We start from the raw sequence: 72089 nt of genomic DNA on the forward strand, positions 1-72089 counted from the left end.
GAATCAGACTTCTATCAGCACGCTAGCGTGTGTCTTAGGTTTTTCTGAATGACACTATCAGTACCTTCAATGTAAGATATTCTTCTTGGGATAGATTTCAAGTAGGCCTCAAATACCAGAAACTAGTTATTTTGAGAATGGCAAATTTGGGAATGGTTTTTTAACCCAGAAAAAAAAGTGTGCTTTTACGGTCACTACAAATAACTTGACCAGCTAAAACAGTACAGATTTGGTTAAATAGAGATGTGAGGCCTGTTTTTTTTTGCGCTGTGTGACAGGTATAGGTTTAATCACAGAATCAGACTTCTATCTGCACGCTAGCGTGTGTCTTAGGTTTTTCTGAATGACACTATCAGCACCTTCAATGTAAGATATCCTTTTTGGGATAGATTTCAAGTAGGCCTCAAATACCAGAAACTAGTTATTTTGAGAATGGCAAATTTGGGAATAGTTTTTCAACCCAGAAAAAAAAGTGTGCTTTTACGGTCACTACAAATAACTTGACCAGCTAAAACAGTACAGATTTGGTTGAATAGAAATGTCAGGTCTATTTTTTAGGCGCTGGGTGACAGGCTCAACTTGCCCCTGATGTAATATATGGCCAAAAAATAACCACACTGTTGATGGTTAGATGCACTTGGGTGACACAGGCTCAGCCTGCACCAGATGTAGTATATGGCCAAAAAATAATCAGACTGTTGATGGTTAAATGCACTTGGGTGACACAGGCTCAGCCTTCAGCTGATGTAGTATATGGCCAAAAAATAACCAGACTGTTGATGGTTAAATGCACTTCGGTGACACAGGCTCAGCCTGCAGCTGATGTAGGATATAGCACAAAATAACCACACTATCGATGGTTAAATACACTTGGTGATAGCTTGATCTGGCGCACCACAAGTCACAAAATGGCCACCGATCACCCCAGAAACAAAGTGATCTAAAAACGCTCTGGGCAGCCTCAAAAAAGTGAGCAAGTCAATAATAGCACTTCAATGATCCACAGCTGCAGATTGATCACAGAATGAAGTCTTTTGGAGGAGTTAATCTGCCTAATCTCGCCCTAACGTCGCAGCTGCAACCTCTCCCTACACTGATCATAGCAGAGTGACGTGCGGCGCTACGTGACTCCAGCTTAAATAGAGGCTGGGTCACATGCTGCACTGGCCAATCACAGCCATGCCAATAGTAGGCATGGCTGTGATGGCCTCTTGGGCCAAGTAGTATGACGCTTGTTGATTGGCTGCTTTGCAGCCTTTCAAAAAGCGCCAAGAAAGCACCGAACACCGAACCCGAACACGGACTTTTACGAAAATGTTCGGGTTCGGGTCCGTGTCACGGACACCCCAAAATTCGGTACGAACCCGAACTATACAGTTCGGGTTCGCTCATCCCTACCCACGACACAATCGAGAACAAGACGATTGCCTGCGGTGATGTATCTGTCGTGCTTAGGTCTAAGGACGCCCGCCTCAATAGGAAACTCTCCATCCCTGAATTCATGCTTACCTTCAGCCTATACCGGGATATCGTGTGCTCCGCGCACCCCCACCGAAGGGAAGAGTTAGACATATACATGTATAGAATCACTGAGTTAGGTTACAAATACGGCGGTTTCGCTTTTTATGATTATAACCGGTCATTTTCAGCGAAGGCAGCAGCGGCCTTTCTCCAGTATCAGCACGTCACAAATTGGGCCATCCTTGATATGGAGCTCTTTTGCAGGCATTTTGCAGGCCAGAAAGCCCCAGCATGTTCTAACTGCCAGTCAGTCCTTCACTTATCCGACTGGTGCCCCCACTTCACCAACCCCCCCCCCCTACTTCCAGGCCAACCACCAACACCGGAGCGCAAAAACCCAACCCATTTACGGATAAACTTGGGCGTCCCATCACCTTCCTAGGCAAAAACCAAATTTGCAATAATTTCAATTTAGGCTTCTGCAGTTACGATAAATGCAAAGCGCTACATATTTGCTCCATCTGTTTTAGGGCCCACCCCCAGTCCTCCTGTTCCCAGCGAACGGCCAAACGCTCCTGACTAGCCAACATCAACATCGACCTATTACTCTCCCTTCTTCAAGACCACCATGACCCTGATTTTGTCCTGTTCCTTAAGAATGGTTTTTCCGAGGGTTTTCACACAGGGTTAGTCACCCTTCCGTGGGTCACTTGGGAATGCCCCAACCTCCTATCATCCTTGGCAGACCCTGTGGCGGTTGACGAACTGTTGGATGCAGAATTACAGAAGGGCTTCATGATTGGCCCATTTTCTGAATCTCCCTTCCTCGTGCACCGTGTTAGTCCCATAGGCTTAGTATAAAAAAAAATGACTAATTTACGATTTGTCTGCTCCTCATGCATCCAGCACCCCTAGTCTCAATTCTCTGGTCCCGTCAGAAGAGTACTCCATGCAGTACTCTTCTTTGGATGAAGCGATACAGCTAATCCTACAGGTCGGAGCAGAAGCTTGGTTGTCAAAGGCAGACATTTCGGATGCCTTTAAGCTGCTGCCAATCCTGCCACACCTGTGGAAGTTTTATGGCATTAAATGGAAAGAACAGTATTATTTTGCCACATGATTGACGTCCGGATCAAAGAGCAGCCCCTGGCTCTTTGATCAGTTCGCCCAAGCACTTCACTGGATCCTGGTAAATCATGCCCATTGTCCAAGGGTAATCCATTATTTGGATGATTTCTTGCTCATCGAGCAGGCTAATCACGTTCCAGATAGGTTGGATAGACTACTCAGCCTGTTCAGCAACCTGAACGTCCCAGTAGCCCCCTCAAAGGTTGAGGGTCCTTCCAAGGTAATCACCTTCTTAGTTATCACCCTAGATACTATCAAAATGGAGGCCAAACTTCCCCTGGACAAATTAATCAGGCTCAAGGACTCAGTGGCCAGGTTCGTGGGTACTCGAACAGTGTCAAAGCTGGAACTCCAATCTTTGTTGGGGTCTTTCAACTTTGCCGCCAGGATCATGCCACAGGGCAGATCGTTCATCTCCGGGCTACTTAGACTCCTTCCAACGGCCTCAGACCAGCATTCCCTCATTCATCTAGAACGCGATGCGTTGGCAGATCTGGCCATGTGGTCAGTCTTCTTGTCCAGCTGGAACGGCATCTCACTTTTTGTCCCTCACTGGAATGATGCCTCCCCCCTGGTGTTTTCTGATGCTGCCGCATCCCTCGGGTTTGGAGCCATTTGCGGGGACCAGTGGTTTGCTGGTCCTTGGCCCTCTCAAATCTCTTCGGACCAGGAGACTGCCAAATCCTCTCCCCTGCTCGAAGTTTACCCCATTGTAGCGGCCGCTCATGTCTGAGGTCAGTCATGGAAAAACATGCCAGTATGCTTCATGACAGATAATCAAGCGGTAGTCGACATCCTCGCCAGAGGTAGGTCCAGTTCCCCCAAGGTCACGCGTCTAGTTCGCAAACTTACCTGGTTTTCCTTGCAGCTAAATTTCCACATCATCTGTAGGCACGTACAGGGTAAGAAGAACACTGCAGCCGATGCCCTTTCCCAGTTAAATTTAAATTTATTTTTTCAGATCATGCCAGGAGCTCGAAGAATCGGAATCAACCTTCCAGGGTTTGAAGCCCTGATCATGGATTAAATACTTACATTTCGGTAGCCCACGGTCTCATCCGCAAGTCACTCTCGGCCAACTCAGCTAGGAACTATCAAACCGGGTGGAACACTTTCAAACAATTCTCACGCCTTCATCCTAGGGGGGACAAGGACAAAGTCTTGTTCATCCTGACTTTCTTGGCGTACTGCCATAAAGAGCTTCAGATTGTCTCACAACACCATCAGACTTTATCTAGCAGGCATCCAGCATCACTACATAATCAACCATCCCAGTCACATCTCCTTCTTTTCTTCCCAGGCTGTCAAGGCAGTCTTGAGAGGCATTCAGAAGCTCTCCTCTCCGTCCACTCCTACCAGACAACCAGTCACAGGGGAATTATTTCAAAAGATTTCTGCCGCCCTAGATGGTAATCCTTTCGGGCCATTCAAAAGCTTGATCCTTAAAGCTGCCCTCTACCTCAGCTTTTATGGGTTCCTCAGACCAGGGGAGTTTTGCTGCACCTCAGCTCAACATCTAGGCCCAGCAATCAGTCAGCTCCACCAGAGACTTGATCACTTCATTTTCCTCCTACCCACTTCTAAAACCTCCCAGGTCGGTCCACCGGTTCAGGTCGAGTATTTTAAAACTTTCAATCCCTGGTGCCCAGTAACAATGCTAAACCGACTGCTCTCCACTCTCAGTGATAGAAATCCCGACAGTCCCCTGCTGCCATTTCCCGTGCTCTCGCTCTCTTCCGCACAGTTCATCAAACATATCCGCTCTCTAGCTTCAGGTCTAGGGTTCCACGCTGCCTCCATATCCGGGCACTCCTTCCGGATCGGGGCCGCATCCGCGGCATCCAAACACGGCGTCCCAGCTCATATTATACGTAAAATGGGACGATGGCAATCTTCATGTTTTTCCCACTACTTTCCACATCCGCAGTTTGAGATCTCCAAAGCTTTTTCAAACTTGGTTCTGTAAATTTCTTATTTAATAAACTGCCTAAATTCATGTTTTGCCCCCTTTTCTTGGCTTACCCGCATACATGGCTAAAGGCACACCACTAGCCAATATAGGTTCAACAGTAATTACTTCTCTCACCTTCGCCCAGTGCTCCTCTCCGGGCTTTGACCACAAGTACAGCAGGCTGGATCCCAGCCTGCATTTGTGGGAGGGGCATAGGGTATTTACCTGCCGAACGGTCTCTCCAGGCTCGTCGGCATTTCGTGGTGCCCCACCCTACCCTCCCTCATTTACAATCCCACTCCAAGCTCAGACTCCTTAGGGTTTGCCCCCTTTTCTTGGCTTACCCGCGTACATGGCTAAAGGCACACCACTAGCCAATTTAGGTTCAACAGTAATTAGTTCTCTCACCTTCGTCCAGTGCTCCTCCCGGAGCCTTGACCACAAATATATATATATATATATATATATGACAAAAAATTGATCTTTTGTGGTATATATATTGTCCTTCCCCTGTGGGTTGTTATATGTAGGTGTGACTTACAGATTTAAAGACTAGACTCAACAACCATCGTTATACGATTAGAAAATGTCATATGGATCTACCAGTCCCTAGACATTTTGTGTCACTCAATCACAAAGAAAAGGATCTGAGATGTTGGATTATAGATCAGATTGCAATGCCACAGAGGGGTGGAGATCGTGTGTCTCTACTCAAAAAAAGAGAACTATATTGGATCCAGACTTTAAATAGTCTTCATCCTAATGGATTGAACATTGAATACAGATATGGGAGTACAGTGTGAGCAAAGGTTGGCTTGCCCTTATTTTCCTTGTGTTGTACGTGAAGCCTTCTACCTGTGTGAGACAGGTTCATTGGTTAAAAAATTAAAAATAAAAAATCTAAATTTTTTCTGTATTGTAGTAACAATAAGTTATATTATTTATATTCATTATATATTTTCCTTTTTTTATACACTTTTATACACTTGGGAGAAGATGTTGTGGACAAGGATCGTGCCTGGAGGTTGGATGAAAAGCCCTCTGTGAAGAACAACACTACTTTACCGCCTCTTCTTTGAAGGAGGATTTCTTTTTTAATAAGGTTCCATTCGCGTGTTCCGTCTGCATTGCAAGAGGGTGTTTCCTCTTTGTTTTAATAGGATTTAGTTTTTGTCCAGTATAAGTGAGGAAGTAGTAAGTATTGTACTTTTCTTGGATCTTTATACAGTAGGACTCTCTATATATTCCTACACATCCCAGTGCCAATTATGTCACAGCTGATAGAGGAGAACCCTCTTTGTCACGATATGGGGCAGGATGGGGACCCTTGATAAAGCTGGCACTGACGTGTTGCCACCATTTTGGGTCCTTTATGGGTTTGGGCAATTCATCTTGGAAGGGATGGATGCTCACCTGACCTGCTGGAGACTGGAATTAATCCACAGTGACTTGTCAGTTAAGGCGCAAGAGGATTGTGAATATTTGGTGACCGTGCTGTGTTTTGTTTACTCAGTAAGGATGTTGGAAAATGTCTGGCAATGTTCCCTTTCCCAATATGGCGGTGTCTGCAGTGGAGCGGTGCTGCGCTTGCGCCACCTTCTCTTGCTGTCAGTCAATGGGTGAGGAATGTGATGCACACATGCGCCGCTTTGGTCATAGGTTGGCGACCTTGCGGCGCACTCGTGCTTCCATTAAGCCCTGTTTTGATGATGTAATGCAGCCGGGACATGCGCATAAGCAATCTCCAGACGCGCCGATCGGTGCGACGGTATATGTGGGCCTCATCGTTCTTCCAGGTACGAATATGTTCTCTCCTCCCACTAATTAATGCACTGATGACGTGGGTGCACTGCTTACACATATATGTGATACAGATGGATCCAATTATGCACTTATATGGTTTTGTATGCAATGTATTGTACAATATATCTTATCTATAGTATGCACTGTGTCACTTTATCTTGCAGCGTCGATATTTGACTTTTCATGTATTTGATATATCTTTTATTCATATTTTTTTCTCAATTATCAATTATGTTACGTCACTGATCACTTTGATTGATGCACTTTTATATGCTTGCTGTTCATTTTGTACCAATGCTTGAGAAAGGCTCATGTATGAGCCGAAACGTCGCTCTGTGCCACTTTATAGGTGAATAAAGTTCATTGACTTTTTGGAAAGTCCTCCGGAGTGCAGTCCAATTTTTTGTCCTCTCTATATATATATATATATATATATATATATAACTGAGTAAGCACCTATTGCCATACTTGGGCTCTGCACCCTTTTCCCTCCTTTTTTTCTTGGATGGCGCTGCTGGTGGTTTTTCTTTATATATATATATATATATATATATATATATATATAAAAATCAAAACACCAAAGAGATATCCAGCAGCACAAGACAAAAAAGAAAGGGTGCAAAAAAACCTTTAAAGCCGCAGGCTCAAACGGCTAACTGTAGATATAAATAACAAAAGAATGAGGCAGCACTCCAGACGTCAGGTGAAAAAGATAGTGGATCCTTTATTCCCCTCTGCAACGTTTCAACCGCTCAATGCGGTCTTTATCAAGCATAGTTACAGGTGTCATACAGGGGTATATATACCCAGAGTGCATAGTGGCAATACAAGTGATAATTATTCAATTACAAAGATATAAATACATAAAAACAACTTAAAAATAGCAAGAAATGTCACCAAAATAGAAGCGACCTAGCAGTGATACCATACATATTGTGCACGTGATGTAAATCAATAATATACATAATCATATCAATGCTATAGCATAAATACTGTAAATAGGGCTCATTATGCCAGTGATACACCACATGTGCAAACGTGTTAATCATAATCATGATAAAAACCATAAGAAAACTCACACAGCGGTAGACGGCTGGCGGCGCCAAAATCCGCGTCCTCCAGACCCAACTGCGCATGTCCAAGCACCTAGCAACGCCACCCAAACAAACCAAGTCAGGAGACGTCACGCCGGTCACGGGATAGATCACCTGATCAACCACATGACCACCGCAACCATCACGAGACCCGTCAGAGGGCGGCGCTGGACAACGTCACAACGGCGGGGGAGCGGCAAACGTCGACGGGCCAACAACGTCAGCTGACTGGCGTCGTTGCCCCAGCAACCATCAGCACACCCCCGCAAGCAAGTCGCGTCCAAGCCAGGGAAGGACAGACGCAGCCGGAACAAACAGGGAGTGGGAGAAGCAGTGGGCACAACCCAATTAAGTAATAAAGAGACTAGAGAAATGGTTGTCTTCGTCAAAAGTATACAAATAGACATATAGAGACGCCCATGATCGCTGTGTTCAGGCTAAAAACAAGAGTGAACGTGGTATACAGTATATCAGCACCATAAGAGACCTGTTCAAGATCGGTGCCATACAAATGAATAAAGAGAAGAGAGGAAAATGGGGAAAAAGCCACTGGTTATTTCATTTCCATGACCATAACCATAGGCTCGCACCAGGTCCGAGGTCAAGGACATGTCTATGCCCCAAACCCCAACACCCAATCTCAACCCAAAGCTCTCTAGATTAAATCAATAAAATAAAATAAATAGGTAGAAACCACCACTCATTATAAAAAGCCCTCCACAGAGGACCAACATGTTGAACATTAATATATTATATAATATACACTCACCTAAATAATTATTAGGAACACCTGTTCTATTTCTCATTAATGCAATTATCTAGTCAACCAATCACATGGCAGTTGCTTCAATGCATTTAGGGGGGTGGTCCTGGTCAAGACAATCTCCTGAACTCCAAACTGAATGTCAGAATGGGAAAGAAAGGTGATTTAAGCAATTTTGAACGTGGCATGGTTGTTGGTGCCAGACGGGCCGGTCTGAGTATTTCACAATCTGCTCAGTTACTGGGATTTTCACGCACAACCATTTCTAGGGTTTACAAAGAATGGTGTGAAAAGGAAAAAACATCCAGTATGCGGCAGTCCTGTGGGCAAAAATGCCTTGTGGATGCTAGAGGTCAGAGGAGAATAGGCCGACTGATTCAAGCTGATAGAAGAGCAACGTTGACTGAAATAACCACTCGTTACAACTGAGGTATGCAGCAAAGCATTTGTGAAGCCACAACACGCACAACCTTGAGGCGGATGGGCTACAACAGCAGAAGACCCCACCGGGTACCACTCATCTCCACTACAAATAGGAAAAAGAGGCTACAATTTGCACGAGCTCAGCAAAATTGGACTGTTGAAGACTGGAAAAATGTTGCCTGGTCTGATGAGTCTCGATTTCTGTTGAGACATTCAAATGGTAGAGTCCGAATTTGGCGTAAACAGAATGAGAACATGTATCCATCCTCTGATGGCTACTTCGTGCCCTGGATGTGCATCCCTCAAATCTCCATCAACTGCAAGATGCTATCCTATCAATATGCGCTAACATTTCTAAAGAATGCTATCAGCACCTTGTTGAATCAATGCCATGTAGAATTAAGGCAGTTCTGAAGGCAAAAGGGGGTCCAAACACCGTATTAGTATGGTGTTCCTAATAATTCTTTAGGTGAGTGTATATGGATATTGTGCCCCATGGATCCCCACAAATCACAAGATGATATATAAGGAGAGCCATGAGCCCTATTTACAGTATTTATGCTATAGCATTGATATGATTATGTATATTATTGATTTACATCACGTGCACAATATGTATGGTATCACTGCTAGGTCGCTTCTATTTTGGTGACATTTCTTGCTATTTTTAAGTATTTAAGTTTTTATGTATTTATATCTTTGTAATTGAATAATTATCACTTGTATTGCCACTATGCACTCTGGGTATATATACCCCTGTATGACACCTGTAACTATGCTTGATAAAGACCGCATTGAGCGGTTGAAACGTTGCAGAGGGGAATAAAGGATCCACTATCTTTTTCACCTGACGTCTGGAGTGCTGCCTCATTCTTTTGTTATATATATACAGTACAGACCAAAAGTTTGGACACACCTTCTCATTCAAAGAGTTTTCTTTATTTTCATGACTATGAAGGCATCAAAACTATGAATTAACACATGTGGAATTATATACATAACAAACAAGTGTGAAACAACTGAAAATATGTCATATTCTAGGTTCTTCAAAGTAGCCACCTTTTGCTTTGATTACTGCTTTGCACACTCTTGGCATTCTTTTGATGAGCTTCAAGAGGTAGTACCCTGAAATGGTCTTCCAACAGTCTTGAAGGAGTTCCCAGAGATGCTTAGCACTTGTTGGCCCTTTTGCCTTCACTCTGCGGTCCAGCTCACCCCAAACCATCTCGATTGGGTTCAGGTCCGGTGACTGTGGAGGCCAGGTCATCTGGCGCAGCACCCCATCACTCTCCTTCATGGTCAAATAGCCCTTACTTTCAAAGTTTTCCCAATTTTTCGGCTGATTGACTGACCTTCATTTCTTAAAGTAATGATGGCCACTCGTTTTTCTTTACTTAGCTGCTTTTTTCTTGCCATAATACAAATTCGAACAGTCTATTCAGTAGGACTATCAGCTGTGTATCCACCTGACTTCTCCTCAACGCAACTGATGGTCCCAACGCCATTTATAAGGCAAGAAATCCCACTTATTAAACCTGACAGGGCACACCTGTGAAGTGAAAACCATTTCAGGGGACTACCTCTTGAAGCTCATCAAGAGAATGCCAAGAGTGTGCAAAGCAGTAATCAAAGCAAAAGGTGGCTACTTTGAAGAACCTAGAATATGACATATTTTCAGTTGTTTCACACTTGTTTGTTATGTATATAATTCCACATGTGTCAATTCCTAGTTTTGATGCCTTCAGTGTGAATCTACAATTTTCATAGTCATGAAAATAAAGAAAACTCTTTGAATGAGAAGGTGTGTCCAAACTTTTGGTCTGTACTGTATATATATATATATATGTTTAAATTAAGTTTAGTATCTATTTCTGAAAAAGTTTGTGACAGGATTCACAGCTTCTGCATCACAGCCCAGAACTTTAACGACTAAACTATATAAATGCATAGCCAGTCGCTAAAAAAAAAAGAATATGAGACTTCTACTGTATAGGTCTCAGTAGAAGTACAGTACAGTACTTTTTTTTTTTTTTTTGTTAAGTGCCTTGCCTCTAATACAGAATGTTGTGAGTTCGAATCCCGGCAGAAACTTTTCTGAAATACAGGCTAAATTAGATTTAAATACACTGGGGTGTCCCCAAGCACTGACTCCATTTATGGACATAGCTATATATGGAGTCAGAGCAGGGACTTCTAAGCTGAACTAGAGTCCCAACACCCTCCCCTCTTCAGAGCAGGGGGTGCCTAGGGTTCTCCCATTGACTTCCATTGTGCTCCAGTGCTCAGTAGAACACCCGAGCATCGCAAAGTGTTCTACTCGAGCACCCGAGCACTTTGGTGCTCGATCAACAATAAAAAAGAACTATGTTAAATGAACTTCCTAAGAAATTAGTCTAATGTAAAATGGTTAAGTGTGCCTTCTGTTTTCAAGAAGAAAAAAAACATCTTGGACAATCCATGTAAGATGTGATTGCCTCATATTGACCATTCTGCTGCATTGCGAGGTCAGAGTTATTTGGGATCTGGACCATGTCATGTTTTGGCCAGCTGCAGGAACTGCTATGTGCATTATGGACCTTATGGGCACTAAGGCAGAGCAATGGAGGAAAGGCTCTATCTGCAGCTAGATGTGTAAAACCCCAGAGTGGTGTTACCACTTCTGCACCCTGCTACATTCTTTATTGGTCTAACCTCATGTCATCTTATACATTTATTTCCAGGTCCGCCACACTGTTCATTCCTAATAATGTTATGTAACTGTTCATGTAATGTGGCTGGTTCACGACAGAGCTGTACTTAGAGAGAATGGAGATTTTTATTCCTTTCTAACCCCCCTCTGGAGAGAAGTGGGCTTGCCCTACTTCCTGCAGGAAGAGTGGGGACCAGTTAGAGTCAGTCTAGTTTTAGCCCTGCTAGGGGAAGGGTGTGCAGGGGCACGTCTCTCTGCTGGACGTGCCCACACCAGCCAGAGCACCTTCAGCTCTGCTGGCCATGGAGGTCAAAGCTTGAAGCCTCAGGAGCCAGGAGGAAAGTTCTCTGGCATAACCTAGAGTCAGACTACAGAGAAGAAGTGCAGCATACAGAAGAAGCTGAGTTATACAGCCAGCCTGTCAGTAAAGCAGAGTCAGAGAGAAAGATATAAAGCAGATTTGAGTTTGCCTGCCAGTTTAATGCTAAAGCCTGCTGGAACCCAGACAAAGCTTGAAACTGTTTGGAGAAAAGTTTATTCAAGTAAAGCTGCCATTGAACTTCAACTCAAGGTCTGGACTCAAGTTATTTCTTTCCAATCCCTCAATTATTCTGTCAGAATATTTATACTGCTCTGATTAACAGTCTATATTGTTTATGTAAATAAATTAGAATCTGTAAGGGAGGAGATTCTAACTAATTATCATAAAGACCAAGCCAATAAGAGCTTGTAATCTGCTCTAAGTTTGATGACAAAAAGAAGGCAGTGGTAAATCAAAATATATATTTATTAGAATAATAATGTGCAAATTAATCAAATATAAAAATTGGTGACAATAAAATTATGAAAATTAATTAATGATATGCAACATTTTAAGAAAACCAAAATAACCTATAGGATATACATATATTCCTCACAATTCCTTATTTTGATAATACCCTACAATATATTTGAAATTACTTTGATACCTGATTTCTCTCAGCCGACAGATGTCTCAGATTGAACTCAATTCAGATTTATATCATTATCCATGTATATACAGTTGCAAGAAAAAGTATGTGAACCCTTTGAAATGATATGGATTTCTGCACAAATTGGTCATAAAATGTGATCTGATCTTCACAACAATAGACAATCATAGTCTGCTTAAACTAATAACACACAAAGAATTAAATGTTACCATGATTTTATTGAACACACCATGTAAACATTCACAGTGCAGGTGGAAAAAGTATGTGAACCCTTGGATTTAATAACTGGTTGAACCTCCTTTGGCAGCAATAACTTCAACCAAACGTTTCCTGTAGTTGCAGATCAGACGTGCACAACGGTCAGGAGAAATTCTTGACCATTCCTCTTTACAGAACTGTTTCAGTTCAGCAATTTTCTTGGGATGTCTGGTGTGAATCGCCTTCTTGAGGTCATGCCACAGTATCTCAATCGGGTTGAGGTCAGGACTCTGACTGGGCCACTCCAGAAGGCGTATTTCCTTCTGTTTAAGCCATTCTGTTGTTCATTTACTTCTATGCTTTGGGTCGTTGTCCTGTTGCAACGCCCATCTTCTGTTGAGCTTCAGCTGGTGGACAGATGGCCTTAAGTTCTCCTGCAAAATGTATTGATAAACTGGGGAATTCATTTTTCCTTCGATAATAGCAATCCGTCCAGGCCCTGACGCAGCAAAGCAGCCCCAAACCATGATGCCCCCACCACCATACTTCACAGTTGGGATGAGGTTTTGATGTTGGTGTGCTGTGCCTCTTTTTCTCCACACATTGTATCACGGGGCACCAAAGGCACTCTCGGTCTCCCATCAGCCGCAGACCTGCTGCTTAGCTTCGGGAGCGAGGATCTGTGTTTGGCCTCGTTCCCAGGGCAGCTTTGCTAGCTGGGAGGCTCCCTGCTCCTAGGTCTTCCTTGAGCACCGAGCTGATCACTCGGTGCTCGACTTGTCTGTCTGTCGGTCATGTGACGCTTGCCACGTCACATGACCCTCAGATCCCACTATAAATACAGGTATCTATAGTGGATGCGCACCCCTCCTGGTATATAGTGCGCATTCCTCCTGGTATTGTTACCTCGGCTCCCACCTGACTACTCTTTGCAGACTCCTCTGGTACTTCTCTACTCTCCTGGTATTTGACCCCGGCTTCTCCTGACCATTCTTTGCTTAACCCTTTGTGCTGCGTAGCTCTCTTAGTTCTGACCCGGTCCGTTCACGTTCCGTATTTTGTCTTGTCTGTCTTCCCTGCACATATCCTAAGTAAGGGACTGTCGTCCAGTTGTCCCCTGTCATCAGGACTCGTGAGGCAAGTAGGCAGGGCCAGGGATGAGGGTGGCGCGCAGTGGTCACTATCCTTCCCCCTGTGTGTGTGTGGACGTGACTGTTACACATAGTGTTGTGTTTTTCTTCCAAACAACTCAACTTTGGTTTCATCTGTCCACAGAATATTTTGCCAGTACTGCTGTGGAATATCTAGGTGCTCTTGTGCAAACTGTAAATGTGCAGCAATGTTTTTTTTGGACAGCAGTGGCTTCCTATGTGGTATCCTCCCATGAAATCCATTCTTGTTTAGTGTTTTACGTATCGTAGATTCGCTGAAAGGGATGTTAGCATATGCCAGAGACTTTTGTAAGTCTTTAGCTGACACTCTAGGATTCTTCTTCACCTCATTGAGCAGTCTGCGCTGTGCTCTGTCAGTCATCTTTACAGGACGGCCACTCCTAGGGAGAGTAGCAGCAGTGCTGAACTTTCTCCATTTATAGACAATTTGTCTTACCGTGGACTGATGAACAGCAAGGCTTTTGGAGATACTTTTATAACCCTTTCCAGCTTTATGCAAATCAACAATTCTTAATCGTAGGTCTTCTGAAAGCTCTTTTGTGTGATGCATCATTTACATCAGGCAATGCTTCTTGTGAAAAGCAAACCCAGAACTGGTGTGTATTTTTTATAGGGCAGGGAAACTGTAACCAACACCTCCAATCTCATCTCATTGATTGGACTCCAGTTGGCTACCACCTCACTCCAATTAGCTCTTGGAGATGTCATTAGTCTAGGGGTTCACATACTTTTTTCACCTGCACTGTGAATGTTTACATGTGTGTTCAATAAAAACATGATAACATTTAATTATTTGTGTTATTAGTTTAAACAGACTGTGATTGTCTATTGTTGTGACTTAGATGAAGATCAGATCACATAGTATGACCAATTTGTGCAGAAATCCATATCATTCCAATGGGTTCACATACTTTTTCTTGCAACTGTATAATCAACCATACATGCATAGAACTGAACTACGTTCCTTGGAGATGATACTGTGATATAGGAATAATTTTCAACAGTATGTATAAATCTCCCTGGATTGGAAAAAGTTAGAATGATACTGCCATTACAAACCAGCCTTATTCCAAAACGGATTCTACACCCAAAATATGGTTAATTGAATATGTATATGTGCAAATATACTATTTTCATTCTCCTATAAAATATAGTAAAGTTTTTATACTATACCGGTGTATCGGCTAGCAGAAATCAGTTTCAAGATTTAGGACTATAGACTGGTCTGGTCCTATTTGTCCCCGGACGGTTGTGTCCTCCTTGAAAAGATTGAGGAATGGAATGGTGTTCTTAAGGAATGGGTGGAACCCCCTGGATGACAAGATAGGCGGTCCTATTTCATCGGATGGTTCTGATGACTTCCTCAGGCAGGTGTATCAGATGGATCAGATGGGATCAGACGACCTCCCTTCTGTCAGCTCATGCTGCCTTTTTATCCCCATTTGGAAATGGGCTTGGTCGGGTTAATCAATAACTAGTGAACTCACTGGTGTCACTCCCCACCTACTTCACAATACATGTCTTAATTTTTACTCTACCACTCAATGGCACTGGAAGTCTATGAGTAAATGTTGGAATTAATTTGTATTTTTACTCCTCAACTGATTTACCATTTAGGACTTTGACTGGTACAAAGGGAAACAATAGAATGTTGTCTCTTACCAAAAAATTATATGTACACTTGTAAGTAATGGAGGCCATTACTTACAATGGAGGCCATTTTTCTTGCCATTATGGCACCAAAAATGGTAAAAGGCAGAGTGGACCCAGCATGCATGTGGATCCAACCCTTCCTGAACTTTATGGCGGCCATTATGGCGCATAATAGGTAGTATTTAGTGTTAGGACCCGTCTTACAGAGATCACCTTGACGTTCGGCAGACGGGCTCAGATGGTTTTGTACAAAATGCATTTGCCAAGCATCTCACTTTATAAATAAGGGTAGCATTAGCACTATAATATTTTTTGTGACTATGGCATTATTGTACTTTATCTGGTATGCAGGGTGCTGTTGCATTGTCTTTTTTCTCTATGTTTTTAGCCATGGCAGCGTGCACCTGCGCATTGGGATGTGCTGACTGACCCCCTTTTCTTTGCAGATGCTTTACAGTCATAGACAAGTTTTTGAGATGGATAAAGTAAGACATATATCATCTCCTTGAGTACTTTATAAGCCATGTCCCCTTGTTAGGCTACTGAGAAAAGGAGAGAAGAAAGAGACAGGAGGCCGCGCCTCGTGTGTGTGGCTGTATATTTGGTTTGAACGCACTGTATACAAGAAGCGCTTACCGTATGTTGTTGTGTGAAGCCACAACAACTGTAGAAAGCTTGTGCTGGTATTCTCCCGTCCAGCATGCGGGGTCCTGTACTGCTGCCAAGGGTTCCTTTTTCTCTGCCCCAGACGGTGGCAGGAGAAATAAGAATGAAGATAAAAGATATAGTGGTTTTTGAACCCTATTTGCGGCGCTGAAAACAGGAGGCAGATTCTCGTGAAGTATTTTTTTAAAAAATTGGATAGCTTGTTTATTCTTTTGTCAACGCGTTTCAAGGGCGCACAGCCCTCTTCGTCAGGACAATAAAAGCATATGTAGTATCAAGTTAAAACATCCTCTTTTAAAAAGGGGTATTTTGGCGCGCAGGCCAGTGGTTCGTTGGGCAGGGAGCTGGTGTGTATGACGTCATTAGCGGCGTCACTGGGGGGGGGACGTCCTTCACTATCTGGATGATGTTGAAGGTACGGTGATCGCTCTTTTTTGTATATGTATATAGCGCGTCCGGTTGCCGTTTTTATGGTCTTTATGTCTTTTTATTGTTGTTCTTCTGTAAGTATTATTGTGTGCTGGCCGATCATTTTTGTTGCAGTGGTGTATGGCCTATTTAGGTACCCTGATCTAGTGGTTCTTGTATGTTTTGGGCTGCTGCCGGCACTGTAAAGTAAGTAAAGTGCTGCCGGCACTGTAAAGTAAGGGGGATGAGTGTCCTGGTAGCGCTCCCAGTGCCTGTAGATGTCAGGCTTTGGTAGAACTTATACTTTGCTGTAGTAACCGCATAAAGGAAAGGGAAAGAAGTGGGCAGTGTTCCGTTTCAGATGGCTTTTCAAGGTGCTGCAGGGTGACGGGCTATGTTGGCGCTATGATTTTGAAAGTGTGTTGGGAGCGGGTGTTCCATGCTGCTGGGTGTTCCCATGGGTACGGAGATGTTTCATTTGGGAGGCAGGCAGTGGGGAGCGCACTGGAGAGGGCCGCATTTTTGCATATATGACTGCGGCAGGGTCCCTGTATTTGGTCTCTTGCGGTGGGGAGGTACGTCCTTTTGGAGTTGTTATCTGGCATTTTGGTCTTGTAGAACGGAGGGGGTGCGGTGATTCCTCTTAGTTTGGAATTGTGTTGTATTTTTATTTTTATTTTATTTTATTTTATTTTGTGTTTGGGTGTATGTATATAGGGAGGCCCAGGTGTCTGTATTGTCATATGTATTGAAATTGCTGTCGGCAGATTTGTTATGTTTGTGTGTACTTGTTGGTACGTGTTGATATTTTCGTTTTTATTTTGTGGTTGTAGAGTGCGCTGTCTGCTGTGTTTCCAGGCTGGGGACTGTGACACCGTCCGCAGGTAATATCACTTTGTATGTCATTTGTTTTATAGCGCAGGGTTTTTGTAGCAGAAAAACTAGAGGGGGGGGTGGCGGAGGTGTTGTATTTTTATTCGTATGTTTTTGCCAAGATGTTTCTATATTTATAGATTAGAACATGGGATGGGTGTCTTGTTGGTTGTATTTTTTTGGGGGATCGGATGGGGACGGCTGACGGACATGGAAAGGGGCACCATGTATTTTTATTTATATTATGGAAAATAGTTTATCTTTTTTATTTTTTATTTTTTAGGGGGTGGGTTTGGGGGTGTCTGATTATAGGATGGTTTCCGAGATTGCGTTGAGCCCATATGGTGCAAGGGTGTCCAGCTGGTATATCCAGTACACTTCTCTCTTTTGTAGGGTGTTGAATCTGTTAAAGGGATTTTCGGCTATGAAATCGATTGGGGTGATGGTTAGGGGGTGTTTTTCTTTTTCGGGTGTTGATGCACAGTGTCTGGAAAGACTGTGTTTTAGGTACTGTTTGCGTATGTTATACCTGTGTTGGTTTACACGGTTATGTAGGGCCTGGGTTGTGCGTCCCACATACTGGAGGCCGCATTTGCATTCAATAAGATATATCACGTAGCAGGTTTGGCATGTCATGTGGTGTTTGATCATAAAGGTGGAACCGTTTTGGTTTGAAGTGAATTGTGTGCGGTTGTGTGTAATGACCTTACAGCATAGGCACGTTTTTACTCCACATTTGAAACTGCCTTTCTGTTCGGGCCTATCCCTTTCCGTGGTTTTTTCGTGTTGTCTAGGTTTGCTGGGGGCTAGCATGTTTTTCACTGTGGGGGCTCTTCTGTGGATGACTCTTGGTTGTGATGACAGGTGTTTTTTGAGATAGGGATCTTGTTGTAGAATGTGCCAATGTTTGGCTAATATTGAACGGATGGTTTTGTTGGATGTATTATATTGGGTGATTAGGCTTAGGTGCATTTCCGATTTTTGTTCATTCTTATTGCTTTTTTCTAAACAGGTTTTTTGTGTTATTTGTGCGGTTTTCTCGTATGCATCCTTTATTAGTTTTTTAGGATATCCTTTCTCATTGAATCGTTTTTGTATTATTTTTGCTTGTGAAATGAAGTCTTCCCCTTTTGTGCAGTTGCGTCTGATACGTTTATATTGGCTGTAAGGAATATTTTTGAGCCATTTCTTGTGATGAAAGCTTGTGAAATGTATGTAGCTGTTCGTGTCTACTGTTTTGAAATATGTTTTTGTGGTCAGATGGTTATTGGTATTGGTAATTGTAATGTCGAGGAAATCTATTGTTGTCTTGTTGAAACTTGGGGTGAAAGAGATTCCCCAGTCTGTGGCATTTAGCTGGGTGCAGAAATCTAGGGCTTGTTTTTCACTGCCATCCCAGATGATGAACAGATCATCTATATATCTCCTATAGTGGATGATATGTTTATTTGGTTTAAGGGTGTTCAGAATGTGTTCCTTCTCGAATTCTCCCATGAAGAGATTTGCGAACGCCGGTGCCACTTTCGTCCCCATCGCGGTCCCCCTGCACTGGTGATATGTGGTGTGGTTATAGATAAAGAAGTTGTTTTCTAGAATGAATTTGAGGCTTTCTAAAAGGAAGGTTATCTGTTGGGGTTTTAATGTTTTATCGTTTGCCAGTACTCTGTTTATGCATTTTAACCCTAGGTCATGTTGTATGTTTGAATATAAAGCGGTGACGTCCATGGTAAACAGGGCATATGTGTCTTTATATGGGAGGTCACTTAGTTCACGGATGAGTTGACAGGAGTCATGTAAATAGCTGGGGAGTGCACGGACATATGGTTGTAGGAAAAGGTCCAGGTAGTGGGACAGGTTACTGGTGGCTGATTTGGTATTTGACACAATTGGTCTGCCTGGGGGTTTGTCTGTATTTTTGTGAATTTTTGGGAGGTGATAGAAATATGGTATACATGGGGATTTCGGTATTAAAAAGTTTTTTTCTTTTTTATTTAAAAGCTGTTGTTCATGGGCATGTTTTATTCTGGTGGTCAGTTCTTTATTTATGGTTGGGAAGGGATTTTCTTGGATCGTCTCATAATAGATTGGGTCTTTTAGAATGTTTTGTGCCTCATTTTCATATTCTATATAATTTTGTACGACAATGCCACCTCCCTTGTCGGCTGGACGGATTATTATCTCAGTGTTTTCTTTTAGTTTTTTGAGGGCCATTTTTTCTTGGCTGCTCAGATTCTCTCTAAAGGAGGATTTTTTTGGGTTTGTTTTTGACGTCATCTTTTTTATATCTGTCGATATCAAGTCAAAGAATGTTGGTATAAAATGTCCCTGACTTTGTAGGGGGAAGAAATTTGACTTGGGATGTACTTCCTGATGTGTATATATAGAGGGGTCGTGAGGTATTTCAGGTTTTTCTTGTGAAGTCTCTGTGTTCCTTGTGTTTTGGGATTCAAAGTGTCTTTTTATTGTTAGATTTTTTCTGAATTTTTGTATATCTAGGTAGAGTTCGAATGGGTCGACCGGGTTGTATGGGCAAAAGGAGAGTCCCTTCTGTAATAGTCTATATTCAGATGTTGAAAGGGTGTGTGACGAAAGGTTGAATATTTTGACTGTAGTGGCTGGCTGTTTTTGGGGGGCGGCATTTCCTTTGGGAGAGGGTTTGTCTTTTGCTGTGGAATCTAAAAAGACTTTCCTTTTTTGTTGTTTGCCTCCCCTGCACCCTCGTGTTCTAATTTTCTTTTTCCTGGGAAAATTAGAACACGAGGGTGCAGGGGAGGCAAACAACAAAAAAGGAAAGTCTTTTTAGATTCCACAGCAAAAGACAAACCCTCTCCCAAAGGAAATGCCGCCCCCCAAAAACAGCCAGCCACTACAGTCAAAATATTCAACCTTTCGTCACACACCCTTTCAACATCTGAATATAGACTATTACAGAAGGGACTCTCCTTTTGCCCATACAACCCGGTCGACCCATTCGAACTCTACCTAGATATACAAAAATTCAGAAAAAATCTAACAATAAAAAGACACTTTGAATCCCAAAACACAAGGAACACAGAGACTTCACAAGAAAAACCTGAAATACCTCACGACCCCTCTATATATACACATCAGGAAGTACACCCCAAGTCAAATTTCTTCCCCCTACAAAGTCAGGGACATTTTATACCAACATTCTTTGACTTGATATCGACAGATATAAAAAAGATGACGTCAAAAACAAACCCAAAAAAAAATCCTCCTTTAGAGAGAATCTGAGCAGCCAAGAAAAAATGGCCCTCAAAAAACTAAAAGAAAACACTGAGATAATAATCCGTCCAGCCGACAAGGGAGGTGGCATTGTCCTACAAAATTATATAGAATATGAAAATGAGGCACAAAACATTCTAAAAGACCCAATCTATTATGAGACGATCCAAGAAAATCCCTTCCCAACCATAAATAAAGAACTGACCACCAGAATAAAACATGCCCATGAACAACAGCTTTTAAATAAAAAAGAAAAAAACTTTTTAATACCGAAATCCCCATGTATACCATATTTCTATCACCTCCCAAAAATTCACAAAAATACAGACAAACCCCCAGGCAGACCAATTGTGTCAAATACCAAATCAGCCACCAGTAACCTGTCCCACTACCTGGACCTTTTCCTACAACCATATGTCCGTGCACTCCCCAGCTATTTACATGACTCCTGTCAACTCATCCGTGAACTAAGTGACCTCCCATATAAAGACACATATGCCCTGTTTACCATGGACGTCACCGCTTTATATTCAAACATACAACATGACCTAGGGTTAAAATGCATAAACAGAGTACTGGCAAACGATAAAACATTAAAACCCCAACAGATAACCTTCCTTTTAGAAAGCCTCAAATTCATTCTAGAAAACAACTTCTTTATCTATAACCACACCACATATCACCAGTGCAGGGGGACCGCGATGGGGACGAAAGTGGCACCGGCGTTCGCAAATCTCTTCATGGGAGAATTCGAGAAGGAACACATTCTGAACACCCTTAAACCAAATAAACATATCATCCACTATAGGAGATATATAGATGATCTGTTCATCATCTGGGATGGCAGTGAAAAACAAGCCCTAGATTTCTGCACCCAGCTAAATGCCACAGACTGGGGAATCTCTTTCACCCCAAGTTTCAACAAGACAACAATAGATTTCCTCGACATTACAATTACCAATACCAATAACCATCTGACCACAAAAACATATTTCAAAACAGTAGACACGAACAGCTACATACATTTCACAAGCTTTCATCACAAGAAATGGCTCAAAAATATTCCTTACAGCCAATATAAACGTATCAGACGCAACTGCACAAAAGGGGAAGACTTCATTTCACAAGCAAAAATAATACAAAAACGATTCAATGAGAAAGGATATCCTAAAAAACTAATAAAGGATGCATACGAGAAAACCGCACAAATAACACAAAAAACCTGTTTAGAAAAAAGCAATAAGAATGAACAAAAATCGGAAATGCACCTAAGCCTAATCACCCAATATAATACATCCAACAAAACCATCCGTTCAATATTAGCCAAACATTGGCACATTCTACAACAAGATCCCTATCTCAAAAAACACCTGTCATCACAACCAAGAGTCATCCACAGAAGAGCCCCCACAGTGAAAAACATGCTAGCCCCCAGCAAACCTAGACAACACGAAAAAACCACGGAAAGGGATAGGCCCGAACAGAAAGGCAGTTTCAAATGTGGAGTAAAAACGTGCCTATGCTGTAAGGTCATTACACACAACCGCACACAATTCACTTCAAACCAAAACGGTTCCACCTTTATGATCAAACACCACATGACATGCCAAACCTGCTACGTGATATATCTTATTGAATGCAAATGCGGCCTCCAGTATGTGGGACGCACAACCCAGGCCCTACATAACCGTGTAAACCAACACAGGTATAACATACGCAAACAGTACCTAAAACACAGTCTTTCCAGACACTGTGCATCAACACCCGAAAAAGAAAAACACCCCCTAACCATCACCCCAATCGATTTCATAGCCGAAAATCCCTTTAACAGATTCAACACCCTACAAAAGAGAGAAGTGTACTGGATATACCAGCTGGACACCCTTGCACCATATGGGCTCAACGCAATCTCGGAAACCATCCTATAATCAGACACCCCCAAACCCACCCCCTAAAAAATAAAAAATAAAAAAGATAAACTATTTTCCATAATATAAATAAAAATACATGGTGCCCCTTTCCATGTCCGTCAGCCGTCCCCATCCGATCCCCCAAAAAAATACAACCAACAAGACACCCATCCCATGTTCTAATCTATAAATATAGAAACATCTTGGCAAAAACATACGAATAAAAATACAACACCTCCGCCACCCCCCCCTCTAGTTTTTCTGCTACAAAAACCCTGCGCTATAAAACAAATGACATACAAAGTGATATTACCTGCGGACGGTGTCACAGTCCCCAGCCTGGAAACACAGCAGACAGCGCACTCTACAACCACAAAATAAAAACGAAAATATCAACACGTACCAACAAGTACACACAAACATAACAAATCTGCCGACAGCAATTTCAATACATATGACAATACAGACACCTGGGCCTCCCTATATACATACACCCAAACACAAAATAAAATAAAATAAAATAAAAATAAAAATACAACACAATTCCAAACTAAGAGGAATCACCGCACCCCCTCCGTTCTACAAGACCAAAATGCCAGATAACAACTCCAAAAGGACGTACCTCCCCACCGCAAGAGACCAAATACAGGGACCCTGCCGCAGTCATATATGCAAAAATGCGGCCCTCTCCAGTGCGCTCCCCACTGCCTGCCTCCCAAATGAAACATCTCCGTACCCATGGGAACACCCAGCAGCATGGAACACCCGCTCCCAACACACTTTCAAAATCATAGCGCCAACATAGCCCGTCACCCTGCAGCACCTTGAAAAGCCATCTGAAACGGAACACTGCCCACTTCTTTCCCTTTCCTTTATGCGGTTACTACAGCAAAGTATAAGTTCTACCAAAGCCTGACATCTACAGGCACTGGGAGCGCTACCAGGACACTCATCCCCCTTACTTTACAGTGCCGGCAGCACTTTACTTACTTTACAGTGCCGGCAGCAGCCCAAAACATACAAGAACCACTAGATCAGGGTACCTAAATAGGCCATACACCACTGCAACAAAAATGATCGGCCAGCACACAATAATACTTACAGAAGAACAACAATAAAAAGACATAAAGACCATAAAAACGGCAACCAGACGCGCTATATACATATACAAAAAAGAGCGATCACCGTACCTTCAACATCATCCAGATAGTGAAGGACGTCCCCCCCCCAGTGACGCCGCTAATGACGTCATACACACCAGCTCCCTGCCCAACGAACCACTGGCCTGCGCGCCAAAATACCCCTTTTTAAAAGAGGATGTTTTAACTTGATACTACATATGCTTTTATTGTCCTGACGAAGAGGGCTGTGCGCCCTTGAAACGCGTTGACAAAAGAATAAACAAGCTATCCAATTTTTTAAAAAAATACTTCACGAGAATCTGCCTCCTGTTTTCAGCGCCGCAAATAGGGTTCAAAAACCACTATATCTTTTATCTTCATTCTTGTTAGGCTACTTTCACACTCACGTTTGGTGCGGATCCGTCATGGATCTGCACTGACGGATCCGTTCAGATAATACAAACCTCTGCATCCGCTCAGAATGGATCCGTTTGTATTATCTTTAACGTAGCCAAGACGGATCCGTCTTGAACACCATTGAAAGTCAATGGAGGACGGATCCGTTTTCTATTGTGCCAGATTGTGTCATAGAAAATGGATCCGTCCCCATTGACTTACATTGTGTGTCAGAACGGAAACGTTTGGCTCAGTTTCGTCAGCGTTTTGGTGTCCGCCTCAAAGCGGAATGGAGACGGAATGGAGGCAAACTGAGGCAAACTGATGCATTCTGAGCGGATCCTTTTCCATTCAGAATGCATTACGGCAAAACTGATTTGTTTTGGACCGCTTGTGAGAGCCCTGAACGGATCTCACAAACAGAAAGCCATAGACAAATCTTCTGTGGTGTCCGCATAGAGGTCCTGTCCATAAGATGGTCATTGATGGAGGGACATGTGACCAGACATATTACTCTGTCTCCTCCATTCTGCACCTGCATTAAACTCCCAAGAGTGCACACACAGACGGCAGGTGCCGTGCATTTGAATGGAAGAGACTAGGTGATTTGCCTGGGCACATGTCCCTCCATCAGCAGCTATTTTGTGGACAGGACCTCTTTGTGGACAACACAAAAGACTTGGCGAACAAGGGGACATAGCATACCTTATTAAATATATTTTAAAAATGCAGAATGTCAACAAAACCTACATTGAGAAAAAGCCATATAGTCATCTTAAAGACACATTGATCACCACTAACCAGAAAGTGGCCAACCCCTTTAAGGGAAGAATTAGCTTCTCTGATTCTAAAGTAGACAGCCATTCTGTGAGTACTCAGCAGGGCTATACATAAGGGATTTCTGTTTTTGAGAATCTTACTGAAAAGTGGTAACCAATTTGGAGTAAAAATATCCACTGAGTTGCTGCCCACGCCAGAGAGAGAAGACACAGACTTCTGACTTGCTCGAAAAGGGATATAGCATAAGATGAAATGTTTTGTTCAAAAATGCACCACAATTCTGGTGTAAAATTTTGCCTCAATGCCAACCAACCAATTGTTGGTATAGAACTAGACAAACATATCATCCAGCCTGAGCCCCAGTGATAAATCTCATGCAGATTTAGGCTACTTTCACACTAGCGTTCGGAGCGGATCCGTCTGATGTTTCATCAGACGGATCCGCTCCGATAATGCAGACGTTTGCATCCGTTCAGAACGGATCCGTCTGCATTATTACTTAGAAAATTTTCTAAGTCTGAAAGTAGCCTGAGCGGATCCGTCCAGACTTTACATTGAAAGTCAATGGGGAACGGATCCGCTTGAAGATTGAGCCATATAGTGTCATCTTCAAGCGGATCCGTCCCCATTGACTTACATTGTAAGTGTGGACGGATCCGCTCGCCTCCGCACGGCCAGGCGGACACCCGAACGCTGCAAGCAGCTTTCAGGTGTCCGCTCACTGAGCGGAGCGGAGGCTGAACGCTGGCAGGCGGATGCATTCTCAGTGGATCTGCCTCCACTGAGAATGCATTAGGGCCAGACGGATGCGTTCGGGGCCGCTCGTGAGCCCCTTCAAACGGTGCGCACGAGCGGACACCCGAACGCTAGGGTGAAAGTAGCCTTAGAAAGTCGGTCTATGTTTTAAAAAATTGGCCATTGAGAGAAAATGGGAACATTTGACTAGAAAGGTCCTGCAGTGATGAGAACTTGGTCTACATGCTTCCGGTCTCGACCCCAAGAGATGTTTCTTCCATCTATCACACATGAGTACACTACTCTTCTGTGCTTTATGATTGACATGTGCAGCGTATATAACCAGCGTGGAACAAATCCTCAATGATCAGCACTGTGCACACTGATATTTCATAAGTAAGGCCAATTGTGTTCACTGCAGGTAAATTTCTATCCTCTTTGCTCTAAAATTCACTTTTCAAAGGGATTATTGATCCTGAAGACAATTACTGTTCCTGTGAACACAGACCAAAGAGATCTAGCAGGGGGTAGTCTCTTTGCACTAATATGACCTTGACTAATCGGGTCAACTGGGGTCCTAGTAAACAGCTAAAAGTATTTGTCAAAAGAATGAATGGCCCTGAAGAATTTTACTTGTGAAGAACAAATGCATATTATCTGTATGAACGCTCTATACTCAGCATAGGTTATTTTACAGGACTAGCTAAGACCTTTCAGGGTTATTTCCCATTAAAAATGTGGATCGGCACAATCCATTTTCGAATACTTTAATAAAAAATATTTTTTACACTCACTGCTATCCTTCTAAAATTCACAAATTTTTCTTAAAATGGTGCATCCTGAATATGACATTTGACTGGCCTGTAATGTCACATCCTATTCAGTACTGATCAATAGTCAACTTGATTGGTCAGTCTACAAGCTCCACCTCACAGACTTGTTTGGAGAGGTCCATGCCCCTCAGGCTTGCTTGCACTGAAATTTTTTTGAAAACCTGTCATGGTACCTTCTGTGACAGAGGTTAGAAGATCGGAGAGACTGACTGCACGTGAGGTTAACTGACAGTCTCTTGATTCTCAGTGTTGTAGTTTGGTAATGACCACACTTCTTGTCAGGTGCAGCCCGTGGTCATTACTGCAATCCCTACTTGGTTTGGTCTCACACTTCATACCATGCGGTTGATATTCTCTGCTTGGATTTGGAAGAGTTGGTGTGTGGATCTTACCTGTGTTCCTGCTCATCAATTTTCTATAAGATAAGTTGTACTGCTCCTTGTATTTAATTGTTCCCTGTGCTTGTTGTTACTAGACCTCAGGGAGACGCTGGTTCGTTCACCTGGGAAGGAACCAGTAGTCTCATTCCCTGCCACTGCCTAGGGGGTTTTAGGGCTCCTAGGGTCTAGGTTCCGGCGTATGTATTTTCCCACCTTCAGGGTCTATACATACTGACAGGAGTCAGGGCCAGGTTTAGGGGCTTCCTAAGAGGTGATCTTTTCCCTCTCCCTAGCCTTAAAGCCTAGTTCTGTGTCCCTACCCTCCTCTGTATTCGTGACAAAACCTTTAAGTTAAAGGGATTTTTCTGGACTTTAATATTGATGGTCTTTCCGCAGGATAGGCTATAAATATTAGATCGAAAGGGGTCAAGTTCCCCATGACCCACATTGATCGGATTTTACCTTGTTGCTCTCGCAATGGAAGTCGGCACCAGAACTACAGCTGTATCTGTTGTATAACTGATAAAGCTGGTAACTGCGGAGCTAGCTGCTCTGATTTACTTCAGTGGGAACAGCACTGCAGTTACCAGCTCTGTCCTCTACTCAGTAGATAATTTAGTTCTGGCACTGACTTCTACCGCCTCAGCTAATCTACAGGGGTCCGAGTTGTTGGATCTCATATTGATGACCTATCGAGACGATCCTGAGTGCATCAATACCAAATCCTGGAATACCTCTAAGGAGGTTATCAATATTTGATTGGTGAGAGTCCAATTCCTGGAACCCCTGCCAATCATCAGAATGAAGGGGTTGCTGTGTCCATGTAAACCGCTGTTGACTCTCTATGGACCCCTTCATTCTCCTTGATTTCCCAGCCTAAGGAAAAGCCATTCATATTAAAGTCTTGGAAACCCCTTAGAGACATTGGGGGGCAATTATCAAAACTGGTTTCTCATACTGGAGTGCTGGAATAAGATGTGCCCAATTTATTAAGAGGCAGATGCCTCTTAATAAATTAGTTACATCTCTGTGCCTGTGTGCACCAGAAACTCAAATCTACTTGAGCTATAACCTATGTCAGTTTCTGGTGCAAGTTATAGGAAATCTGGTGGCCACATTCTTGTGATCAGCTGTGGACACAAGTTGTCTTAATGGGCCAAACCCTTAAGGCTGTTTCACACGAACGGGTCCATTGCGGGAATCACGCTCTGTGTGTGTGTGATCCTCCGCTCTGGACTTGCAGGAGCGCACGGCATTATCATGATTTATAATGCTATGTGTCTCTGCATGGCCTTTTTTCCACAGAATCATAGTGACATAAAGCTGTCAGTATGATTCTGTAGAAATAAGGCCATGCAGAGACACACAGCATTATAAATCATGATAATGCCGTGCGCGCCTGGAAGTCCAGAGCGGAGGATTCCTGCAATGGACTCGCTCGTGTGAAACAGCCCTTAGGCTTCTTTCGAACGAGTGATTTTTCCACGCACGTGCAATGCGTGACGTGAACGCATAGCACCCGTACTGAATCCTGACCCATTCATTTCAATGGGTCTGTGAACATGAGCGTTTTTTTCACGCATCAGTTCAGCGTTGCGTGAAAAAAAAAGCATGTTCTATATTCTGCGTTATTCACGCAGCTCTGGCCCTGTAGAAGTGAATGGGGCTTCAGTGAAAAACGCATTGCATCCGCAAGCAAGTCCAGATGCAGTGCGCTTTTCACTGATGGTTGCCATAAGATGTTGTTTGTAAACCTTCAGTTTTTTATCACGCGTGTGAAAAACTTATCAAAACGCATTGCGTGAAAAAAACTGAACAACGGAACGCAATCGCAGACAAAACTGACTGAACTTGCTTTCAAAATGGGGCAAGTTTCCCTGAACGCACCCTGAACGCATCCAGAGCCAATCCGTATCGTTCGTCTGAAAGACGTCTTAAACATCAAAGTTTGCCAACATTCCAAATCACGCATTTAATTTTTCTGCCCTCTTTCTCCATTTTTCACATCGACGAAGAGCCACACAAAGTGACATGACCCTAAGAACTATGACAAATATAGTAAAGTCATTCCATCTGATGATTTATTCAGGGTTTTCTTCCTTGTTGTTCTTCTTCCTTACCTTTAGGCAATAATGATACAAAAGTCGCCTTCTATATTTTCTCAATCAATAAAAAAGTTCATGGTCTATTATGTTGTCATAGCCAATGGCTATTGATTTTTTTTTTCTCTTTTTAATTCTCTTTTTTATTGATATTTTTAAATATTTTAAAAATATTCCAGACATTATTATATTGCCGAATAAATTGTCTCTTGGGATACTGAACTTTAAAACTGCACCGTTTCTAACATATGACAACTACCCCAAAATGCAGTGTTGGGTGGACTAGTATTGCTTATATATCCTTAATTCCCATATTTGACATTTTCTATAAATGAGCTCCATAATGGTCAAAAAACTTTACTTTTGATCCCATTTCCATAAAATGCCCCAAACTGCATGCAGATTGACTTTATTGCAAATGTGAATAACCCACCACTTTGCAGTTCTTAAGGACGACTAGCAAAAATTCAATTGCATATTCTCTTTCTGAATGGCATTAACAATTCTTCAGGGCTCAGGTTTTCCTGAAACCCCTTTACGTTAAAAGTCTGAACAGAACTCAATCTGGTGATTTACATTCTTGGAATTGTATTCATTACACCAGGTAAGTTATAGTAATCTGATGTAGGAAAAACATTCTGGGGGTCATTTATCACTTAAGGTTGTTTTTATGTCAGTTTTAAGTCTGGCTTTGCTTTGTGCCTGCACCAAATGTATGAACTGGTGCACCTTAATAATATATGTGGTGGGAGTGTAATGTGGTTTACACCATTAGATATAAAAGTACACCAGAGACTTGCCTGGCGTGAGTTGCACATAGTAAATGAGCTGTAATCCAGGTCTAATCCCACTTTTAGGTCTTAAACATGAAAAGTGGCGAGGATATGAAAATGCTGCAAAAAAGTGTCAGTTGCCATGGAAATGTCGCAGTTGCCATGACTAGTGATGAGCAAATCGAAGTCCATAAAGTGGACTTTGATCGGAATTTCAGGATAAATTAGATTCACCACAAGGCCGCATTTCCTTGTGCTTCGCGGTAGCAAAACAATTTAACCTAAAATAGTGTAAAAAAAAATAATAATAATTCTTACCTGATCCATTTGCTAGATCTCGGCCGAAATCCCAACGTCATCTCGGGCCGCGCAAGATTTCAAGCCAGACCTTCAATCAAGAAGTTGGCTTTTGGGGGGGGGTGGGTCCTGGCCTGGCTGCGGCTGTCTTGGGGGGCGACGGACGTTTCCTTTATAGTTTACAGCATGACTAATAATAGAGTTATGATATGGAATGTACGTGGACTGGGTGATAGAACAAAACGAGTGGTGGTCTTTGATCTGATTACACGGCACCTCTCCGCAATAGTGGCCCTATTGGAAACGCACGCTACACCTGATATCCCAGAATATCTAACAAAGAGATGGGCAGGGCATCAGTTCCACTCCGGCTTCTCGTCATATTCCCGAGGGGTCAGTGTGTATGTACATCAAAGCATTGACTTTATCCTACTGGACCAGTTGATTGATAGAGATGGGAGATTTATCTTCCTTTATGCTCAATGGAACGGTAGAAGGTGTGTCCTTGCTTTCCTGTACATCCCGCCACCATTCGCAATGATAGTCCTAAAGCAGCTGACGCTTTTCATGCATAATAAGGAGTGGTCTCCGGTATTAATAGGCGGCGACTTTAACTGCGTACTGGACCCGGAGCTGGATAGATTTTCAGCTGCGGGGAAAGGTGCGCAGGGAAAACACGCATTACTCCGAGGGTTTTGTGAGGAGATAGGACTAATAGACGTCTGGCGATGGCTCTATGGTAACAAACAGGTGTTCTCTTGCTTTAGTAAAGCATATAGTGCTATGTCCAGGATTGATATTGCCTTGGCCAATGGCGAGATGCTCGATTCCATCCTAAAAATGACATACGAGATCCATGGCATCTCCGATCACTCACCGATTTTACTAGTGATGAAGACCGCACAACAAGCTGGTATCACCAGATCGTTCAGATTGAATGAGCATTGGTTAACCATATTAAATGATTCTGTAGGGATCGATAAAGAACTCATACAATTTTGGCAAGAGAACATTGGTACAACACACGTTCACTATGTTTGGGATGCCATGAAGGCGTTTATCCGTGGGCTTTACTTTTCCAGAATAAAAAAGAAAAAAAATTAATTCTTTGAAGAGCAAAAAAAGCTGGAAGCAAATATTGCAGACCTGGAGGGTGGTATTCGAATACAGCACGATGTGAGCACACGCACTAAGTTAAAAACGGCTAAAGACCACTATATAACCTTTATGAGGAAAAAAGCTCAGAACCAATTATTCTTTATGGGGTATAAAGATTTTTGTGAGGGTGGCACCCCGGGCAAGTTATTGGTTTCTATCATAGCGAATCAAAAGCCCCCCCAAAAAATTTGACAAATATGGACGGGAGATGAGCGCAGTTTGGAAAGAGGAGTGGAGATGGAGGGAGAATTTTTAAATTATTTTAGTAACTTGTATCGCTCCGGAGTGAAGGATACAGAGGCCGAGATAGACGATTTCTTAGAACAGGTTAAGATTCCTGTGCTGCCGGACGTGGTCTCGGCCCCCTTGAGTGCCCCCATTTCCTTGGATGAGCTACAGGCGGCTCTACATGATACTAGGGGCTCCTCGGTGCCCGGAGCGGACGGACTACCGTTTGGCAAATATAAGAGCCATGCAGGGGTGCTCCTGCCTGGGCTGCTTCAGGTCCTGAATGAATCTAGTAAATGTGGAAAGCTACCCCCATCTTTGACAGAGGCAATGATCACGTTGATCCTTAAGAAAGGGAAAAACGGCGACAGAGTTGAAGATTACCACCCTATATCGCTGCTTAATGCAGACTATAAAGTAATTGCAAAGGTTCTCTCCAACAGGTTAAAAAAAAGTAATAACTAGCCTAGTCCACACAGATCAGACAGGGTTTATCCCTGGGCGACAGATCCAGACAAATAGACGCCGGACCATTCTTAACATTCAGATTGGAGGGGGGGAGGACCGCTCCATCCTGTCACTGGACGCCGCCAAGGCGTTCGATCGGGTGGAGTGGTCCTTCCTTTGGCGTGTTATGTATAAGATGAATCTGGGTCAGGAATTTATTGGATGGGTCAAATTGCTATATAGAGAAGCTACAGCTAGAATCAAGGTTAATGGGGTGCTCACCCCAGCCGTCTCCCTAAAACGGGGAACACGACAGGGATGCCCCCTCTCTCCACTCCTCTTTTCAGTTTTTATGGAACCCTTCGACTGCAGGATACGGGCTGAACCTTGTATAGCGGGGTTTGGGGGGAGAGGGACGGATGATAAGATCTGCCTATATGCAGACGACGTGCTGCTCTATCTGAATGACGGATGGAGAAGTGTCCCAGACGTTATGCGGATAGCAGAGGAATTTGGTAGAGTTGCTGGATATGAGATAAACTGGACAAAATCTGTTCTCTTCCCCCTGAATCGGATGCCCCCCTTGAACGATCTTAGAGTTAGAACTATTGCTCCAACAGACCATTTAGACTATTTAGGGATAAAAATTAGTAATAACATCAGGGACTATAATATACTAAATATCACCCCTCTAGTTGGGAAAATAAGGGAAAAAATAAGGGTATGGCAGAAACTTCCGCTTTCGCAGATTAATAGGATTGCTTTGATTAAAATGGTTCTGTTGCCTTGGATACTGTACACGGTTAGTTCCTGCCCTGCCTGGATTGAGGATAGTGTCTTCAATTTGATTGATCGATTGATAAATGACTTGATATGGGGCAGAAAAAGGGTCCGTATTAAGCTACAATACTTGCGAATGGCGGCAAGTGATGGCGGCCTAGGCCTGCCCCATTTTCAAATCTATTACTTGTGCTCACAACTACAGTGGTGCGTCAATACCGGGGATGGAGTATTATTATCCCATATTTCTGGCCAACTTCAACAGCACACATATAATATATTCAGTATACTGGAATCCGGGCTTCTGGAGCGTGCAGATATTTGTTGCCCCATCGGGGCCGCGCTACAGAAAACCTGGAATAAAATCAAGGTACTTATCCAGGCTCCCCAAATTTTGGATTTCTCCCCGCTATGGGATAATCCTGCGTTAACAGAATTCCTGGCACTTAACGAAAATGATTATTGGACTCGAAGAGGTATCACGTTATTTTCACACATATACACGAAAGGGAAAATTAAATTAATAGGGGAACTGTTCCAACACACACCAATAACTGCATTAGAACAATATAGATATCTTCAAGTACAACACGCATTAGCATGTACGCTTAAAAAAATACCTTTTATAGCTGCCACTCAGAGGTTTCTATTATTTTGTTATAATATAGTAGGGAATAAAGTTAAGATTTCACTAATATATAAGAGATTTATTGAGGAACTAAGCACGGTTACTAAATTTAAAAGTGTAGATAAATGGAAGATGGATATAGGGGAATGTAACTCTTCACAATGGCGGGAAATATATCAAAATATCAAGAAGGCTTCGCCTTCGAGACAATACCGGTTGACACAATTTAAAATAATACACCGTTTATATGTTACCCCGAGTCTTTTATCTAAAATGTATTGTAACAAGGGACAAGAATTCAGTTGCTTGAAATGCTCCCTGGTAGCCGCTGGGTTTGTACATATGCTGTGGGACTGCCCAGTTATTAAGCTTTTCTGGGGTAATATATTCCAGGCGATGGCGGTACAAAGTGGGAATAGCCCCCCCTTAACTATCCAAGTAGTTGTGCTTGGACTTCTCCCTCCAGAGTACAAAAAAAGAACTACCAAAAACGAACAGGTTTATTGGCTGAAGGGATTTTTATTGGCCAAGGTAATAATCATGAGACAATGGGTGAAAGACAGGTTGCCATCAATAAATGAATGGCAAAGCTTAATGACACGAATAACAGACTTTGAGGGTATGAAAAGGCGCGGGGTGAACTACGCCACAGAAATGGGCGTATAGATAGGGGAAATGGCGAGAAGGGAAAACCCTGACTGGAACTGATGATCACCCACTCGCTGTCGCTGTGGCTATGTCCTAATATTAAACAAATAAATTGTCGTGCATTCTTAAATAATGAATATCATCATAATAGTCCATACTTAATAGGATTTGATATTATGAAGTTTTGAAAAATACCCAATAGAGGGGCATGAGCGCCCTAACGCCCCTCGTGGCGGCCGTACCAGGCCAGGTACGCTGGGTGGGGGGATGCACGGGGGGTTTTTGGAACTCAGGGGCACGGATGGGTCTTGGTTTTGTTATATGTGACAGTGAATTGATATTAATTGAGGGTACTTCGAGATTTAGATGCCCTTATATGTATATACGCTGTTTAGCATCAAAGCGACGCATTGCCTTAAATGTACCTGTTATATGTACCCATCCGCTGCGACCAGATAACTTTTTTTATATTGGTTTTATTAAGAAAAACAATAAAGATATTTAAATTGAAAAAAAGAAGGTCTGGTTCAGACCTTCTTTTTTTCAATTTAAATATCTTTATTGTTTTTCTTAATAAAACCAATATAAAAAAAGTTATCTGGTAACTTCACCTATGAACGCGGCATCTGAGGGGTTCAATGACGAGGGGCTGTGCAATCTCTGCTCCCTGTCATTGCACCCACTACTTACAAAGAAATGTGCTTCATGACAAAGTAATTCATTATGAAGCGGATATTTTTATAAAATTCAGCGAAGCAGCCAAATCTAATTTTACAGAGTGTAACTCAGGATCATGGCAATATAAGTAAATAAATGATTTTGTTGACTTAGGCTTCTTTCACACTAGCATTAGGTTTGTCCGGTAGGCTGGGCGTGGAACAGCCTGCCGGATCCGCACTTACACTTGTACATGTGTGCCATCGGAAGTCCGGCCCGCTGCGGTATTTGTCCGGCCACCTCTCGGCATGTTTGCCGTGCTGTGGCCGCATCTATCCAGCATGCTGTTCCCCTGCCGGACAAGCCTGCCAGACAAGCCTAACGCGAGTGTGAAAGAAGCCTTACTCAACTTTTAGGTTACACGTAAATTTTATCTGAAAAATTCCGTTCAAAGGTAGACCTAAACTTTTAAGACTTGAAAATGTATCCTTACCCATCTTTAATGGTGAAGGAAACCACCTAAATTCCTGCTGTAGACAATAGACATATAACAAATTGAGGCTTGTAAAAGATTATTCTGTGCTGAGAAATGTGCTACCGCTCAGTTACAAGACATGACCTGCTTCCTCGATCTCCATGACCTCTGAAACATGAGTCTTTCTTGAAGTCTATTGAGTTATATATATGTGTAAAACTTCATCATGTTAATCCCTTAAAGTTGAAAGGTTTAGCCTTGTGTTACATAATAAAGAACACATGAAGGGTCATTTACAGTGAATTAATGAGGTGATCTACACACGTTTGGCAAATATATTTTGGCTGATTCAATGGCTAAGGAATTGGGGGTTGGGGCAGGTAAAATATGGAACAAGTGCAGTAAGATCTACAGATCTTCAAGGATCACAGGTATTCCACCTTAGCTGTAATGTTCCCGGTATCCCTAATAATAGGAATTTTTTATATTACTAATATATTAAGATAAACTAATCATGATTAATACAGTAAAAATACCAATGTATCATTACAAATACTATGGTTGAGATGATGATGGACACCTACATAGACAATGGTGTAATTAATATTATCATTCAACTACCATGGCACACCGTAATGCATTAAAGGGTTTGTCTCATCCTAGACAGCCCCTTTAACCCTTAACCACCTCAGCTCCCCTAGCTTAAACCCCCTTAATGACCAGGCCACTTTTTACAATTCTGCACTATTCTACTTTCACGGTTTATTGCTCGGTCATACAACTTACCACCCAAATGAATTTTACCTCCTTTTCTTCTCACTAATAGAGATTTCATTTGGTGGTATTTTATTGCTGCTAACATTTTTACTTTTTTTGATATTAATCAAAATTGACCGAAATTTTTTCAAAAAAATGACATTTTTCACTTTCTGTTGTAAAATTTTTCAAATAAAACTACATTTCTATATAAATTTTTTTCTAAATTTATTGTTCTACATGTCTTTGATAAAAAAAAAAGCAATAAGTGTATATTTATTGGTTTGGGTAAAAGTTATAGCGTTTACAAACTATGGTGCAAAAAATTAATCTACGCACTTTGACTTTCTGAGCACCTTTCATGTTTCCTGAGGTTCTACAATGCCCAGACAGTAGAAACACCCCACAAATGACCCCATTTCGGAAAGTAGACACCCTAAGGTATTCGCTGATGGGCATAGTGAGTTCATGGAAGTTTTTATTTTTTTGTCACAAGTTAACGGAAAATTATATATATATATTTTTTTTTTCTTACAAAGTCTCATATTCCACTAACTTGTGACAAAAAATAAAATTTTACATGAACTCGCCATGCCCCTCATGAAATACCTTGGGGTGTCTTCTTTCCAAAATGGGGTCACTTGTGGGGTATTTATACTGCCCTGGCATTTTAGGGGACCTAAAGCGTGAGAAGTAGTTTGGAATCCAAATGCATAAACACCCGCGATTTTTCCGCACGAGTGCAAAACATTGTAATGCGTTTTGCACTCGCGTGAGAAAAATCGCGCGTGTTTGGTACCCAAACCCAAACTTCTTCACAGAAGTTCGGGCTTGGGATCGGTGTTCTGTAGATTGTATTATTACAGAATGCATAGTAAAACAGCGCTGGAGGGGTTAAAAAAAATTAAAAATAATTTAACTCACCTTAGTCCACTTGATCGCGATGCCCGGCATCTCCTTCTGTCTTCATCTGATCTCTGTGCAGCAACAGGACCTTTGGTGACGTCATTCCGGTCATCACATGATCCATCACCATGGTAAAAGATCATGTGATGGATCATGAGTGACGTCACCAAAGGTCCTTTACCTGTAAAATACTCACCACAGGTCCTGTTCAGCAAAGGAGACAGAAGGAGATGCCGGGCCCGATCAAGTGGACTAAGGTGAGTTAAATTTTTTATTTTTTTTTTTAACCCCTCCAGCGATGTTTTACTATGCATTCTGTATTCAGAATGCTATTATTTTCCCTTATAACCATGTTATAAGGGAAAATAATAATCATCGGGTCTCCATCCCGATCGTCTCCTAGCAACCGGGCGTGAAAATCGCACCGCATCCGCACTTGCTTGCGGATGCTTGCGATTTTCACGCAACCCCATTCATTTCTATGGGGCCTGCGTTACGTGAAAAACGCACAAAGAGGAGCATGCTGCGATTTTCACGCAATGCACAAGTGATGCGTGAAAATCAACGCTCATGTGAACAGCCCCATAGAAATGAATGGGTCGGTATTCAGTGCGGGTGCAATGCGTTCACCTCCCGCATCGCATCCGTGCGGAATACTCGCTCGTGTGAAAGGGGCCTAAAAGTACTCATTGGAATTTGGGTCCCTTTGCGCACCTAGGCTGCAAAAAAGTGTCACACGTGTGGTATCGCCGTACTCAGAAGAAGTAGGGCAATGTGTTTTGGGGTGTATTTTTACATATACCCATGCTGGGTGAGAGAAATATCTCTGTAAATGACAACTTTTCCCATTTTTTTATACAAAGTTGTCAATTTACAGAGATATTTCTCTCATCCAGCATGGGTATATGTAAAAATACACCCCAAAACACATTGCCCTACTTCTCCTGAGTACGGCGATACCACATGTGTGACACTTTTTTGCAGCCAAGATGCGCAAAGGGGGCGAAAGTCCAACGAGTATCTTTTAGGAGGGCATTTTTATGGCATTTGGATTCCAGACTTCTTCTCACACTTTAGGGCCCCTAAAATGCCAGGGCAGTATAAATACCCCACATGTGACCCCATTTTGGAAAGAAGACACCCCAAGGTATTCCGTGAGGGGCATGGAGAGTTCATAGAAGATTTTTTTTTTTTGGCACAAGTTAGCGGAAATTGATATATATATTTTTTTTCTCACAAAGTCTCCCTTTCCGCTAACTTGTGACAAAAAGTTCAATCTTTAATGGACTCAATATGCCCCTCAGCGAATACCTTGGGGTGTCTTCTTTCCAAAAGGGGGTCATTTGTGGGGTGTTTGTACTGCCCTGGCATTTGAGGGTCTCCGCAATCATTACATGTATGGCCAGCATTAGGAGTTTCTGCTATTCTCCTTAGGTCTCATGCACACGACCGTTGTTTGGGTCCGCATCCGAGCCGGCGTTTTGGCGGCTCAGATGCGGACCCATTCATTTCAATGGGGCCGCAAAAGATGCGGATAGCACTCCGTGTGCTCTCCGCATCCGTGGCTCCGTTCCGCAGCCCTGCTAAAAAAATATAACATGTCCTATTCTTGTCCGCGCTTTGCGGACAAGAATAGGCATTTTTATTGCCGTCGCCCGTTCCGTTCCGCAAATTGCGGAAGTCAACACGGGCGCCTTACGTTTTTTGCGCATCTGCGGTTTGCGAACCGCAAAAAACGGCACGGTCGTGTGCATGAGGCCTTATATTGAGCATACGGGTAATGAGATTTTTTTTTCCCGTTCAGCCTCTGGGCTGAAAGAAAAAATGAACGGCACAGATTTCTTCATTCGCATCGATCAATGTGGATGAAAAAATCTCTGCCAAAAAATGTGCAAAAAAAAAAAAAAGCTGCGATCGCTAATAAAGATCCAAAAAGCTCAAAAGTGATCTTTATAGCGCCGCAGCGATTTTACGGTGTTTTTGCAGTGATCCGAAAAAAAATCATTTCTGTCACTGCGGTGGGGCGGACTGAACGCAAGTGTGCGCACAAGATCAGGCCTGATCGGGCGAACACTGCGTTTTTTGTAGAGCCTAAGGTGACCCTAATGTACTGATATAGATCTGATTGCAATCAGTCTTGATCACTTACAGATACTATATAGTACTAGTGCTGATTAGCGACAGCGATGACGCTAATCAGCGACTAATCAGTGACTGCGGTCCGGTGGGCTGGGCGCTAACTACCTAACAAGTGGCTAACTAACTGGCAGTGATAAGGGACCCTTAGGGCCCATTCACACGTCCGCAATTCTGTTCCGCATTTTGCGGAACGGAATTGCGGACCCATTCATTTCTATGGGGACAGACTTTGTCCTGCTCGGATCCGGAATTGCGGATCTGCACTTCCGGGTCCGCACTTCTGTTCCGCAAAAATATAGAACATGTCCTATTCTTGTCCGCAATTGCGGACAAGAAAAGGTATTTTCTATATAGTTCTGGCAATGTGCGATCCGCAAAATGCGGAAAGCACATTGCTGGTGTCCGTGTTTTGCGGATCTGCGGATCCGTGGATCCCCAAAACACATACGGACGTCTGAATGGAGCCTTGCAGTGGGGAGATCAATGACAGGGGGGTGATCAGGGAGTCTATATGGGGTCATCAGGGGTTAATAAGTGACAGGGGGTGGTGTAGTGTAGTGTAGTGTGGTGCTTGGTGCTACTTACAGAGCTGCCTGTGTCCTCTGGTGGTCGATCCAAGCAAAAGGGACCACCAGAGGACCAGGTAGCAGGTATATCAGACGCTGTTAACAAAACAGTGTCTGATATACCTTTCTGTGGTTAAAAAAATCGGATCTACAGCCTGCCAGCGAATGATCGCCGCTGGCAGGCTGTAGATTAACTTATTTACCTTGCGATCCTGTGAACGCGCGCTCCTCTGTGCGCGCGTTCACAGGAAATCTCGCGTCCTGCGAGATGACGCGCCGATGCGTCAAGGAGGAATAACCCGGCCGCCCGCAGGACGCATCCCTGCGTTAGGCGATCAGGAGCTGGTTAAAGAGCATCTGTCAGCAGATTTGTACCTATGACACTGGCTGACCTGTTACATGTGCACTTGGCAGCTGAAGGCATCTGTGTTGGTCCCATGTCCATATGTGTCCACATTGCTGAGAAAAATAATGTTTTAATATATGCAAATGAGCCTCTAGGAGCAACGGGGGCGTTGTCATTACACCTAGGGACTCTGTTCTCTCTGAAACTGCAGCACCCTCTGCGCTTTGATTGACGGGAACAGGCAGTATAACTCTGATCATGCCTGGACCTGTCAAAGTGAAGAGTACACGGCAGTTGCAGAGTGAGCTGTGCCTCTAAGTGTAATGGCAACGCCCCCATTGCTCCTAGAGGCTCATTTGCTTATACTAAAACATCATTTTTCTCAGCAATGTGGGCACATATGAACATGGGACCAACACAGATGCCTTTAGCTGCCAAGCGCACATGTAACAGGTCAGCCAGTGTCATAGGTACAAAACCGATGACTGATTGTAACACCCCAGAGGTGCATTACCACCTTTTACACCTCTCCACTGTCTCCCATGGTTAATTCTGTGTCATTCTTTGCACTAATTCCCAGGTCCTGTATAATGTGCATATTCTTTTCCCTGTAATGTTATGTTCAAATGTAATGTGCCTGGTTCACCAGCAGGTGGCAGCAAGCTTGGCAGAGCTAGTTTGCCTAGAGTGGAACCTTCTGTCCATTCTAGCCCTCTCTAGAGAGGGAGGAGTTTTAGTTAGTGAGGAGCAGTTCAGAGTAGCCCCTGGATGGGGTAGGAAGCAGGCAGAAGTACGCTGCAGAAGTGAGTCTAGAGTACCCCCTCCAAGGGGAAGGCTGTGAGCCAGCCAGAAGAGCCCTGTCTGCTCTGCTGGAAATAGAGGAGAAAGCAGAAAGCCTCAGAATCCAGGAGGAAAGGTTCCCTGTATAAAGATAAAGAGAAAGAGGAAAAATAAAGATAAAGACAGTCTCAGACTACCAAGAAAAAGTGCAGCAGAAAGAAAAGAAAAGTTTCTATTTAATCCTGTTAGCACAGCAGTGCTGAAGAGTGACAGATATAGCAGAGCCGAGTGTGTTTGTCTGCCAGAATTTATGCCAAAGCCTGCTGGTAACCAAGATAAAGTTGGAGGATTGTTCTCTGATACAAGTTTAATCAAGTAAAGCTGTTTTCAACGTTAATGCAAGTCTGGACTCAATTTATTTCTTCATCCCCTTCATCAACTGTCCCTTGCACTGCTGCGGACGACGACACCTGGGGTTCCAGGATATCCAGGTAGGAGCACCATGACATGTGTACAGCCACACCTAAAGGGACACTATATGCTACCCTTACACCACTCTGGCATTCCTACACCTGGGTTCCACTATTACCATCTACTTAGGGGGACTAAGTCCTTCGTTGCTGAAATGCAACTGGCGTCACAACAAAAAACGTTTATTTAAAGGGACCCGCTGTAAGATGCCCTTTAGGGACTGTGCCAATTTTAATTTTTGTATTTTTGTTTTTTCTGCCTTCCAAGACCCATAACTTTTTTACTTTTCTATTCACACAGCCTTATGGGGTGTATTTTTTTGTAGACCAAGTTGAATTTTTAATGTCACTAATTATTAATTTACTATATCTAGAATACAAAAATCTGTCTAGTTAAAAAAATGCATTTCCGCTGCCCACCTTTGCTTCTGAGCGTCTCTGCCACTCTAGTATATTCTTTTTATACCCAGTCGTGTGAATGTGCAAATTTCTCCTCCAGCTTTTTTTTTTATTAGTACCATTTACCCTTCCAGCATTCTGTTGCCCCTGTCCCAAGTTTTTAAAAATGCGCTGCTGCCATCAAGTTCTGAGTTTTTTTTTTTTCTTCTTTTCATGAAATGGTAAAATGTCTCACTTTTAACATCTGATATGTGTTCTATGACCTACTGTGAAAAAAATATGGGTCTATGAGATTTGCTAATTATTGCATTCTGTTTTACATTTATTTATATTTTACACAGCGTCACAACTTTTTTGGAATCGGGGTTGTAGTTTGTATTTTGTTTTGTTACATTTAAAAAAAGAAAGACCTTTGAAAAAATAAAAATGTTCTTTGGATCCCCATATTTTTATACAATAAGATATCATAGCAACGTGATTTCCCCACCGGGGCCGGGGAGCTCCCTCTGTCTAACTGCTCAGATGCCACAGTTGCTATTAACTGTGGCATCTTAGGGGTAAAATAACCAGGATCATCGTTAACTCCAATTCTGGTCATTGCAAACAGGTGACGGCTGTAATACACAGCCGATATCCACTGCTTATGGAGAGTATCTCAGCTGATGGCCCCACTCCATATACCTCTCATGCCTCTGCTGATGTACTATTGCAGTAGGGGTCGCGAAGAGATTAATATGGGAGCTGCCAAGGCAACCACAGTAGTCTCAGATCTAGTTCTGTAGACCCCTGGGAAGCCTGGGCTAACGAGATATTTCCCCTGTTATACGTGGGCGGCCAAATCTGCCAGAGCAAGAAACGTTGCATGTGTTACCAGTTCTCCGATTTGCCTTATTGAGGTGACCCAAGCAAGGGAAACACTCTTCTATAACATCTATCTGCTATAAAAGGGCATAGGAAAGGGGGTTGTTCTGATAGGACAACCCCTTTAATACCAATAGAAATATAACAACATACCTGAGAGGTCATAAAATGAGGAATGGGGAACATTTTTATGCTGATGTAAATTCTCAACAATGTACAAAACATTGACTTTGGGGTTTACGGCTTCTTTAAGATGTCTTTGTAAAAATGCAAATTACATAGTAATGAAATATGTTGGGTCATGCTCTATGGATAGTTTCATATGATAAATTCTGAGAAATACGGAATAATAATCTCTGCAATTGCAACATGTGAGAATGAAGACTGGTGACTGGTGGTTGTAGAAGGAGCTGGATACTGTAAATTATTATCCCAGGCGTGCTGACAGTGCACACCTAATCTGTTCAACATCCCGGACAGCAGATACCATCTGGCTTTACATGAACGTTAAGTGGAACTTTTACAAGTAGAATTGTAACAACAGTCATTTTTATTCATGTTTCTGACTCCACTTTCTGAGCTACACTTCATTTTCTTGCTGAACAACACAACATTTTATTTTATATATGGTTCTGTTAAGAAGCTGGAGCAGATGAAGAAAGTGGAACGTAGAACTTGAAATACATTCAGCAACAGCAGGCTTTAAGTGCAATTCTTCCCTGGCACCAGCAAGGATATGGAGGCTGGTTGCCTAGTGGCAATTCAGCACATAGGAGATACTGACCTAGTCATTGCTTGGTGATGGGTGGTTTGGTTGTAGTCCCTCACCTTACACCAGTGTCTGTAGATGCAGAAGTAGCCGTTTACTCTGCTGTCTGGAATCTCAAGGCTTTACTTGAGGACAATTTGGAATGGTTCTCTCTAGAGATAAGGTAACAGGAGCTTGGCACCTTGCTTCCTCTCCACTCTGAGGTTACCAAGGAACTCTAACCCTTTGGCAGGGAGCCGTCCCCGTCCAATTCTACCAAGAGAGGAGGAACAGGGTGCCTAACCCTATTCCTGACAACCTCCTTGCTAGTAGTAACAGCCAGGAAACAAACAATAAAATACATATCTCAGGTGCAAACATGCCATCTTGCTCAATTTAAAGGGTCTATTGATGAAAAAGTAGAGGTGAACTTGGTGTCTGCCATGAGATCTCTAGCACGACATCATATTATGGGATATACCAGTACATCACAGCCATATCCCAAGTTGTACATAGTTTTAATACAGCATTCAAAGATGTTTATGGACCCATATTGTGCCTAATGTGCCTCCAATTTTTTATGGCACATGAATTTTGTCTCTCAAACTGCCATGTTCTATCAGATACTGTATTACAGAGGTATCCTTTCAAAGAAGCATAGCTCTGTAATATAGTGCCATATGGAGGCTTTATATAGCAGCCCACTGAACACCTACAGCTGCACAGTATGGACCCATAGATATTCCATGGGCTCCCATTCATTGTTTACCAAGGGTATACATCTTTATAGAGGCTGTGCCCGATACTGCAGCTCAGTCCTACTCAACAGAGTCTTGTGTTCCCCTTATTGTTTACCAAGCACACAGCCATACTTTTTATATTGGGTCTGCCTGGTACTGTAGCTTAGTCCCAGTCACTTTAATGGGGCTAAGCTGCAGAGAGTTGCAGTACCAGGCACAGCCGCTACAAAAAGGACAGAAGGGCCCCTTTAATTAGTTGGTCAGTGAGGTGAGGGGTGTCAGACACCCCCCAATCTGATATCAAAGTCCCAGAAAGCCACTCTCACATTTACTCAGGGGTGGATTTGCCATAGACCTTACAGGGAAATTTCCCAGTGGGCCGATGCCCAGGGGGCCAGCTAGTGGAAGTTTTTGAGGATGTATTTTGTGCTGGGATGGTATAATGTGCCACAATATGGTATTGCTGGCCCTGGCTTCCATGCATTTGGACCCAACTACAAAACTGTATTTTTTCCAGGGCCACTTTATGTTCCCAGTCCGCCCCTGCATTTACTATATTGTTTTTATGTAAAGTTCCCTTCCTTGCTAATATGGTCATCCAACAAGCTCCATATTCTAAATATAAATGAAGACGCAAGAAGAAGTCAATAAGGTTTGTAAAGGGGTTTTCTGACATTTTTAACTGATGACTTACCCTCTGGACAGGTCATCAGTATCTGATCTATGGGGTCCAACACCCAGGACCCCCGCCAACCAGCTTTTTGAGAAGACAGTGGCACTTGCAGTAGTGCCGTGACCTTATTGCAGTATTGCCTGTCACATGGCCTGGTAACAGAACAGTCCTAGTGATGAGCGGCAGGGGCAAAATTCGAATTTGCGATATTTCGCGAATATTTGGTAGAATTTTCGTCATATATTCACGAATTCGAGATTATTTTGTTGATGGCAAAAAAGCGGCAATGTAATATTCGCGTAATGCGCGCGAAATACAGGCGTGGGTCACTATAGCTACATTTTTCAAGCTGCTAGAAGTTTCCTGAGACTGGAGAAAATGGTTGGCACGGCAGAACATTACAATAGCTTTATATGCAGATAGAGTGCTCCAATATATTCATGATTGTGAAATCGGCAAATAATGATGCGAATATTTTGCCGCAATACGTGCAAATTCACATTTTAACAGGTTAGACTACTTATTAGTGATTGGTGCACTACAGTGGCGTAACTACCAGGGAAGCAGGGGAAGCGGCTGTTTCGGGGCCCGGGCTGACAAGGGGCCCGGGAGCAGTGTCTCACACACACACACACTTACTGTGTGTACATCATTTTACGTTTTCAGGCCGGCCCCACCCCCGAAAACAACACCTCCAAATCCCCTCCCCTTTACATTTGGTGCGGTCACATAGGGGCCCGCCCCCCTCCCATCCATCCTACTTCCCCATTCATTAACACAGGGCTTGCTTCGGCGGGCGACTCCGTCCATGATTATCTGCTGACTCGCTGCCTCTTCTGCCTGCATAGTGTGACACTTGCCAGAGAACAAGTCGGCAGCACACTATGCAAATGAATCTCTTCAGGCAGCACAGTGGCAGCCCGCCCCCAAATGAAGTCCTCCCCAAGGGGCGGGGAGGCTGGGAGAAGAAGAACAGCAGAGGGCGGAGGGAGGCACAGCAGGCATGCACAGCACTCGTTTTTTCAGGTATGTGCCTGGGCCCCCATGTTCCCCCCCTCCCCCCCTTGCCTGCTGCAGCTGCACCTGCACTAGTGCACAGTGGTTCTGGGGCCTCTCTGGGCATGAGGAAAGAGGAGGGCAGGGCAGAGTCAAAGTAGTTAACCCTTTCCTCCTCTCCCAGTCTGTCAAGTTCACAGACTGGGAGAGGAGGGGAGGTAAGACCAGGTACAGAAGCAGGCAAAGTTCTGAGTGTGCAGCCATGGCAGGCTGCAGCATGTAGCTGCCATCCCAGTCCCACCAGCCTCCTATATAATAAAATGCATTCATCTGCTTCTGTTATAGTACAGGAGGCTGGCAGATGCTGGGATCGCCCCCTGGCAGCTGCATGCTGAAGCCTTCAGCAATGTAGCTGCCAGGTAGCCAGATCACAACCTCTGCCCACGCTTCCTCTGCCAGCCTCCTGTACTATAGCATGCAGGACATGGCAGCCTCCCCTCTCTGCCTCCACTGCTCTGCCATGTACTAGTGCTTATTATGGCACTCTCTTAAGTTACATATACACAAATGTGATGCCAGGATGGTTCTGGGCTGGCATCGGGTGCATGCATATGTGTGCCATAATAAGCACTAGTACATGGCAGAGCAGCGGAGGCAGAGAAGGGAGGCTGCCACGTACCGCATGCTATAGTACAGGAGGCTGGCAGAGGAAGGAGTGGGCAGAGGTTGGGATGAAAGTTCCAATCACCCCCTTTCACAGTGTTTTAAATATAGGTAAATAAACATAAAAAAAAAACATTGCCATGTCCAAAAATGCCTTCACTATTAAAAAATATAAATAATTTTAATTCAAAAAGGGTACCAATAAAAACTACAATTCATCCACCTGAAGAAAAGCTTCAGCTCTTTAGGCAGAAATCTAAAAAAAAGTTTTAGCTGTCAAAAAAGTGATACAAAGAGAAAGAGAGGTTTTTTGAAAGGTTTTATTTTAAGTAAGGGTCCATTCACACGTCTGTTGTTCTGGGTCCGCATCCGTCCCACAATTTTGCGGAACAGGAGCAAACCCATTCATTTCAATAGGGCCGCAAAAGATGTGGACAGCACACCGTGTGCTGTCAGCATCCGTAGTTCCATTCCGCGGCCCCCGCAAAATAAGATGGAACATGGCCTATTCTTGTCTGCAATTGTGGACAAGAATAGGCATTTCTAGGGATAGGGAACTATCAAAATGCGAAACGCACGCAGCTGGTATCCATGTTTTGAGGACATTTTGTGGACCGCAAAACACTTGCGGACATCTGAATGGACCCTAAGGGAGGGGGGCCCTGTAAAAAATTTGCTGTGGGGCCCAGTCAGTTCTAGTTACGCCCCTGGTGCACTAAGTATTGTTGTGAACTTGTGACATCACAGCACTATGTCTGTATGTATGTAGCATACATACATAAATACTGTGGGGTTTTGCTCTGGTAGACAGGCTAGCGGACGCAGTATATAGGCAATCACAAAGTCTTTAACTTAAACAGTTCGGTGTTTATTCACACATAAGGAAAAACAAAAATGCAATGTCCATAGAACAAAATCTTCACCTGGTTAGCAGTTTTCCACCCGCAGTCCACAGCAGGCTTTAGGGGCCTGTTTCCCAGCATGCGGCTCTCAGCCCTTTAGCACGGCACAACTTCACAGGTCCCAAAACAGAGACTCCCCAGCTTCTCTGTCAGATGGAGGATAAACCACACCCAGCTGAGACTGCTGGCTGGGTTTTTTATATAGGCCAAAAAGACCCGGCCTGGAGCGTTGGGAGCAGCCACCCACCCAGCACTTTGGCTACTCCCAGTAAGAGCCGGCCCGGATTGGCTTTACAGCCATACTAACAACAAACAGTGTCAGTCAGCACTAGCTGACGCTGACACTTAAAACTACCGACTCTTACCTCACCGAGGCCAGGAATCTCGGTGACACATACCTTCCATCAATGACGGCCCCTTGCGCCTTCCTACAATACATACATACAGCACTATGTATGTAGCATGTATCTATAGCTACACTATATCACTATCTAACCTACACTGACTATCTCCCACTAACTATCTGCATTATATGTATAAGCTAACTAACTATCTAATGTAATGACACAGGAAAGCACAGAGCACAGCCATGACACTGCTCTCTCTCTCACAGAACTTTAAAAAAACAGCAGAAAATGGCTGCTGGGGAGGTCCTTATATAGTAAGGGGGTAGGCAACTTTCCTATTGGTTGCTAGGGATGTTGCTAAGCTCAGACAAAGACATTGCAGCCTTCTCATTGGCCCACAAGCAAGAAGGGAGGTTACTGATGAAAAAAAAAATCTACAATATTCGAAATTACGAATATATATCACTATATTCTAAATATTCGTGAATTCTCGAAGTGGCACTAATGCCTGCGGTCTATCAGAAGCCGGCTCAGGCGGCGCGATGACGTCATCATCGCGCCGCCTGAGCCGGGCAGCACACAGCAGGGATACAGGCCGGAAGAGGCCTGCTTCACATCGTTGCTGATGGAGGTAAGTATCAGTGTTTTCTCTTTTTTTGGAGAGGGGGAGCTGGCACTATGGGGGCATCTGACAATTCTTACAGCCCAATTTTTTTTGGGGGTGGCACTCTGGGGGCATTTCTTACTGGCATATTATGGGGGGGCACCATGGAGGAGAGGAGCACTATGGGGGCATCTGGGGGCTCTAAAGGGGCTTCTTTTTTTTTTTTACACATTATGGGGGGCACTATAGGGGAGAACGGCACTATGGGGCATCTGGTGCCACTATAGGGGTATTATTTGGGGGCACTATGGGGAAGTGGGTGTTCTAAAGGGGCCTTTTTTTCTTATTGGCATATTATGGGGGGCATTATGGCCTCTGGTTGCACTAAGGGGGGCATTTTTTACTGGCACATTATGGGAGGCACTATAGGGGAGAGCGGCACTATGGGGGAGTGGAGCACTATTGGGACATATGGTGGCACTTCGAAGGGGCATTTTTTACTGGCACATTATGGGGGGGGCACCATGGGGGAGAGGAGCACTATGGGGGCATCTGGGGGGGGTCTAAAGGGGCTTTTTTTTTATTGACACATTATGGGGGGCACTATAGGGGAGAACGGCACTATAGGGGCATCTGGTGGCACTATAGGGGCATTATTTGGGGGCACTATGGGGAAGTGGGGGCTCTAAAGGGGCCTTTTTTCTTATTGCCACATTATGGGGGCATTATGGCATCTAGTGGCACTAAGGGGGCATTTTTTACTGGCACATTATGGGAGGCACTATAGGGGAGAGCGGCACTATGGGGCATTATTTGGGGGCACTATGGGGAAGTGGAGCACTATTGGGGCATATGGTGGCACTTAGAAGGGGCATTTTTTACTGGCATATTATGGGGGACACTATGGGGAAGGGGGAGAGGAGCACTATAAGGGCATTTACTGGGGCACTATATAGAGGTATTTTTTACTGGCATACATTATGGGGAAATTAGCTCAACTGCGGGCACTAAGCAGGGGTATTTCATGTACTGTTATATTATAGGGAGAATTATTACTACTAGGAGGTATTATGCGGAGCTTTACTACTACTGTGTGGCTATGTGGAACATGATTACTAGTATGGGCATTATAGGGGCATTATTACTACTAAGTGTGCTCTGGCAGAGAATTATTTCTATTGGTGGGATTTTGGGGAGCACTGTTACTTTGGGGGGCACCCTGCCACAGTATAAGCTTAGCACAATAATTTTTGGGGGACATTATCTTTATACTATTAGTGTCTGGGCGCAGTTATTTTTTTGAGCACTGTGTGCCAATAATTGTTGAAGGGAGCACTATCTGTGTGTTAGTTGTATTTCCAGGGGGACTTTCTCTGCAGTATAGTATTGGGGGTGGCAGGAAAGGGTGTTCAGAAGATGTGAAGATGATGAAAATGTGGGAAACTAATGTCTGTTTGTTAATCTCTGCAGAGACGGGAGATGGCTGAAAAATCATCATGGCGGTCTGGTCTGAATGGAGAAGATAAAGAAAGAGAACGTCTACAGCAAAGGTGACATCACTGGATGTAAGAGGTATGGGGCGCTATATAGGAGAGGAGATGCTCCGGCTCCTCCCCCTGCTATTTGCAGAAGGAGGATTCAGAGCTGGGTGAGGACAGCGAAAGGGGGCAGCAGGCCATGGGCGGGTGGCAGATGGTAGGGGAGAACCACAGGCCTTGAGCAGGATCTGGGGAGGGAGGAGAGCGGAGGAGCTTCCTGGCTGCGCGCGCCACATTGTTCTATTCCTACAGAGCTTTTAGAATGGCCAAGTAAAAGAATCAGCGCAACACACTACGCCATGAAAACATAGCCCTCTATGGACTTGTTATGTCTTCATTTACAGTATATTGAGCACATGGAGCTTATTGGTTGGTCAAGAGTTGGAAAAATTATTCTGAAAAAATTAGGCTGCATACAAGACCATCATATTTCCTGCACATTTATAAAGTTGGCATAGACCCAAATTACTAACCTACTGGCCTGGCCAATTAAAAATTAACCCGGTAGCAACCATCGTCTACTGGTAAATCAAGGACACCTCATTAGTAATGTTCTCACGAATGACAGGACCACCCACCGATTTATCAGTTTCCAATTCATTGCTGTCATATTTAGATAAAGACATGTCAGACGCTTCGACAGTTCATTTGATGCAGAAATTTACAATGCCGTTGCCTGTATGCCCATAAATATCCATAATTAAAGATTTCATTTCCATTTCAAAAAAGGATTTATGTTTCTTACTTATTTGCTCTAAGAAATACGACTGCACTGATATTTGGGTTACGATCAAAGTTTCCTGAAAGCCAGAATAAACATTTTGGTATAGATTTAATTGTGCAAAATGAAACGTGCTGTAAAAAGGATCCAAAACTTAAATGAGTTGCAGGTGGGATGTCAAATTAGAGGCCTCAACCAGCAGGACACACATAAATGCTCAAAGAAGTTCTTATTATGGCTCCCGCTCTTATATACCCAGAGGAGAATACAGAAAACAGAACATCCAATGTGGTGACCGGTGGGGGTAAGTTACCCCAATATGTGGTAGGTTAATTAACAAGCACTCTCAACATTTGAAGTTGCATTAAAAAGGCAAATATTTTAATAGTAAAAATAAAAGTTGTATAGGGATGGTCCAATAGGAAACAAACAAGAGGACAACAACTGTGTATTGTCCCCAATATTTCATCAAATTATACCACTCTCATTCAGTTATCAACATAACGCCACACGATTTCATATAAAACTTGATAAAACAATTAAAACTAAATTTAATTCCCTGATTATATCTGTTAGCTCATGATACTGGAATAAAAGATGTGCTAGCTACATGATTACTTGTAAATCCACAATAATAATTCAGAAGTCCAAAATAAATCCAAAATAAGTCCAGAACGTCTATTTCATCCAAAAAGTATAAAGTCCAACAGTGTAAGAAATATAAATTCATATGTTTGTGATCCACAAAAAATAAATAATAGTGTGTATCCCAAAGCAATCCAAACGGTGTTGGCGAGTACGTATGAAATAATGTGAAACAGAAAAAATAGGATGTGACTTGATAGATAATAGTCTCCAATTGTCTTTGTTAGTTTATAGTATATACTGTACGTTCAATCAATTCTATCTATATACATATGAATTTGCGTGATACTTTTTGATTGTATTTTTATATCTTTATATTTCTTACACTGTTGGACTTTATACTTTTTGGATGAAATAGACGTTGCGCAACAACTTATTTTGGATTTATTTTGGACTTTATCAAGTTTTATATGAAATCGTGTGGCGTTATGTTGATAACTGAATGAGAGTGGTATAATTTGATGAAATATTGGGGACAATACACTGTTGTTGTCCTCTTGTTTGATTCCTATTAGACCATCCCTATACAACTTTTTTTTTTACCATTAAAATATTTGCCTTTTTAATGCAACTTCAAATGTTGAGAGTGCTTGTTAATTAACCTACTGTACCACTAATTGCATCTATTTAGCTTTTGGGTGAAGCTTCATATAACTAAGCACCTCAATTCCAGCTGTTTAATAGGTGAGTCACCATAAATATTATTCTAACCTCGTTACCCTAATATATTAGCATTTTATCCATAATCTTGAGACAATGAAGCACAATATCCCTACCCTGAGCATCTTTCTTGTGCCTATAGCTTTACATTTTTTAACCCCTTCTATCTAAACCCACAAATTAACAAGCTAATGAAAGCTAACTTTTCCGAACCATAGCTACCTCTAACCCCCCAAAGGTAGCCTCAACCATTCATTTCCACTACAGGCAAAATGCTGTATTACATGTCGGCAATTCAAATGAATGGTCAACTATGGTCAACTATGTAATTCTTGGAGTCACATTTATCAAATGTCTCATGTTACTTGATAAATTTGTCTTATCCTTAGACCTAACACTTTTTTCTAGAGAAGCTCCTCCAGTTTTCCTACTCCACCCTCCTCCTGGAGTGAGATTGCGACTTTTTTGTGACTTTAAAAAAAAAAAGTCTCGATAAATCTGCAGTAAAACTCATTAATATAGCTAACCGCACCCACCGTACAAAACTGGAATGAGTGGTGTAAAAATGCAAAAAATTGCAAAAGCACTATTTAATTGCGACTTTTTGACGCCAGAGTTCTAGAATGAAAGTATGATAAATGAGGGACATTGTTTCCAGGGAAGATAATCTCCATAATGTAACATTTGATGGAACATGGCAGACAATCCCCAAAAAACTATGAAACGAGAGGTATGGAGAATTACTCGATTCTGTCCCTCCCTCAAAGATTTACACCCCATAAAGCCCCTCACACAGATCTGCACCCTCATGGCCTCTATTTTTGAAATTATTCTGCCAAGATTAAAACTCTTAAAACTCACAACCATCTACATAAAAGGCAAGAAGCTTAAAGGGGTTGTCCGGGTTTAGAGCTAAACCCGGACATACCCAGAATTTCACCCAGGCAGCCCCCCTGACAAGAACTGCTCAATGCTCTTCCTTGCCCTGCACAGGATCGTGCAGGGCAAGGGCTCTTTTATTTACTATATTTACTATAACACACTGCCGGGCGGAGGCTTCCGCCCGGCAGTGTGTTCGGTGACGTCTCCGGTTCTGATGGGCGGGCTTTAGCGCTGCCCTAGACGTTTTACAAGCTAGGGCAGTGCTAAAGCCCCCCCATCAATGCCGGTGACATCACCGGGCTCACTGCTGGGCAGAAGCCTCCGCCTGGCAGCCCGGTTTGTCACCGGATCTCCTGAAAATGCCTTTGCCCTGTGCAATTTAGCGCAGGGCAAAGGAGAGCATCAGAGCATGAAATATCAGGGGGGCTATTGTCAGGGGGGCTGCCTGGGTGAAATTCTGGGTATGTCCTGATTCAGCTCTTTGATTATTCGGTCATATTTCAGATTTTTCATACATGTGATCCTCCTACATGTATCAACAGATTAGACAGATCTGGCAGATAATGTAAAGAAAAAAACAATGCTAACTTACTTGTTACTAATGTCCTCTTGTCACTGCTGCTCCATAGTTATGGGAAGCTCAGACTTCAGCTTTGGCCCAGTAGAGCTCAGTGAGGTATCTCCAAAGTAAAAGCAGGGTAAGCTCCATAAGCCTCTTTCCAGAATTCCAGAGGGGCATTGCCTGACCTTTAAGACTCCTCTCACTGATTAGGCGCTCTCCATAAGGAGATATAGTATTCCTGGAATTATGTGACAAATACACACACATTCAAACAATATGAAAACTTTTTTGAACAGTGGAGATGAAGACAAACTGTGGTCTCAGTTTTTGTTGATTTCTCTTTCAATGTGTTGTCTTTAAACACTCGAAGAAAACACACCCAAAATTCCAAACATTACAGTGTTATTTATAATGGACAAGCCTTTCCAGGTCAAGATGTCTTCAAAAATACTAGGATCCTGTTTTTAATAACAGGCCAACTATTATTCCCACAGTAAAGTTTTTGTGAAGTGGACATCCACTTTAAAGAGGTTGTCCCGTACTTTTCAAATATTGCTAAATCTCTAACCTACAAGAAGGTTCATGCTTCAAATAGAATGTGGTGTATGAGGCTTAATCTCAGAGACTATTTCTGCAAGACTTGTGCATTATACATGTCCAACCTGTAAGGCTCTTCTGTAAATGTGATACGTACAGTATATCACAAGGATGGGCATGTGCAACGGGCGCCGCCCCCCAGGGCCCTTTATTGCGTCCCAGGTGAAGTAGGAAATGCCGAGTGGTGTAGTGCAGCGTAAATGTCTCTTTATGTGTGTCACGATGCTCCTACCTGGATTCCGCTGGACCCCAGGCTTTGGCTCCGAAGCAATAAGAAGGGGGAATAATTGAGGGATTTGAAAGAATAACTTGAGTCCAGACCTTGAGATGAAGTTCAATGGCAGCTTTACTTGAACAAATGTTTCTTCAAACAGTTTTCAGTCTTCGTCTTGGTTTCAGCAGGATTTTGCATAAACTGGCAGGCAAACTCAACTCTGCTTTATCTCTTTCTCTCTGCTGTACTGACAAGCTAGCTTAGTAACTTTGTTTTCTTCTTTATGCTGCACTCCACTCTTTAGTCATACTTAGTTTCAACCAAGGAATAGGTTAGTGTCCTGTCAGCTCCAACATGGAGTCTGAACCGGAATTCACTAGAACTGCAACCCCTCCTTCTGGTAGCAAGCAGGACTCGCCCAGTTTTGCCCAAAGGGGGGAAAATGGAATGGTGAGTTCCATTCTGTCTAAGATAGCATTGCCAGAAACGCTGCCACCTGCTGGTGAACCAGGCATATTAAGTGTAATAAAACAGTTGCATAACAATATTATAGATGCATATTGGGTGAACCTGGAACAGAATACATAAATTATATTTATGTTAGACAGTTGTAATTAAATAACAAGACAGCACTACTCAGTGAGCAATCTCAGATAGTCCAATATGTGGCGGTGCCCGCAGTGTCGAGTTCCGGCCTCTGGGTCTCCTGAAATAACAACCAAAGATTAAATAACTGCGGCACTCCAACGATTATATTGCTGCATTCGGTGTCAATAAATTTCAGAAGATATTGAATCGTTGGAGTGCTGCAGTTATTTCATCTTTGGTTGCCATTTATGTTAGACAGTTATGTTATGTTATGTTAAACAGTAGCAGGGCACAGGAGTGGTAATACCACTCTGGGGTGTTACACAAGTATAAATGGAAAATTGTACCAACGGTCCAGGTGGAAAATTGGACATGTGAATCAGCCTATTTACCATAATGTTTAAGTGTTCAGTCCATGCGCTGCCTGTCCTACACTTTGACAGCACACAGATGCCCTAAAGCTTTTTAAAAATGTTCTTATTCTTTTAAGGTGAGGTAAAGGGCAGCAAGGGAGCAAGAGTATACAGTATGTCTATATTGTGCATAGTAAGTCAATGATTCCCAACTTTATTACCTAGGCCTGGGATGGCCAACCTGCGGCTCTCCAGCTGTTGTAAAACTACAATTCCCACCGTGCCCTGCTGTAGGCTGATAGCTGTAGGCTGTCTGGGCATGCTGGGAGTTGTAGTTTTGCCACAGCTGGAGAGCCGCAGGTTGGCCATTCCTGACCTAGGAAAACCCCTGTAAAAATATACCACTTCAAGATCTATATTCTTACATGGTTAAGTTTGAAAAAAGATACAAGTCCATCAGTTCTGGCCAAGATGTGTTGACTGCAGTCTTGTCCTCATGCCAAACATCTTGGAGCTGAGATAACTTTTTTAACTCAAGATGTAAAGGTGACAGCTCTTCTTCTGAGGAAGGTTCCAAAAAACTCTGGGGTTCCCAAAAATCTTTACTAGGATGGACTGTAGTACACACTGTGTAAAAATGTTACATTTAGAACTTTTACTTTCAAATTATAATTGTTTGCTGTCCCCAATGGAGCTCACAATCTAAGTTCCCTATCAGTATGTCTTTGGAGTGCAGGTGGAAACCCACGCAAACTCCTGGAGAACATATAAACTCCATGCAGATGTCCTTGGTCGGATGCAAGCATAGGTGTGCAGAGCTGCAAGGCACCAGTGCTAACCACTGAGTCATCGATGTAGGCAATAAGTGTAGGATATGTTGTATTTTGAGGTTCAGCTCCTTCTACAATACCCAACACCTCACGCATGTCAGGCTACTTTCACACAAGCGTTTTTACTGGATTCGGCAGGGTTCAGCACAAACGCTTCCGCTACTGATAATACAACCGCCTGCATCCGCTATGAACGCATCCGGTTGTATTATCTTTAACATTGCCAAGACAGATCCGCCATGAACTCCATTGAAAGTCAATGGAGGACAGATCCGTTTTCGATTGTGGCAGAGAAAACAGATTCCTCCCCATTGACTTGCACTGGAGGTCATGCCGGATCCGTCTTGCTCTGCATCCCAGGACGGAAAGCAAACTACAACATGTTGCGGTTTCTCCGGTATGGGAACGCAACTAAACGGAACGGAATGCATTTTGGAGCATTCTGTTCTGTTCAGTTCAGTTTTTTTCCGGTATTAAGCCCCTATGACGGATTTCAATACCAGAAAACTAAAACGCTAGTGTGAAAGTAGCCAAAGTTTTCAAAAGTTTCCCAAGGAAGATATGCTCCTGCACTAAATCAATGTTTAATTACTTGATCTCCTCCCTTCACACATATCTGGACCAGCATCTCAGATGTATTATGGGATCTTGGCACTCAAGCTGTCAAAATTAGCATGCAAATAGCATATTTTTCAATCGACAAGCAACAGTAATGGTGGGACTCGTGAAGGAAGGTAGCAACATCTTGGAAAACAAGAAAAAAAAGTGGCTACAGTAAAACTGGGGAACCGGAGGAACAAAGGTAATATGCAATATTTCACACTTTTTTGGGTGGTAGCAGGTCTCTTTAAGGACTCCTACTAAATCTCTTTAGGGTTTATGCATGTGGGATCTGTGTGCTGCCATATGGTGCTCCGTATAACACTATAAGGCAAGTGACAGTATTATTTCTGTTATATTCATACATAGGCATATGGAGTTACAGTAGAGTGACCTATGGAAGCTGCATTACAGTTCTGAACAGGAAGTAAGGAGCCATATTACCCTTAGGCCTCATGCACACTGACGTATTTTGGTCCACGTCTGATCCACATTTTTTATGGATCGGACACGGACCCATTAACTTCTATGAGGCTTCAAAAAATGTGGACAGCACATGGATGTCATCCGTGTGATGTCTGTATCCGTGCAGCCGTTCTGTAAATTATAGAACATGTCCTATTCTTGTTTGTTTCGCGGACAAGAACAGCCATTTCTATAATAAGGACTCAGGAATAGATATGTTCTTGCGGTTCGCCCGGCGGTCGTTTTGCGGCGAACTTTGCGTGTTCGCGATTCGCCGAACATATGGAGATATTCGCGCCCGCCATATTCTTTTACATTGTGAAGAACTTTGACCCATGACACATCCATCAGGTGGTACAGGACAGCCATTTGAGACGTTTCAGCACGTGGACATACCCCCTACCTTATAAATAAACCTGATCTGGCTGCCATTTTACTTTCAGTGTTTTGCCAGTGTAGAGAGAGGTTGCTGTGTGGAGCAGGGACAGGCTGTTAGGGACACCAAACGCTAGCTAATAGGGCCACAAAAGTCCTTTTAAGCACTAGGTGTGCTATCGATAGGTGTGATACACAGAGGGGTGTGATATACTTATACATGAGTCAAAAACACATAGATCTATATAGTGATCACCTGGAAGTCAGGGGCCTAGGGGCTAGGGGCTTACTAGGGCCATTTTTATATAGGGTAAGGTTCCGGACGGGGTCGCTCTTATCAGGGCGGGTGGTCAGTGGTTAGGCTATCAGGGCCAGAATAGCACCCCCTGTAGGGCAATATCAGGGACAGTTCTTTGCCCACCCTGTCCTTCAATACCACATCATCATCTAGCCCAGGGATAGATGTTTTTTTGCTTTCCCTCCTGGATTCATCGATGTGCACTGGAACCCCCCGGATTGTGTAGGACATATGGTGTCTGATTTAGTGCCGCCGAGCACTTGTTATTGCCTACCACATCTATGCTTTTTGCTTAACTTTAATAATTAAATTTATTTAATTTTGAGGGATATCTTTTCCATTCACACGTCCGCAAAATGGGTCCGCATCCGTTCCACAATTTTACGGAACGGGTGTAGACCCATTCATGTTCAAGGGGGCCTGAATGTGCTGTCCGCATTTGCGGATCTGCACTTCCGCATCCGTGCTTCCGTTTCCGCCAAAAAATAGAACATGTCTTATTCTTGTCCGCAATTGCAGACAAGATTAGGCATTTTCTATTATAGTGCCGGCGATGTGCGGTCCGCAAATTGCGGAATGCACATTGCCGGTGTCCGTGTTTTGCGAATCTGCGGACGTGTGAATGGACCCTCATAGTAACATTATTAAAGGTTACGTGTTATCTTTATGTATATTCTAATGGATTGCCTTCCTTGTACAATGTTATAATATACTTTCTATGTTAGAAATTATATTATAGTGCATTTGTATTGTGCGGCAGTTGTGTGCGGTTCTGCTGCGATACTGCAGGTATATAGAGGGACAAGCGTTATTGGAACAAATAATTTCTACAGTTTTTTGTCGTCCCCCCAAAAAACTGATTGAAGTGGGGTGTTATATACCAATATACTTTCTTTATAGTGCATTTCGGTACTGTATAGTGCCTTTGCGCATGCGGGTACATGAAAATTATATTGCCGATATTTTGCATTAAAAAAATTATGAATGGAGACCGCAAATTTGAATAATACATCTGGTATGTCACTGTCCATGTTGTGGGACTATTTGGGCACTTCTAGTAATTATTTCTTGGCTGCAAATATGAGCTGAAGGTTTTTCAGGTTCGCCTGCCATTAAAATGAATGGGACCCGCCGTGAACTTGCAGTTCACGAACATTTGATCGCGTTCGCGAACCGTCCCGGCAGATGTTCGTCCATCACTACTGAGGAATGTGTGGGGTACACATGACGGTTTGAGGACTGCAAAATATATATGTTCGTGTGCTTGAGACCTGAAATGGTGAATGAAGAAATAATTATGCCTTTTCCAGACCCAGTGCCTTTCGCTCATCCATTGAATCCCATTATAGTCTCCTAACTGTCCTATTTGGGAATTGTGCTATGTTCAACTACCTGCAGACCTTCCAATACGGTCCCCATGCAGCTCCAGGACTATTGATTTATCGTTTTGCTAGTTGGCCCTAATGAGAAACATATGACCGGCCTTTTGAGTAAATCGCACTCCAACGTGCTAGCACAAATAAAACGAGATGTGGGAAAGAGCTAGTTTAGGCATAATTATATCTTGCATCAAAGATAAATCTGGATACATAAAATAATCCTAAAAATAATGCACATATGGGAATGGTTGTGAATGAAAATAGCATGAACCCCAATCCCCCCGTTACCAAGCCCTGTCCGAATACAATAATGACTTCAAACTCTTTGTGCAGGATCGGCAAATACCATTACTTGTAAATGGATGCTATGATTGATGTGCATTTTTAGAATCTTACTGGAAACGACATGCTACTGATGTAACGCTAACTATTACAAGGTACGGCCCTGAGAGCTGTTAATGATAAAACACAGCAAACTATCAAGTAAATGCATTATATGGCTTCTCAGTGCAGTATTATAGGCTTGTTAACGGTTTATGGATTGCCTTTGTTGCTTTTACATCTGACTTTGATCATTTTACAATATGATTAGTACAGAAAATATGCACGTCTTGGACCTCTATGTTTTGCAAATGTAGTACAGTGGAGTCTGCCTGCCATCTCAACAGAACAGTGATCCATGAGGACAGCGAGGTGGCCACCAAGCCGGGAATGAATGGAGAGGTGACCATTCATGTGATCATCCTTTTCCACTCATTTCTATGTGAGTCAAGGGAATGGCCTGTCAGCTTTCTGGAGATATGTGTGGGTTTCAGAAGAGGGGTCCACAGTTATCGGGCATTTATGTCATTGATATCAATATTCCTTTAAAATGTTGTCACTGAGAACATTCAGGAGGTGTCAAAGACGAGTGGGATAACAAGAAGCTCCTGCACCCGAATGCAAAACCTGTAACAGACCTCATTCACTTACTGTTAGGTCAGCTGTCCCTTGCGGGTATGATATCTGCACTACTCATCCATCATGCTGCTATATCCATGCTTCTGCCTTGTGCTCCAGCATCTGTCTCCTTAGGGTGCCAATGGCTGGGGTTCCTGGGTATTTGAGGCATCCTCTCCAGACAGAGGGTGCCTCAACTTTAGATTCCATGGTGACCAGTAAAGGTGTTCTGATAGTCTTGTTTTATTGCGATTTACCTGCATTTATCCTGTGTTTGTTCCTGTCTGTGCTCCAGCTTGTACCTGCCCTTCCTGTTTGTTCCAGCACTTGTGGCTTCGGTTTCAGTCCTGTCTGTGTTTTAGTTACCCCTGTCCTTCTGCCTTTTTTGTGTTCAAGTCTGTATCTTTAATATCATTCTGTGTCTCCCACCATCTACACTCCCAGTGTGCTGTCTGGATCTCAGAAACCTGCATTCAAGTCTTAGTGTCTGTTCAGAGTATACCTGCAGTTTTCCTGCATTTTTGGAGCATTTTTTTTAAAAAATATCCTGAGCTTCTGGTACTTGCACCAAACTCCATGACCCCTGTGGGTCAGCTGTCAACCACTCCAGGACTATAACAGGAGGTAGTGGTCCAGTTGCTTTCCTGTTTCTAAATACTCTGGCCATGGCAAAATGGCTTTTTGGTTCTTACTCTGGCACCCAAGACCAAGGGCACATGTCCCTCCAGACTTCCTAAAGCTAAGTATGCAGGATCAGTAATACTGTACATAGCCCACATTGTTTAAGGGCTATGTATGCCTTTGCAAACAATTTGCAAGAAACATTGCGTATAAAGCTCCTAATCAGATCTATTGGTCTACACGGTAACAGACTACAAACAAATCCTGTCCATAGTCAGAACTTGCAATGGATATTGATGTCACCTCCACAAGATATAATAGATGCAAACATAATATATGGACGAAGCCCTCACTCTAATAATAAAATCTGAGACTCTTAGCCAATATATCTTGATCAAAACACATCTGTGCCCACCTACCCGCGCCATGGTGGTCTCAGTCAGTCAGGTCCAACTCTAAACCTACCTATGCCATATGGGCATCTATATTCAGGAGAGCAGACCCTGCACGTATAGAGTGTTACTCCTAGTCACCTCTATGTGCATCCAGCAACCGATGAGAGGAGGAGAACACACACCTATATGTACCACCTAATCAAGGTCGCCTATTAGATAGGTGGGGCAAAAGTGCACATGAATGCTACTCCCAGGATAGAAGCGCATTCACACCTGAAAGTCCTTCAAGACAAATTAAAAAAATCACAGAAAAAAGATCCAAAACATCTTGCATGATATGATATATGCGGATGTGCATGGCTATATTTATAAAATCATGGAAAAGAATGCACTAAAATAATAGGTGCAGGGTCTGCTCTCCTGAATATAGATGCCCAATGGCATAGGTAGGTTTAGAGTAGGACCTGCCTGACTGAGACCACCTTGGCGCGGGTAGGTGGGCACAGATGTGTTTTAATCAAGATATATTGGCTGAGAGTCTCGGATTTTATTATTAGAGTGAGGGCTTAGTCTATATATCATGTTTGCATCTATTGTTTTAGTGCATTATTTTCCATGATTTTATAAATGTAGCCTTGCACATCCACATATTTACTATCATATTGTGCAGGATGTTTTGCATCTTTTTTTTAACTCCACAGGATATGCCATAAATATCTGATTGATGTGGGCCCCACCTCCATGCCACGAGAAGCAAGAATTTCAATGCGTGTATTTATTTTACATATTATTTTATAATATATTACATTATTTTACATTATGATATTAGGTATTAGAATTCTTACCGAGAATGTTGATGTAATCTGATGGCCACTTGGGATTAGGAGGAAATATTTTTCTTTTTAGAGTAGATGATGACGAATTGATTGTTTAACTTCGTTTGGATCAATCAGAGATACAAATTTCTAAAGTTTACTCGCACCCTTTCCCTTCATCGAATTTATTCTTTTTAGATGACATTGTTTTTTTATGGTGAATCTATTTTTTGGACTTTCATTTGGATCAATACGGGAAACGTATTTTTAAGGTTTACTCACACCCCTTCCCTTCATCCACATCTTCTCCCATCCCTTGGTTGAACTTGATGGACCTTGTCATTTTTCATCCATGTAACTATGTCATATTATATTATTTCATATTATATTACTGGCAGAGTTGAATAGCTCATTTTACTATTTTAGCTAGTTTTTACTTCAAGAAATTAAAAGAAACAGCTGATGTCACTTGAGACTAAGATGCTCCAACATACGGATCTGTTTGACCTTTTTATTACGGATGAGGAGATATAACATATCTATAACACACCACCGTTCCCAGAGAGCCTTAAGTTCTATCATAGCAGAGCTTCATTTACACTACGTTTGTAAAAAGATCCTATATGAAACCTATTTCTATCACGTATTATTCACATTAATTCAGTAACACAACCGCGGGCAGAAGTCATAGGAATACGGGAATCTCAGTACATCCACCAGCATACAATATATAGAGTAGCTATCTCCAGTTTACAATGTTTGTGTTTACATAAATAGTGTCCATTTTCGGGGTAGAAGCGTATGGGAATGGTTTTGTTTTGTCTTGAAACCTTTTGTAATAGAAAAAAAAAAATTTTCACAGTTTTTCCTTAAATATATATATTTTTAAAATATCATATCCATCATTTAATGGTACAAAAGAAAGGTCTAATGAATCCCATGAAAAATAATGTCAAATACATGTAGGCTGGCTCAGAAATGAATCAGTTATTTGCAGTCAGATATTCCCATTGCTACAACAACAAAAAATGGCCTGGTAAGGAATTGGGATAAACACTCCGGTAATGAAGCGGTTAATAAAAGTGATCATTTTTTATCTTTTTCAGTGCATTGGCCAGTGTCATTTCCAGAGAATCGGAGAATGCCATTAGCCCTGCTTTCAAGAATACAAAAATATGAAGAAAAGTTGTATAAAAAGAGGTTTCACAAAATACTGACATCTGCAACGCAAATGTGTTCAGCCTAATATTATACAGTCTTTAGACTGAGGTCAGTGCTTATTTCGATTTTAGGCTAATTTTAGTAGCCTAATAAATAAATAAATAAAAATTAGGTTTTAAACTGCTGAATCACAAAAAAGTGTCTGGTCGTTAAAGGTAATGTGTCATCAGAAAAGGACCTATTGTTTAAATCATGTTTTTATGTTTAATGTATTTTTGAAGAATTTTTGATGATGTTATTTTAAATTTTCCATGTCAATATTTAAACAAAAAAACATAAATTCCTGCAGTTTTCTCCCTGGCCACTAAGCCTAATAATAGGCGCCACTTTTTGGTCTGTACAGATCACTTTATTGCAGTTATCTCCTTATCTGTCATTCTGATCCTGCCTGTAATGATATCACCTCTGTGTGTAGATAAGACAGGATCCTCCATTCACAATAGGTGATTGTCAGAGCTGATCTATTCTTCCCTTGTACAAGGACCTCTGCACAGATCACAGAGGATGCCTAGAAAACTCTCCCATAGAAGGCAATCAGGTCGCCCCAGACCATTGTGTCTATGGACCATGGGGCTGCCGTAAAGCAATTTTCTTAATGCTTTCTACATGCTGTTAAGAAGAGCTTAGGCGCGATGGCCGCCCCCATAATCATGTTCAGAAAATAGAATTTAAAAAATCTATAATCGCAAAATAAAAACAGATTAGAAAAAAGGAGAAGTGTTACTATCTGGTTTTAACTACAAGATTAAAATTTGGTTGACACATTCCCTTTAAGGCCTTTTCAGACCTAGTTATTAAGGCGTATATGAGACGAGACACAAGCAGAATATAGTAGTAGTAGGGAAGCTATTCTGTGACATGACGGATTAATACTTGGGTAATGATGTAGATGTCTTCAGAGCTATGGAGATCGTTTGCTATGTAAAGTACAAGCCGCTTCTGACACCTAGTGAGAAAACTGAAATCTTACAGGCACCAGCTATACGATTCTATCTAGAGATCTGGAAAGATGTTAGAATTAGGGATGAGCGAAGTTCGAATTCGTACCGAACTTTGCGAGTTCGGGAAACTTTTTCACTGAAGTCCGGGTTCAGGTCCGGTGTTCGGGTGATTTTAATATTTTCCGTTATAACATAGTTATATTGGAAAATAATAGCATTCTTAAAGGGTTTCTATCACTTCGTATGACATAATTAGCTGTCAGACACTAGCGATCTGCTAGTGTCTGCTCTGGCCAACCATCCTACTATAATCGCTTGTGGGGCAGCGGTTTTGCTAAAAAACGAACTTTTATAAATATGCTAATGAGCCTCTAGGTGCTATGTGGGCGTCATTAGCACCTAGAGGCTCCGTCTACCTTCACAAACAGCCGCCGCCCAGCGCGTCCCTCCAGCCCGCCCATGTCCTCCTCCGTGTGACGCAGCGGACGAATTCTCGTGCATGCGCCGTGCGCGGCTGTATTCGGCGCATGCGCATTGAATGTCTGACCGCTCCCAGCTCAGACATCTCAAATGCGCCGAATACAGCCGCGCACGGCGCATGCGCGAGAATTCGTCCGCTGCGTCACACGGAGGAGGACATGGGCGGGCTGGAGGGGCGGGCTGGAGGGACGCGCTGGGCGGCGGCTGTTTATGAAGGTAGACGGAGCCTCTAGGTGCTAATGACGCCCACATAGCACCTAGAGGCTCATTAGCATATTTATAAAAGTTCGTTTTTTAGCAAAACCGCTGCCCCACAAGCGATTATAGTAGGATGGTTGGCCAGAGCAGACACTAGCAGATCGCTAGTGTCTGACAGCTAATTATGTGATACAAAGTGATAGAAACCCTTTAAGACAGAATGCAAAACAATATGGCCATTTAGGAGTTAAAAAAACAACAACAGCTCACCTCATTAATTTGATGGCGCTGCAGCAGGACCTGCCAAAGGACCTGCGATGCGCGCAATGACGTCACCGCGCTCACCACGTGGGAGAGCGCTGTGACATCATCGCGCACATCGCAAGTCCTGCTGAATGAAGATAGAAGAGACTGCTGCTGCGCAGTCAATCAAGTGGATGAGGTGAGTTGTTTTTTTGTTTGGTTTTTTAACCCCTAAATGGCCATATTGTTTTGCATTCTTACTAAAGAATGCTATTATTTTCCGATATAACCATGTAATAATGGAAAATAATAAAGTCAAGTTCGGGTCCCCATTGACTTCAATGGGATTCAGGTTTGGGGTTTGATCTGAAGTTCGGCCGAACGCGGCGCACCCAAACTTCTATGGGTTCGCTCATCCCTAGTTAGAATGCTTCTCCTATGATGCCTCGTTCACATTCCCATGTCCGTTTAATGTCCGGTAAAAAAATCAGTCTGTGTTTCATCCATGAAGGATAAGTGTTTGGTCCGTGTGGCGATTTTTACCCTCCATGTGTCATCCTTATTCCACAGACACTGCTCAGCCGAAAAATAATTTCAAAAGCATTTCCTTCCAGTGGCCAGTGAAAAACAGACCTAACACAGGCAAACACGGATGCCATCTGTGTTGTGTTAGTGATATTCACTGACCCACAGACTTCAATGGGCATGTTTGGTCCACATAACAGACCAAAGTAGTGCATGCCTCCATGAGGAAAACCAGTGAGGTGTGAGCCAAAACATTAAAATCAGTGAGTAAGTGTGCTGTCCGCAGAAAAACGTAAATGTTAATGAGGCCTAAAACAAAGTACAACATGTGAGTCTGTATACGCTTAAGCAATTCGGAGAGAAGCATCATTATTCACAGCATGCTCATGGGTTGTAATACTGTGTAAGAGGTGTTCTGAGCAGATAATTTTATTTAAAAAAATGGGCCACACAGGGTTATAAATAACAAAAATGCCTTCTCACGTCCACCTATTACCCACCCCTGGCATTCCAATCCTGCTCAGGTCTCTGTTGCCCTCCACTTTCTGTCCTGACTCTCGAAAAAGCCAGGAAAGGCCTGCTCGGCCAATCACTAGCTGAGGAAGGTCAGTCTAAGGCTGGTGATTGGTTAAGTGAGCCTCTCCTGACCAAGGCAGGAAGTGCAGAGCACCGGAGGCCAGAGCAACATCACAATGGCAGTGGTGGGGGATCAAAGCATCTTTGTCATTTCTAACCCTTCATGGACCTTTTCTAACCCTTCATGCATCTTCAAACATCAGGCAAGGGAGACTCCATTTTCATTGTATCAAGAATTTGAAGAATTCCTCCAGCAGCATTTTCCCCGACGTCGCGTCGGGCCGTGGTGGTGGTCTGACCTGAGGCTGGACACAATCATTTGGTTGATACTATATAGATATCTGCCTAGATACCGCACTTTGTATTATACTGCATCACTTATTGTTTACATGTTATTTTATCTGTACTATCTATAGCCATACCATTAGGCTGTGTGTATAATACTTATTTATCTACTCTTGAATTTGCACTTTATAGTACCTCCCTAAAAATACTTTTTGCACTTGCACTTTATTGTGTTTATCCTGCCGTGTGGTCACAGCCACTGTGTTGGTGTTTTTAACCTTTTTTTATTTATTTGTGTATGCCAATCATGTCTGTAATACATGTTTAAAAAAAAATGTGTTACTATAATCATGATGGATGTGTGATTAGCTTGTTATTCATTATTGAACCACATATACTTCTATTGGTGTTCTATTGGGACTGTTGAACTCTATCCCTCCTTTTTCAGGGTAATAGCTTCCTTAAGGTGGTTGTCCGGGTTCAGAGCTGAACCCGGACATACCCATATTTTCACCCAGGCAGCCCCCTGAAATGAGTATCGGAGCAGTTCATGCTCCGATGCTCTCCTTTGCCCTGCGCTAAATCGCGCAGGGCAAAGGAATTTTCAGAAGTTTCGGTGACGAACCGGGCTCTCCACGGGCTGCCAGGAAGCCTGACAACGTCACCGGCAATGAGATGCTCCGATGCTAACATCACGGGGGCTGCCTGGGTGAAAATATGGGTATGTGCGGGTTCAGAGCTGAACCCGGACAACCCCTTTAAGCACCTGGTGTAAGGTTAAGTGAGGCTCCAGATTGAGTCTCTCCCATAGGGCCCTCCATAATGTTTGACTCCTTAGGCCGAGGAGAAACTGATCTTGCAGGACCGTTTCTGCATTAGTAATGGATTTGACTTCCTTTCCTTCTTTTCTTTGTAGTATGGCCATACACTCCTGCAAGCCATTTGCATACTGGGGCAATGTTTCATGTCCCCCCTGGTATCTGGTGAAGAATTTCTTTCTCAGCATAGCTTCAGAAGTTGTGCTCATACACATCTTCCAGGATGCATGCTATCTGCTCAAACATATGTCTCAGCCTCGCCGGCTGCAGCAGTTCTGCCTTTCTAATGTGCTCAAGGCTAGCTCTGCTTCCAGATGTGGGACAACATTACACTGACTCCCTCTGCTGGACTGTAATGATGACAGCAAGTCTCTATGTCCCAGCACTGCAACAGCTCCTTCTGACGCTACAAAAGCATCCTGGGATTTGTGCTTCCTTGCTATCTGGTTGGACTTAGCAGTTCAGGGTCAGTTTCTTCTGGGTTTTATTCTCTTTATGTACATTCATTGTGCCCTACCTGCATGTGCAGTAACCCAGTGTATATATTTCACCAGTATAGTGTGTATGGAGGGCAAACCCAGGTTTAATCACCCTGGCTCAGCCCTCGTAGAAGTGCAACACCCCAGAGTGGTGTTACCACTACTTCACCCTGCTACTATCTCTAATGTGCTAACAAAATGTCATCCTATGTATTTTGCCCAGGTCCTCCACACTGTGCATTCCTAATAATCTTGTTATATAACTGTTCATGTAATGTACCTGGTTCACCAGAAGGTGGCAGCAAATATGGCAGAGCTATCTTAGATAGAATGTAACTTTCTATTTGATTCTACCCCCCCCCCCCCCCCGCCCCCTCTGGAGAGAAGTGGGATAGCCCTACTTCCTGCAGGAAGGGTGGGGACCAGTTCTAGTTAGTTTAGGTTTTCCCCAGACAGGGGAAGGGTGTGCAGGGGCAGGTCTCTGCTGGACGTGCCCATGCCAGCCAGAGAACCTTACGCTCTGCTGGCCATGGAGGCCAAAGCTTGAAGCCTCAGGAGCCAGGAGGAAAGTTCCCTGGCATAACCTAGAGTCAGACTACAGAGAAGTCTCAAGGTCTGGACTCAAGTTATTTCTTCAAATCCCTCAATTATTCCCCCTATTTATTGCTTCGGAGCCAAAGCCTGGGGTCCACCTGTATCCAGGTAGGAGCACAGTGACACACTTAAAGAGACATTTAGGCCGCACTACACCACTCAGCATTTCCTAAACCTGGGATGCGCGACATACAGGGCCCTGGGGGAGGCGCCCGTTGCCGAAGGTTAAATGTGGGCTGAACCACACCTAACCTTTGAAGGGTTTCTACCACCAGAAATACCGTTATGTAGCTGACTGACATTAGCGATGCGCTAATGTCAGCACTACATAACAGTATGTTTCTGACATTTGTCCCTGCAGCCGTTTTTTATAAAATAACCACTTTTATAATATACTAATGAGCCTCTAGGTGCTATGTGGGCGTAAATTCAGCACCTAGAGGCTCCGTCTACTCACCCTTTATCCCGCCCAGGTCCTCTGTTCTGCCCGCCCCGCTCCTCTTGATTGATGTCACTGTTCCCTGCATCGCAGATGAAATCCTGCGCTTGCGCCGTTTACTTCTGTATCCGGCGCAGGTGCAGTGAGTGAAGGCCGCTCTCCTGATGCCGGCTTCCTCACTGTGACGTAGTCAGCGCAGGCGCAGTGAGGAAGCCGGTATCAGGAGAGCGGCCTTTACTCACTGCGCCTGCGCCGGATACAGAAGTGAACGGCGCAGGCGCAGGATTTCGTCTGCGATGCAGGGAACAGTAACATCAATCAAGAGGAGCGGGGCGGGCAGAACAGCGGACCTGGGCGGGATAAAGGGTGAGTAGACGGAGCCTCTAGGTGCTGATTTTACGCCCACATAGCACCTAGAGGCTCATTAGTATATTATAAAAGTGGTTATTTTACAAAAACGGCTGCAGGGAGAAATTTCAGAAACATACTGTTATGTAGTGCTGACATTAGCGCATCGCTAATGTCAGTCAGCTACATAGCGGTATTTCTGGTGGCAGAAACCCTTTAAGAAAAGTATAGTTTCAAATGGGAAGGAAGCAAAGTCCACGTGCTCCTTCTTCTTAGGCCTCAAGTTCCAGAGGCTAACAAATCTCTTCAAGATCTACAGAGAGACAGAAGAAGACAAGAGGAGAACTTGAAATCTGCCATGTGCACAATATCTTTGCTCGTTGGGATGAAGCTGAAGTTGTTCTGCGCATATGTCGTTCTGGACATGAGTGTGGTCTGGCGCTGTCAATCTAAAGGCAGAGGGACGTGATGAATAGCAAAGAAGGCATCATTATGGAGCACCAGGGGTGTCGTTGGAGTGGTGCTCCAACCGCATAAGCCCACCTCCTGGTGCTCGAATAGTTCATTTGAATAATTTTAAAAGTTCCTTTGTCTTCGCAAACGATACCACCGACCAAAATAACACAGGTATCACTTTAATCAGCATCATCAATCCTACCAGGTTATATACCTGGTAGGGTAGGGTTGATCCAGTTTACAGAGCCACTTTAAGTCCATATCTCCATCTAATCGAGTGCAGTTTACAAGTGTCATCCAACCAACATGAAGAAAACATGCCCATGAGAATGGACAATATTCAGCACCAGACTGACACCAGGATTACTAGAGTAGTGGAACCTCCTGGGTTGCTACAGTCAGGTCCATAAATATTGGGATATCGACACAATTCTAAGATTTTTGGCTCTATACACCACTACAATGGATTTGAAATGAAACAAACAAGATGTGCTTTAACTGCAGACTGTCAGCTTTAATTTGAGGGTATATACATCCAAACCAGGTGAACAGTGTAGGAATTACAACAGTTTGCATATGTGCCTCCCACTTGTTAAGGAACCAAAAGTAATAGGACAATTGGCTTCTCAGCTCTTCCATGGCCAGGTGTGTGTTATTCCCTCCTTATCCCAATTACAATGAGCAGATAAAAGGTCCAGAGTTCATTTCAAGTGTGCTATTTGCATTTGGAATCTGTTGCTGTCAACTCTCAAGATGAGATCCAAAGAGCTGTCACTATCAGTGAAGCAAGCTATCATTAGGCTGAAAAGACAAAACAAACCAATCAGAGAGACAGCAAAAACATTAGGCGTGGCCAAAACAACTGTTTGGAACATTCTTAAAAAGAAGGAACGCACTGGTGATCTCAGCAACACCAAAAGACCCGGAAGACAACTGTGGTGGATGACCGAAGAATTCTTTCCCTGGTGAAGAAAACACCCTTCACAACAGTTGGCCAGATCAAGAACACTCTCCAGGAGGTAGGTGTATGTGTGTCAAAGTCAACAATCAAGAGAAGACTTCACCAGAGTGAATACAGAGGGTTCACCACAAGATGTAAACCATTGGTGAGCCTCAAAAACAGGAAGGCCAGATTAGAGTTTGCCAAACGACATCTAAAAAAGCCTTCACAGTTCTGGAGCAACATCCTATGGACAGATGAGACCAAGATCAACTTGTACCAGAGTGATGGGAAGAGAAGAGTATGGAGAAGGAAAGGAACTGCTCATGATCCTAAGCATACCTCATCAGTGAAGCATGGTGGTAGTAGTGTCATGGCGTGGGCATGTATGGCTGCCAATGGAACTGGTTCTCTTGTATTTATTGATGATGTGACTGCTGACAATAGCAGCAGGATGAATTCTGAAGTGTTTCGGGCAATATTATCTGCTCATATTCAGCCAAATGCTTCAGAACTCATTGGACGGCGCTTCACAGTGCAGATGGACAATGACCCAAAGCATACTGCAGAAGCAACCAAAGAGTTTTTTAAGGTAAAGATCTGGAATGTTGTGCAATGGCCAAGTCAATCACCTGACCTGAATCCGATTGAGCATGCATTTCACTTGCTGAAGACAAAACCGAAGGGAAAATGCCCCAAGAACAAGCAGGAACTGAAGACAGTTGCAGTAGAGGCCTGGCAGAGCATCACCAGGGATGAAACCCAGCGTCTGGTGATGTCTATGTGTTCCAGACTTCAGGCTGTAATTGACTGCAAAGGATTTGCAACCAAGTATTAAAAAGTGAAAGTTTGATTTACAATTATTATTCTGTCCCATTACTTTTGGTCCCTTAACAAGTGGGAGGCACATATGCAAACTGTTGTAATTCCTACACCGTTAACCTGATTTGGATGTAAATACCCTCAAATTAAAGCTGACAGTCTGCAGTTAAAGCACATCTTGTTAGTTTCATTTCAAATCCATTGTGGTGGTGTATAGAGGCAAAAATGTTAGAATTGTGTTGATGTCCCAATATTTATGGACCTGACTGTATGTATTTGACTGTGGACTAAACCAAAAAGTGGAGTCTTTACCCTTAACCCCACCAAGGAGCTATGGACTTTCCCGCAGTGAATCCCAAGATCGCTCCACCATAATAGTCTCTGCTAACAACAACTGACATGGAGATAAATGGAACACCAAGTCACAGCACCAAATCAGGAGACAGAATCCATGGTCAGTTTTTGCAACTATTTAGGAGTGACAGGGGCCTTGACTCCGGTCCGGACATATTTGCTATCTTTTATGCCTCAAAATGGCTGTACAAGAGGACTAAAACTACTCCACAGGTTCAAGGAGTTTTTACTCCTGGCGCATGGACTGCCGGGGGTGCACCTACTTCAAAAATTAGGGTAATCCTCCGGTAGTGCAGAGGGGGAGCAAAGATCAGCGTAAAAAGCCGGTGTTTGTAAATGACCCCCAATGTGTACACCTGATAAAATCTGTCATAGGGTACACAGTGGTACCCATACACCTTGTGATAAATGAAACAACCAACTGGTCCTACCGCATCCAGGGTATCACTGGCACATCGGTGTGATGTCTGCTGGAACCGGAGCAAGGTCACTGTGGTGAGAAGAAAGAATAACCACATAAACTTTCCCTGTTAAGTCCCCAGCAAGAGAGCTGTGCCGGCTCTGTAAGATCTAGCCACCCCCAATGGCATAATAGGGTAATCTAGGGCATTGTTTTCCCCTTAGTGCTATCACACAGTACTAATGCCCACATTGTGCCCCCTCACAGTAATAATGTCCTAATTGTGCCCCTCACATTAGTAATGCCCACATTGTGCCCCTCACATTAGTAATGCCCACATTGTGCCCCCTCACAGTAATAATGTCCTAATTGTGCCCCTCACATTAGTAATGCCCACATTGTGCCCCTCACAGTAGTTATGCCCACATTGTGCCTCCTTCACAGTAGTTATGTCCATATTGTGCCGCCTCACAGTAGTAATGCCCACATTGTGCCCCCTCACAGTAGTTATGATCACATTTTATCTCCTTCACAGTAGTAATGCCCACATTGTGCCCCCTCACAGTATTCCCATATTGTGCTACCCTCATAGTAGTAATGCCTACCTTGTGCCCCCTCACAGCAGTAATGTCAACATTTTGCCCCTTTTAGTAGTGCCCCCTCTAGCTGCATTAATAAAGTTTAAAAAACCACAAAGACTCACCTGTTTCCCTGATGATCTGATCACATCCAGCGTTCCCCAGCAGCAGA

The sequence above is a fragment of the Bufo bufo genome, chromosome 5 (assembly GCF_905171765.1).
Source record: "Bufo bufo chromosome 5, aBufBuf1.1, whole genome shotgun sequence".
NCBI classification, from domain to species: Eukaryota; Metazoa; Chordata; class Amphibia; order Anura; family Bufonidae; genus Bufo; species Bufo bufo.